The sequence below is a fragment of the Mchenga conophoros genome, linkage group LG11 (assembly GCF_057382185.1).
Source record: "Mchenga conophoros isolate Kocher_MC1m ecotype Shallow Benthic linkage group LG11, M_conophoros_male_GT1.1, whole genome shotgun sequence".
Taxonomy (NCBI): domain Eukaryota; kingdom Metazoa; phylum Chordata; class Actinopteri; order Cichliformes; family Cichlidae; genus Mchenga; species Mchenga conophoros.
The window spans coordinates 36,066,403-36,137,107 of NC_140536.1; the positions used below are offsets into that span (position 1 = coordinate 36,066,403).

General features: G+C 40.6%; 6 protein-coding genes across 8 annotated transcripts in view; 3 read left to right on the forward strand and 3 right to left on the reverse strand.

Annotated features, from left to right (window-relative positions):
- Positions 1–4,621: 4,621 nt before the first annotated feature.
- LOC146564901 (uncharacterized) lies at positions 4,622–13,592 on the reverse strand. Of its 2 annotated transcripts, XM_085292690.1 has the most exons (8): positions 13,380–13,592; positions 10,657–11,439; positions 10,301–10,498; positions 10,074–10,187; positions 9,418–9,474; positions 7,313–7,597; positions 7,070–7,192; positions 4,622–6,345 (listed from the first exon to the last, which is right to left on the reverse strand). In XM_085292690.1, exons 3-8 carry the CDS (start codon positions 10,475–10,477, stop codon positions 6,280–6,282), a joined length of 822 nt encoding a protein of 273 aa, XP_085148816.1. In that variant the 5' UTR covers positions 10,478–10,498; positions 10,657–11,439; positions 13,380–13,592; the 3' UTR covers positions 4,622–6,279. The 2 variants fall into 2 exon arrangements, with proteins under 2 accessions (XP_085148816.1, XP_085148815.1); XM_085292689.1 differs by lacking the exon at positions 10,657–11,439 and having other exon boundaries at positions 13,380–13,583.
- Positions 13,593–21,467: 7,875 nt separating this feature from the next.
- LOC146564902 (uncharacterized) lies at positions 21,468–22,886 on the reverse strand. Its single transcript, XM_085290427.1, has 3 exons — positions 22,750–22,886; positions 22,533–22,605; positions 21,468–22,440 (listed from the first exon to the last, which is right to left on the reverse strand). The coding sequence occupies exons 1-3, from the start codon at positions 22,778–22,780 to the stop codon at positions 21,594–21,596; spliced, it is 951 nt and encodes a 316-aa protein (XP_085146553.1). The 5' UTR covers positions 22,781–22,886; the 3' UTR covers positions 21,468–21,593.
- Positions 22,887–24,770: 1,884 nt separating this feature from the next.
- On the forward strand, positions 24,771–28,712 carry lamtor2 (late endosomal/lysosomal adaptor, MAPK and MTOR activator 2). Its single transcript, XM_085292692.1, has 4 exons — positions 24,771–24,973; positions 26,105–26,267; positions 26,413–26,502; positions 28,169–28,712. Exons 1-4 carry the CDS (start codon positions 24,906–24,908, stop codon positions 28,223–28,225), a joined length of 378 nt encoding a protein of 125 aa, XP_085148818.1. The 5' UTR covers positions 24,771–24,905; the 3' UTR covers positions 28,226–28,712.
- Positions 28,713–30,473: 1,761 nt separating this feature from the next.
- rab25b (RAB25, member RAS oncogene family b) lies at positions 30,474–43,561 on the forward strand. Its single transcript, XM_085292693.1, has 6 exons — positions 30,474–30,558; positions 30,650–30,752; positions 38,399–38,594; positions 40,661–40,854; positions 41,589–41,669; positions 42,922–43,561. Exons 2-6 carry the CDS (start codon positions 30,716–30,718, stop codon positions 43,035–43,037), a joined length of 624 nt encoding a protein of 207 aa, XP_085148819.1. The 5' UTR covers positions 30,474–30,558; positions 30,650–30,715; the 3' UTR covers positions 43,038–43,561.
- Positions 43,562–47,140: 3,579 nt separating this feature from the next.
- Positions 47,141–70,705, forward strand: part of rab11al (RAB11a, member RAS oncogene family, like) — a 32,310-nt gene continuing 8,745 nt past the window's right edge. The window contains exons 1-5 of one of the 2 annotated variants that reach the window (XR_014894462.1): positions 47,141–47,425; positions 52,393–52,588; positions 54,264–54,457; positions 56,276–56,356; positions 59,628–59,864. Coding sequence is in view for 1 of the 2 variants with exons in the window: in XM_085292696.1 (XP_085148822.1) it covers positions 47,386–47,425; positions 52,393–52,588; positions 54,264–54,457; positions 56,276–56,356; positions 59,628–59,767 (651 nt within the window). In the remaining variant the exon portion in view is untranslated. Of the gene's footprint in view, positions 47,426–52,392; positions 52,589–54,263; positions 54,458–56,275; positions 56,357–59,627; positions 61,344–70,705 lie in introns of those variants that run through there. The other variant, XM_085292696.1, reaches the window with a different exon arrangement.
- The window catches only part of mex3a (mex-3 RNA binding family member A), a 12,432-nt gene continuing 3,597 nt past the window's right edge, over positions 61,871–70,705 (reverse strand). The window contains exon 2 of the mRNA XM_085292695.1: positions 61,871–70,635. Within this exon, the coding sequence (XP_085148821.1) occupies positions 69,485–70,635 (1,151 nt within the window). The 3' untranslated portion in view covers positions 61,871–69,484. The remainder of the gene's footprint in view (positions 70,636–70,705) is intronic.

The window sequence follows — 70,705 nt, forward strand, 5'->3', positions numbered from 1 at the left end:
GAATCCGCCAGGGGGATGAGTGGAAGACGGCGTTCAACACACATCGTGGGCACTTTGAATATTTGGTGATGCCTTTCGGGCTCACGAATGCTCCGGCGGTCTTCCAAGCCATGATAAATGATGTTTTACGGGACTTCATTAATCATTGTGTTTTCGTTTATCTAGACGACATCCTTGTGTTTTCTCGGAACCCAGCTGACCATGTCAAGCACGTGAGAATGGTGTTGCAGCGCCTGTTGGAGAACCGGCTGTTTGTAAAGGCAGAGAAGTGTGAGTTTCACGTGCAGACAGTCTCCTTTTTGGGGTTCATCATCGAGGAGGGACGGCTGCGGGCAGATCCGGCCAAAGTGAGGGCAGTGGTGGAATGGCCTGAACCCAAGAACCGTAAGCAGCTGCAGAAGTTTCTGGGATTTGCCAACTTCTATCGACGGTTTATCCGCAATTTCAGTCAGGTCGCCTTGCCTCTCACCAACCTAACCTCTCCTAAGCTGCCATTCCAGTGGTCTCCCGGCGCTGAACGGGCTTTTGTGAGACTCAAGCACCTCTTTTCCTCAGCTCCGGTGTTGGTACAGGCAGACATCAGTCAACCTTTTTTTGTGGAGGTGGATGCTTCAGACGCAGGTGTGGGGGCAATACTATCCCAACGAGTGAATGCAAAATTACACCCATGTGCCTTTTTCTCACGTCGCTTATCTCCTGCAGAGTGCAATTACGACGTTGGAGACCGGGAGCTCCTCGCCATTAAGTTGGCGCTTGAAGAGTGGCGACATTGGCTCGAAGGCAGCGAGCATCCGGTGGTTATCTGGACGGACCACAAGAACTTGACCTACCTCCAAGCGGCCAAAAGACTGAATGCCCGGCAGGCCAGGTGGGCTTTGTTTTTCACTCGGTTTAACTTGACCATCTCTTACAGACCTGGCTCCCGCAATCTTAAAGCAGATGCTTTATCGCGCCAATTTTCCCCGGATCTCGACCCAGACGAGAAGGAGAGACCCATTCTGCCATCCTCGTGCTTCGTGGGGGCTCTGACCTGGGACATAGAGCGGGTTATTAAGGCTGCCCAGCGGTCGGAACCTGATCCGGGCACTGGGCCCGATGGGAGGATGTTTGTTCCCGCGGCGGTCCGAAGTAAGGTCCTTCACTGGGTCCATACGGCCAAGTTTGCCTGCCACCCGGGTAAAAACCGCACTATCGCCTTTCTGCAACGTTTGTTTTGGTGGCCGACTCTAGGGAAGGACGCTCGGGAGTATGTGGCCGCTTGCCCCGTTTGTGCCCGAAACAAGGTCTCCTGTTCACCCCCTGCTGGCCTCCTTCGTCCATTGCCTGTGCCCAGCCGCCCGTGGTCTCATATTGCACTGGACTTTGTTACCGGTCTTCCCCCCTCCTCGGGTCACACAGTCATCTTGACCGTGATCGATCGCTTCTCAAAGGCTGTTCATTTCGTTGCTCTGCCGAAACTCCCTTCGGCCCTGGATACTGCCAAGATTCTCACGCAGCAGGTGTTCCGTCTCCATGGGGTTCCCCAAGATATCGTGTCCGATCGGGGTCCCCAATTCACGTCGCGAGTGTGGAAGGAGTTTTGTAAGGAACTGGGGGCCCAGGCCAGCTTGTCGTCCGGCTTCCACCCTCAAACCAACGGGCAAGCGGAACGGGCTAATCAAGAGCTCGAAGCGATGCTGCGTTGTGTGGTCTCTTCGAACCAGTCATCATGGAGCGATCAACTGGCGTGGGTCGAATATGCCCATAATGCTAGCACGTCGGCGGCTACTGGGGTTTCCCCGTTTGAGGCCTCCCTGGGGTATCAGCCCCCGCTTCTCTCTGTGTCGGAGGGGGAATTGTCGGTTCCTTCAGTCCAGCACCACCTGCGGCGCTGCCGGCGGGCATGGCGCGCCACCCGGGCCGCCCTCTTGAGGACCGCTGAGCAGAACAAGAGACTTGCGGATCGCCGCCGTGCTCCGGCCCCTGCATACCAGGTCGGGCAACAGGTATGGCTGTCTGCGAAATATGTTCCTCTGAGGGTCGAGTCTAGGAAACTGGCTCCACGCTTTATCGGGCCCTTCCCCATCCTGGCCGTGTTGAATCCTGTGACTGTACGTTTGTCTCTTCCCCGTTCCATGAGAATTCACAATGTCTTTCATGTGTCCCAGGTGAGGCCTGTCCGGACCAGCCCTTTGTGCCCGCCCTCCGGGCCCCCGCCACCCGCCCGGATTATCGACGGCTCGCCGGCGTATTCCGTATCGCGGATATTGGATGCCCGGCGCCGCGGTAGGGGCTTTCAGTTTTTGGTGGACTGGGAGGGGTACGGTCCGGAAGAGCGTTCTTGGGTGCCGCGGTCCGCGGTTCTCGATGCTGCCATGGTGAGAGACTTCCGCCGCAGGCACCCTGATAAGTTTGCTGGGTCGCCGGGAGGCTCCCATTAGAGGGGGGGTACTGTCAGGTTCGACGGTGCCCCGACCGGCGACCTGTGTGTGTGTGTGTGTGTGTGTGTGTGTGTGTGTTTGTTCTCCCGCTCTGTTTTTGTCTCCGTTGTAGTTGTTACGCGGTTGCGTAGCAACGGGAGATGTCCGACCCGGAAGTTCCGCCACTCTGAGTGGTCCCACCTGCAACTGATTCCTCGCCAGCTGCTGCCAATCATCCACCATTGTGACAGAACTATTTAATGATGTGGCTGAGTGACAGACAGCGCTGGAGTATTCCACCAAGCCGGGCTACGAGTGAGACGGAGATACGAGAGGAGAGACGTCACTGTTTACGAAAGTCGTATGGACACACGAGGGGAGCACAGAAGGGACTTAGCACTATGGATTACTTTGGATTTGCTTCACTGTAAATAAAGACACTGTTCAATCTTAACGAGCGATCCGCGTCTGGGTTTTCTTACTCATCACTCCCGTAACATATATTGTATAGGGCTATCTACTGCTACACATATCATGTACAGAATTATGCTGTGATATCTACACCAACATTTTCGCAACAGGTCCATTAAGGTCCTGTAAGTTGTGAGGTGTGGCTTCCATGAATTGGAATTATTTGGCCCGTAAATCCCACAGATGCTCGACTGGTTTGAGATCTGGAGAATTTGGAGGCCAAGCCAACATCTCAAAGTCATTTTTGTGTGGCAAACCATCCCTCAACCATTTCTGCTTTGTGGCAGGGTGCTTTATTCTGCTAAAAGTGGCCACAACCACCAGGGAGCACCGTTTCTATGAAAGAGTGTACATGGTCTGGGGCTTGGGTAAGTGGTCTGTGTCAAAGTATCATCAACATGGATGGCAAGGCCCAAAACATAACACTACACCCACAGCATTGCTTTCTTCCCATAGTGCATCCTGGTCCTACATGTTCCCCAGGTAAGCACACGCACCTGGCCATCCATGTGATGTAAAAGAAAATGTGAAGATTATCTGGTTCCACCTGATTAGTACTCTAAGCGACCGGCGTGAGTAATGGCCTTTTGTCAAACTCACTCAAATCCTATTTTTGCAGCTAAACACAAATTCAAATCCATTCTTGAGTTTTCCTCCATACTTAGAAACAATAACACCATGCAACAGCTAAAGATGGCATCAATTTTGTGCTACATGTTCCAATTTTAAATCATTTTTAATAAAAACCTCACAATATATGACACATATTTGTGACCTTCACGAATAATTAATATAAAACACTACCCACAAAAAACCTCACTGTAGCGATAAAGAAGAACACCAACAATGATGGAAAACTGACTGTGTCAGAATCAATTAATGCAAAACGTCAGAAACACAAGACACAGCAGGAATGCACTCTTCAAGCAGTGCGGTGGCAGATTCCTTTTCTCATGTATTAATCACATATTTTCACTTTAGTACAGCAAGACCACTCCTGTCACCAGTTTGTATGCATGTGGAATGTGATCACAAGTAGGGCCCAAGTTTTATTGCACCTTCACAGCAGACTCATTTTCCTCTTGAGGGCTCTGGACATCCTGTTGCAGATGAGGTGACGGTTGGTTGGAGCTTTTCTTAGACTGAACAGTTAAGGATCTGCTAATAATTGATCTGCTGTGGAATGTTCTTTGTTTAAGAGTGTCTGCGTCTGCGTATATAGGATGTAAGGGCAACAATTCAGAGATGGTCCTAGTGTTTCAGTGGGATGCTCTCTCCACACTGCAATGTGTTTATTAAACCCACTTCAAATCAAGCTCAGTGAGTGTGTTGCAGGTTATTGTTAGATTTTCCACAACAGCAGCACATCAAGAATACTGATACTAAGAAAACTTTGTTCAACTCAGTGACGTTAAAGGACAGAGGCCACACATTTAGGCTATAAGCTGTGCAGTGACTTTCTCCAGCAGTTCATGTATGTTTCCATGAGTCTTTTAATGAGTTTGAACTTAGAACACAGCATGTAGCTTATAATAAAAAGCTTCTAAACGAAACGAAACTAAACTCAGACTGGTTGCTTGCTGTGCAGTTAGAAAAACAGAAACCAGGAACTAAATGCAGACCTGTTACCAGGAGTGGCTCCTTGCATTTGGAAGAAATGAGAATGTGTTTTGGTCTCGATCTGATTCACAATTACAGGCAAACAATCTGAATTTAAAAGAAGAAGAAGAAAAAAAGATAACAGCTGAACTTTTCATGTTTTATTGAACACACCAAGAACTCATTTACAACACAGGCTGGGAACAGTAAAAACTGGAGTTTCTTAAAATTTCAAACCTCATTTAAAAGTAACAACCTCCACCTGACATTCCCTGTTTAAACACTTCTGTAAAAAAGAAAGAAAAGAGTTACTAGTTTTTATTTTGACTTAATAAACTTCAGGTTATTGCACAGCATCTGAGCTCAGGACTATGACTTGTAACAATTATTTTTTTCCTTTGTCAATCATTTTTTACATAACAGGTGGTGGGATCTAATTAAACATAAGATATACATCGCTGCGTCAACACACAGTCATAATTCGTATATTATCAGTCAGTTATTAGTAAGAATGTGTGTAAATCGTTGACATTTCAGTTCAGTTCAGTTCATTTTTATTTCAAACATATACATTCACCAACATTTCATAATATCATTCCATGCAGTTGTTTGAAAAGGAGTAGGCAGAAGTATATACTTATTTAGCTCTACCCCCTTAGGTTTACATCTTAATAATTTCCTCATCATCTAAATTTGAACAACAAAAACTTATACAATGGTTTCAACTTAGAACATGACGTCACAAAAAATATTTTCTCATATTCAACCAATACTATGTTTAGATTTACTCATTTGCAAAGGAAAGCAAACATCACTTTGACTGCTTTCTTGGGTTAATTGCGTTTTCTTCATTCTTATACTTATTTAAAATTTCTTTTTTGAGTTTTATTTTAAACTGGTTTATATCACTACTGACCTTTATTTCTTCTTCTAACTCGTTCCAGAATTTAACTCCCGCTATAGAAATAGACATTCTTTCCAAAGTTGTTCTTACTCTTTGTAATTTTAAATTCCACTTCCCTCTAAAATTATATCTCCCTTCTCTCTCTAAGAACCATTTACTTATTTCGATTGGGAGCATCCCTTTCCTTGCCTTATATATTATTTGCACTGTTTTGAACTTGACCAGATCCTGGAATTTTATAGCTTGCGTCCTAATAAAGAGTGCATTTGTGTGAGCCCTATACCCCTCCTGATTTATCAATCTAATAACCCTTTACTGCATTATGATTATAGTCTGAATATTACTTCTATATGTATTTCCTCAAACCTCTACACAATAACTCATGTACGCTAATAGTAAAGCACAATATAACATATACAATGTTTTCCTATCCAGAAATTGTTTTGCTTTCCCCAAGACAGCAATGCCCCGTGCTAACTCTCCCCTCAGTGATGTGTGATTTCCAACAGACCTTATGATCAATGATCACACCAAGAAATTTTATAGTATTAACTCTTTCTAGATATATATTATCAACACAAATTTCAATGTTAATGTTTTTTCTTATAATTTCCAAATAAAATAAATTTTGTTTTATTTAATGTTAATGACAATTTGTTTCTATCAAACCACTTCTTTAATATCTTTAACTCCTGTGCGATCACATCCAAAACCTGTTGCAATTTCACACCTGAACAAAGTATATTGGTATCATCTGCAAAAATTACTTTAGTATAAAACTTTAGTATCTTTGATACATTACAAATATCATTTATATACATAATAAACATTTTCGGACCCAATACTGATCCTTGAGGTACTCCACATTCAATATCCATCAATTTTCCATGCACAGAGTGAAGATGTTTATGCCACAGGCTGTGCAGCGTCTTCCTCCAGCAGAGGTTTGTAGAGCTCTGGGTCGTCAGTGCTCTAAAAGAGAAAAATAATATTTGTAAAGTGCATGAAGTGTCGACTCCCTCCAGTCACAAACAACCATGACTGCGCACACTTTGATGACAATTTCATGCAGGGATACAAAAAGGAATCAACATTTAAGGTGACGTTAAAAATAAAGTGCAATTACAATTTATTTTATTGTTATTAAAACAAACTGTGGTAAGCTGTTGTTGTCCACACTAACAGAAAGTTGGGCACAGCTGTTCAAACTTCCTCTGGTCTATTTTTTTATTAGTCCCAACAGCTCTTCTTCCTCATGGATCTCTCTCTCTCTCTGCAGCAGTTCCACCATGAAGCTCTGATTCACACAGTCTCTCCCTAAAATCTGCAGCCTGAACTCTGGACTTGCTGTCCTGGGCCGGTCCACGTGGGAGCCAGTTTCTACAAAGAGTTTGAAGTTCCACAAATATTCTGGACTGACTGAGCTTCATGTCTTAAAGTCATGATGGGCTGTTGTTTTGTTTTATGTTGTCATCCTGCTCTCTGTCTGTACATCAGATATAAACTTTAACTGACTCACTCAAACTGGTAGAGAGCATGAGAACACTGCACAGACTCACTGTTACCTGGTTTCACTGATATTCAGACAAAACAAACAGAATTCCTGCAAGAACACTTCATGTGTTCAGCCAACATCTTCTACTATTTAACATGTTTATCAGAATGTGTTTGAACCATTGTGTTGTCCATTATCTACCTTGTTTTGTCCTTTTTCTTTGTTCCTCAGAGCTTTGATTCCCAGGACAGCAGAGCTTATCACAACACAGAGCTCCAGAACAGACAAGGTGATCATCACAGCATTGATGCTTCTCAGGAGCATCTGATGGGATACAAACAACAGTGCTTCATCTAAAGTCTCAAAATGATATATACTGCAGTATATAAGATAGTATCATATAGTGTATATGTGCTATTTTTCTTTCTGCTCTCCCTAACTTACCACCAGCATTGCTCGGCCCTCCAAGCATTTCTCCTGAAGGAGTTTTTCCTCCAAAGATGGAGACCTTATTGTTTCCCTGCCATACCCGTAACCATTGTAGCCATTGTAACCATTGTAACCATTGTAGCCATTGTAACCATTGTAACCATTGTAGCCATTGTAACCATTGTAGTATTCATAACAGTTCCACCAAGAATCAATGTCTCCTAAATTAATGCTGTACAAAGCAATGGCTGTGATGGCAAAAGCAACTCCAGTCAGATTCAGAATCACAGTAAGGATGACCTGAAAAACAAAAATGACCAGTTAATGTACAAGAAAATATCCAAACCATAAATGACACTTAGTGCATTCTTAGACTAAAGTATCATAGCCTCTGTGAGTACGCATGTTTTCATAGTCATGCCTGGATTCTTCATTAATCTAAACGTTGGTTTCTGTCTAGTTGCTGCTTTACGATATGATGGTTGTTATTTTCATGTTAAGTTTGGGTTTCTGTTTTTGGTTTGTTAATGTTATTCTTCACTTCAGATTAATGAAGTATCTGATTCTGTCTGTGAATGGAATTTTGTATTTTTAGTTTTGTGGGGGTTAACTTTGGCTAACTTTAATCTTAGCCAAACCGATCTATTCAGGAACAAACAAAACACTGAAAAAATTCAGTTCAGTTCAATTCAATTCAATTTTATTTATATAGCGCCAAATCACAACAAAAGTCGCCTCAAGGCGCAAAAAACAAACAATAATATTTTTAAGTTATCTAAATGATTTGTATATCATGTTTAGCGAAAGACCATGGGTGGGTTTAAAATGATGTGCCAGGAGTTCGCTGTTCTCGCCGGCTAACCCTAACCCCCGGCTAGCTGTCAAGCTGGTGGTAATATATGTCTTAAAAGTTTAAAACTAAGTGCTATGAATCCTGGGATAGGTTGGGCCACGAAGGATACACCCGACCCATCCTTCAAATCTGGGGAAAAGGAGGACGCATTTGGAGGAGTCTTTGAATTTGGACAGTTTTTGTTGCATCGCTGTAACGTAATCGGCCTACAAATGCAGCCTCTGAAGGATGTGGCCCCTAAATTTGGACACAGCTACTTCTTCTTGTTCTTCTTCTTTGGCATTTAATGGCAGCTGGCATCCTTGTACATACAGTGCTGCCATCTTCTGTTCCAGTCCATTATTACACTCTTAAATCCTACTACTTATTCCTACGTCTTTCAGGATCTTACAAAGTTTCAAACGACGTGCCCACTATTAAATTAGTTGACGTAATCATGACAACTCGACTAATCATGGCAGCCCTAATCTGGATAAATGTTTTTGTCATGTAATTGGATTGCACTTTTTAAGGCCTCTACCCTAAGACCTGGTGTCATGGTCCTGGTTCGGTGACCCAGTGTTTTGAGTTTTGTATCATTATTGAATTTTGATTTTGTCATAGTTTATCTTTTCTAGTCTTTTGGTTCCTGTGTTCTATGGTCTGCTGTATTCCCTAGTCAAGTGCGCATGTGTTATGTTTCCTATTTTACTTTGGAAGTCTGTGTCCAATGTCAGTGTATTTAGTTTCACTTCCCCTGTTCTGTCTTTAGGTTCATGTGTGTCAGCTGTGCTCCCATGTGTGGCCACTTCCCTTGATCATCCCTTATGTGTATTTAGTCTCTGGCTGTATCCCAATTCAGGGTCTGCAGCCTTAAAGGCCGCATTTTAAGGCCAATTACAGCACAGTGACGCGACAAAGGCTGTCCCAATTCGAAGGCTGCTTGAAATGCGGCCCTCAAATGCGTCCTTCATTTCACTGAATTTTAAGGATGTGGCGGTGTAGACTTCGTGGCCCAACATATCCCAGAATGCTTAGCGCGTCGGTGGGTGTGGATAATTTTGCCGGAAAAAAAAACGGCGGAAAAGGGGCGGCCGAAGAGTAAACTTTTAAAAGTAAGTACTGCATATTATGTTACTTATTTATGTGCGAATGTTTAATAACGAAGAACATTAAAACATTACTGCTGGCCACATGTCGGCAAAGTTATGTGACATTAGTGATGTCACATGACATCAAAAAGTCCTTTAGAGATCATATGAAAATGTTTTACAGCTGAAATACTCACCAAACATGGACTTGGATACTTCTCAGACAAAACGCACACAATGCCGAACATGATGAACTAGACAAAAGACAAAATAAATAAATACATAAATAAAAAGTTCATGTCCATCTTAAGAACAGGAGAGAAGTTTCTTCAGTTCCGGAACTGAAGAAACTTCTCGGATGAGAGGTGAAACGTCTTCAAGCAACCTAAAGAAGTCCAGATGCTTTTCTTTCCAAGTTGTAAATAAAACCTTTCATCATGAGAGAACAATTGTATAGTTTGTTTGTGTAAACTGCTATTTTGAACTATAGCTAATTTTTTAATGTAACCTAGCAAAACTATGAATCGGTGTTTGTAAATGTGCACTGGTGTCATCACATGTAGATATTACTTGGACATAACTTGGCATTTAACCTTTCTGTCACATATTTAACACTGTGGAAAGATATGTTTGAACCCCAAAATGATCTTCTCTTAAAGCTTTCCAAGTCTATTCAATGCCTAAAAGTAACCAATGAGTGAGCAAATAAAGAGGTTCAAAAATCATCCTAGCTGGAACTTGAAGATCAATCTAAGAGTTTCGATCATCCACAAACAGAGTACTGACACTTTTTTTTTTTTTGTCTTCAGATTTTTTTTTTTATATATACATATACCCATGATTATTTCCTTACCAATGCACCCAACCAAAATGGAAAGCCTAAGTAGTTTAAGTAAAAGGAGGTCCAAGTGCTATAGAGTATAGATCCCAATCCAATGTTGAGAAGCCCGATCATTATCTGCAGAGTCTGTGAAAAATGAAGTACAGTATGAACAGTGAACATTGTGCAGTTTAAGAAAAAACTACAAATTAAAAAATAGGCATAATATAAAATGTGATGTGTAGATGGTTGTAGCTCACCCCCAGCACTGTCTGAGAAGCTCTGTTGAGACTTCTCAGGCGCTGAGACACAGTGCAGCACACTGGACTGTAGCAAAGGTTCTTGAAGATCTGGCACAGAGGAGGCCAAGGACTTTGGGGGTCAGTGGTCAGAGTGAGTACAGTGACCCCATCAGCCTTGGACACAATCACTGACATCCTGTCTTGAGATCCTGGAGACTGAGAGACAAGAAAAAGCTGAAATAAGAATCAGATTAAAGTCTTAGTGGAAAAACAATTTGACCCAAACACCTCACTTCCCTTCACTTAACTTCACTTTCCACCAAAGGAGCTTTAAACAGAATTTTAAAAGTAATCTTTTAATTAATTAAACCGACTTGATGCTGGGAGGCTGTCACATCACTGGACGCTCTCAAGTTGGCTTTAACAGGTGACACTGGTTCTTCATATGGATAACACTGTGCTGATACTAGTTTACAAGAATGTTTTACATATATAGGCAACCTCCAGGTGCTGAAAATGGAATCCCGCAGTGATGTACCCAGTCACTTTACTGTGTCGGCTACAACAGCAGGTCACGTGTCATAAACTTCTATGTTAAAATTTTCACTTCACAGCAGAAAAAAGTTTGTCGTGTGCTACAAAAATGGGTTTGGTCTCTATAGATAATTTCTGGCATAATAATGACAATCAGATTCATAGTAAAAGTGTGATGGTCCGTAGTCGGGTGACTTGGTTTTTGTTTATTCAATGTTCTCAGTTTATGTGGGATTTTCATGATTAGTTTTGTTTTTTTTTTTGTATTTATTTTTCCTTATTTATCCTTTAGCACCGCTGTGATTTTCCAGCCTTTAGGTTTTGTCTCTGTGCCTCCCTTGTGTTCCTTGTGTTGTGTCTTGTGGTCCTGGTTCGATGTTCATTTTATTTCCTGTTTTACTTTGACAGTCCCATGTCCAATGTCAGTGTGTCTAGAGGGGTGTCCAAATTCATGGGCTGCATCCTCCTGAGGACCCGTCCTTCGCGGTCTTCGTGGGCCGGGTCCTCAGAAAGTCGGGTAGGCCGGAAGTAAACGGCTGTGAAATTGGACCGTCTAGCCTTCAGATTTACGTCACCGCTGTCTCGGTGGAGTTTAATAAACTCGGCCGTCTGCTCCTTGCTATCTAAAATATAACAGGACACTGGTGTAAATTCCCGACCATCTCACACTTCTGTTTAATCAGTTTTCTGTTTGACGTTTAGTCAGCTGTGTGAAAACCAAGGAGGAGGGGGATTAATAAAGTTTTATTTTATCTAATCTAATAACCTTAATCTCAGCCAAACCGATTTACTCACGAACAAATAAAACACTGAAAAAAGCCAAAAAATTACATTTTTAGGTTGTCTAAGTGACTTATATATTATGTTTAACCTGAGTAGTGAAAGACTGCGGTGATGTGAAAATGATGTGCCGGGAGTTGTGCCGTTCTCGGCGGCTCTAGTGACCCTCGAGCTCCCGACTAGCTGTCGAGCTGGTGGGTAACAGATGTCTCCGAAAACGTCGAAGCACTTGTGCAAATATGTGATGTCTTGATAAATCGAGCAGATATTTGAAGTTCACACAGCTACATCCTCGCCTGAAAATATGTTAAACGTTTACTCTTTCTGGGTCACAAAATAATAAGAGTAATATTAAAACTTAGTAGTGGCCATTCTTGAAAACTGCAATTGGCTAGTTTTGTTTCCCCTTGTCTTGTTATGTCTAATTAATCCCAGATGTGCTTCCTTCTGGTTCCCCATTCCCTCATTATTCCCTTGTATATTTAAACCCTGTGTTTTCCTTTGCCTTTTGTCCTGTTGTACCTCCTTGTGTGTGCAAGTCTCTCCGTGTTTCCGGTTTCAGTCCTATGTTTCTAGTTTCCTGGAGATTTAATTTTAGTTTCCAGTGTTCTGTTCTTATTTATTCTCAAGGTTTTTTGGTTTGTTTTTCTGCGAGTTTATTTTTATGAAGGAGTTTCCCCACCAATAAACCTGCCGACCTAAGTTACTTTTTCGTGTTTGAGTCATGAGTTTGAGTCCACTTCCTGCCTCTGCCTCACATAAAGTTGTCATGATTATTTATTTAATCATTCATTTTTGCTGAATTGTTTCTCCTTGCTCCTTCAGTTTTTAAATTAAAATCTCTTTCTCTCTCTCTCTCTCTCTCAATAATTTTCACCACATTTATATCAGCAAAGCTAGATAATAGAAACTTTCTATTTAATGTAACACATTTTAAAAACTCCAGTGAAGTCAGCACCATCCCCCAGCTTTATTTACTGCACGCTCTTGTTCAGGAACAAGGAAGTAATGTTAAAATTGGCTAGTTGCCTCTTTTGTGTTGTTTTACATCCATAACCTGGAACACCTGTACCAATGGATAAATATATGTACTATATTTTATATTAATGATTAGACTAATATTAACTTTAGAAGTTGTATTTTTGTTACCCAGAAATCATAAAATTAGTTTCAACCTGTGTCTTTTCTGATGTTGTTTAAACTTACAACATGGAGATCGATGAAAAACGATTAGCTTAATCAACAATTTTTTACATAAAGACACAACTCTTAATTAGTCTGAATTACAAGCTGAATATTACCGCGGAAGCACCCGCTGCTAGTCAGACCGTACACGTGTTCTTGGGCAGTTGAAAAATAATCCACAAAGTCCGCTAGTTGAAAACAAGCATGCAAACATTTATTTCCAAAGTCTGGAATTCACCGTAATCACCCTGAATGTCCCTGTACACTCCCAAACACGGTGAGAAAACTGACTCCGAAGCAGTTTAACCCTCCATTACTACACTCCACAATGCCGTCGCCCTGTGCGCAATTAACATGTATTAATAGAACCATATGTAAAAAATTAAATAAGGCAAGAAAACACTACTTAACGGTAAATATTACACTAAACCGAATTGTAAAGTAAAAACTGAAAATCAGCATTATCTTACACTTTATCCTCATCCAAAATAATTCAAGTCAAAATATTACCAAATACACATTCTGCGAAATGCGAGTAAAGTAAGACAAAATTTGGACTTTTATCTTTTACTGAATCAAACATGACTACAAGACTTACCTGTTAGTGAAGAACAAAAACTTAAACAACTGCCTATGAAAAATAAACGAGTCTGATCGAGTAAGCGGTACACTGGAAAGAGGAAACCAGGAACTGGGCAACACCGCTACCAATAGCACCTCCTCTTTATGCTCTCCCTATATTTAAAAAAAAAAAAAATGATGTATAAGATTAAACCTGCAGAAAAGGTAGCGGTGACATCGGAGGAGCCACAAGTTTACGTCAGTTCATTTCAAGAATCAAATATGTTCAGCAAACATGCCAAACTTAAACTTCAGACATTCACCAAATAACAAACTTGACTAGTTTAAAACTGTAATTTTATGGTAAAGATTTAATAACAATTAATTAATTAGGGCAATCAGTCAAACATGACTAAAAGAATCACCTGTTAACAAACTTGGTGTGTTTGCTGCACAGTTTGGAAAAAAAATAAACCAGGAAAGAAATACGACTGCGCTCTATGGTTGTCACAGCAACACTCTTACTGTACCTTTATTGTACAATTATAAGTAAAAGCTTATGAGCCGTGTCCACTTCTCCACAGACAACACAAACAAATCTTTTGATGTTGATTTGATTTACGTTCATACACAAACACAATCTGACTCAAATAATGAAACATTTGTATTTTTAATGCTTTCTTGAACACGCCACGTTGTTTCTCTTTGTTCAGCCCAGGCTGGTCAAAGTAAAGGAACTCTTTGACTCTGCACTTCCAGATATCAACTATTCATTAGATACCCAGCAGATATCTTTTAAAGTTTTCTATAAAGTTCACTGGAAAAAAAATCCAAGCATTAATGAATTATGTAAGAGTTACAGATGATTGCAGTTGAAGTGCTGGAGGCTGTACAGTCAGAATGTAAGAATGTAAATCGCTGATATTTCAGTACACAGAGTCAAGACGTTTATGCCACAGGCTGTGCAGTGACTTCCTCCAGCAGTGCTTTGCAGAAAAGATACTGAAAAACTTCCAAACCACAACCAGCATCCTTTGTCTTCATTGATGTTTTCATTATGAATGTCCGCTGATATTGAGCTCTATCTTCATCTTTAAGTCAAGTCAAGTGTTTTTATCGTCACTGCAGCCATGTAAAGTGATACAGTACGTTGTGAAACAAAACAACGCTCCTCCAAGACCACGGTGCTACAAATCACATATAACAGACAGTCAACACGGGACTACATAAAGTGTAATGTGCAAAAATTGCCAAAAATAAAACAATCAGTTCCTTTCCTGTGCTGGTCCACATGAGGGCAGGTCCCAGCAAGTTTGAAGTTTTTTCACTTCACCTAACTGAGTGCTACTCATGCTGTAATATGGATTACTTGTAATATGGATTACTTGATGTGCTGGACAGCTGACCACAACTCGGCTGTTGTCATGGCTGGGTAGCCAGTGTGTTGAAGTGTGGACTAAGAAGCAGACACACGAGAGGCAGGACTGAACTTGACAAAAAGTGAGCCTTTATTGTGGCCAAAAAAAAATACATAAAATAAACGAAAACACAAACAGGACGAGAACTAAGAAAACCCTAAACACTGAGAAACTAAAACAATGAAACCTGGAAATATCTGAAAACATGAACCATGGAGACAGAGGGGAGGTTAGCAGATGAACCCAAAAAAAGAGGAAAACAAACTGGAGCACAAGAATCCATTAAAAACAAAGTTCTGGACAGCTGGGAGAGCAGTTCAGCCTCCGGACCTGCTCCGCCGCTGCTGCGGTCGCTCCCCTTAACTCTCTCCGTGTGCCTTCAACCTCCAACCTCATTACAATTGTGACAAGAGAACAGTGCTCCCTGGTGGACAAATTGTGTCACAGCAACAGTGTCGCAAAGGTTTGATCTGAGGCAAACATTGTTGTGTGTTTATGTCTTTACTGAACGGGTCGAGTAATTGATTACAATAAAAAGTAACTAAGTCTAAGTTCGTCAGTAACAGAGTAAATATACACAGTGCTATAATTCAGATATTCTACACCATGACACCTAAAAATGTTAGTAACGGTAATCTTCAGACATGTTCCTGTTTTCACACAAAAAGCTTAATGTTGAAGTTTAATATAAAATTCTCTAAAAATAAAATTTCAAAAATACAAGCAAAATGAATTATATAACAGTTACAGGGGACTTCTTTAAAAAAATTAAATATGATTATTTTTAGGAACATTTAGAAAACTCTCAGAAGTTGGAGGCCGTACAGTCACAATTTTTGTTGATCGCTGATGTGACATTACACAGAGTCAAGATGTTCAGACCACAGGCAGCGCAGTCACTTCTATCAGCACTGGTTTGTGGAGCTCTGGGTCATCAGTGCTCTAAAAGAGAAAAATAATGTGGGCTAAGTTCCTGACAAGGTGCTGACACACTCAAATCTCAAAGAGCAGTGACCACACAGACTTCATGTAGAGATACACACGTCACTGTTTGTTGTCCACTGTCCATATTCATTCAAAACTCAGTGAACTAGGCAAGGCAAGGCAAGTTTATTTGTATAGCACAATTAAACAACAAGGTGATTCAAAGTGCTTTACAGAGACATTAGAAACAAAAACAAAAATGAGATACAAAATCATGTTGAGTATGACCTAAAATACAAGACTTGTGTCACTTTATGCACAACAAAATATGCATTTAACACTCAGACAACTTAAAAAGCCAACAAATGCTTCAACTTTAACAGTTTGTCTCCACAGTGGAAGTCACTGTGTGACTCCTGTTCACTGGAGGAAATTTCTTCAACGCTGTTCAACACAATGTGGGTGCATATTTGGAGATATCTACTGCTACATGTATCATGTAGAAAAGATGATGGTGTAATATTTGCACCATCATTTTAGCCACAGGTCCCTTAAGGTCCTGTAAGTTGTGAGGTGCGGCTTCCATAGATCGGAATTGTTTGGCCAGCAAATCCCACAGACGCTCGACTGGATTGAGATCTGGGGAATTTGGAGACCAAGCCAACACCTCAAACTCATTTGTGCTCCCCAAACCATCCCTCAACCATTTTTCCTTTGTGGCAGGGTGCTTTATTCTGCTGAAAGTGGCCACAACCACCAGGGAGCACCATCTCCATGAAAGCATGTACATGGTCTGAAAGAATGCTTAGTTAAGTGGTCTGTGTCAAAGTATCATCCACATGCATGGCAAGACCCAACACAGAACAATGGCCAAAGCATCACACTGCATCCCCAGCATTGCTTTCTTCCCATAGTGAATCCTGGTGCTACGCGTTCCCCAGGTAAGCACACACACCCAGCCATCCATGTGATGTAAAAAAAAAGAAAAAAGATTCATCATACCAGACCACCTGTGCAGCCATGCAGCTCCATATGCAACAAACAGTGATGCACTGTGCATTCTTACACCTTTCTGTCACCTTTTGTAAACACAAATGTTATGCTTGCTCAGTATATGTATATATAATAAAGCTGAATTACTCACCCCAGTTGGGTGCTTATCAAACAAGAGGGCTTTGATGCCAAGCACAATGAACTAGAAACACACACACACAAAAATCAATATTTAATCAAGTTACATACTTCCGTTTAAATACTCTATACAAGTAATTCCTTTATTTTTCACTGAGTAAACAGCAACTTGCGCACCAACATGGCCCCCAGGAGGTACCAATGGAGGCAGATGGTGAACCTCAACTGCTGCCCTAATTGTGTGTGATTAAGTGTGTGTATAGTAAAATGATATGAATTTTAACTAGTTGATAACACTATGTAAATGCATTATCTTCCATGTTCTCATTATCCACTTGTCTCTAATGTTGCCTGAGAACTAAAAGATTTAGCTCAGTTAAAGGTGATTGACTCTGATTCGCATGTGAAAGAAAACACTGGCCAGGTAGGTTGACCTTTGTTTGATAAAGCGACATCTAAATGATTTTAATGACATCTGAAACTGCAAACTGAACCTAGACATGGAGAGTGATTTGTACAACTAGCTGTAAATTCTAAAAAGTTATTACAATACATTTTTACAGCCCTTGAGTTAAAATTGAATGTCTACACTTCACTGATTACAGAGGCAACATTACTGATTTTGTGCCTGTCCACATTCTTATGGTCCTCACTTTATGTTGTCAGTACTATGTTCCTGCATGAGAGGAGGAGTCAGATGTGATTTAACAAAACAGCCCCAAAAAGCTGTAGGGGTCTGGGAAGGAAATGCTGTTTGGTTTGATGGTCACACAAAGTTTCTGAAATAAATAAAACACTAATTAAACATTAGCTTTCTTACCATTGCTCCTGACCAATATGGGAAGCTAGAGAAACCAAGATAGTTTAGACTAGTACATGAAAAGATAACGCCGAGTCCAATACTGAGCAGCCCAATCCTAACCTGCAGAACCTGTGAAACAGGAAGTAAGATAACTGTTTATTGTCACTGAACAGTCATACATGGCATAATAGTACAATGAGCACTACTATTAGTAAACGTACAGAATGAACAGCAAACATAAGCATACTTCTTATGGAATGTTATTTTCTTATGTTTCCATGCTGTTTGTTAAGGTGGACCTATTACTTCCATCTTTGTTGGGACACCACTAGGGTAGCGTTGCAGGAGTCATGGTTCAGGCTAAAAAATGTTTATCTTATTGGCCTTTATTCAGTCCTTTGGTTAATCTGCTGTATAAAACAAACCATTTTAGCTCCCTTTAAGCTAGAATAAAGACCTGCAGGTGACTGCAGTTTCTGTGCTTACAGCCAGTATGTATGAAATGACCATATAAGTGATATCTATTAGAGACCAAAAGTAAAACAAAAAAGCGTAACATTAAATCACTCAAAGTTTTAAAAGTAAAAAAATTTACACAATAATTTGACTGTTTGAGGTTTTCCCACCCCCGACACTGTCTCAGAAGCTCTCTGGGCCCCCTCAGGTGCTTGGACACAGTGGAGAACAATGGCCTGTAGCAAGGGCTCTTGAGGATCTGGAACAGAGGACGGCAGGGACTTTGGGAGTTGGAGGTGAAAGTAAACATAGTGATCCCAGCAGCTTTGGACGCAGACATCTTGCATAGAGATCCTGGAGACTGAAACTGAAAGACAGTGATAATCATTTGAATTTGAAAGTCAGCACAGCACAAACTTTAACTTTCTGTCCTTTCCTGTTTTACTCTGATCATCTTGTGTCCTGTGTTCAGTGTTTTGAGGTTTGCTTCCCCTTTGTCTCATTATGTCTGTGCTCTCCTCCTGTGTCTCATTCCCTCGTCATCCCTCTGTGTATTTAAGCCCCGTGTCTTCGTCTGTTTATTGCTGATCCATCTGCTTATTACCAACTGCATGTCCCATGTCTCAGGTTTTTATTTTCTTTGTTGTTGTTTTTTCAGGTTTCTCCCAGTTTAGGTTTGGCTTGTTTGGTCTCTGTCCCCTTTTGCTTTTGTTTGTATTCTGCTCCGCCGTAATAAAGGCTCACTCTCAGTTCCAGTCCATCTTCAGTGCATGCTGCAATCTGCTCTCCATGCCTCTGCCACAGCAGACGTGACAACTTTTGGCAATAAAGTGTAGATTTTGATTCGCTGCGTCACTTTACAAACAAAAATCTACTAAATTAGAATTAAGATTTTCAGTTATTGGTCAAAGTGCAGACTCCTTTAGATATAAAGAACAACAAGAAGGGATGTGTGTAATTTAGATTGCCTGCTATTTAATTGATTTGCATTGTAACCCAAAGTAAATATGAACACTTAGCTGTTAAAGTAGAAACAAAACAGAAACACAGTGAGGAAGGAGCTTAACAGGCCAAACCTGTTACCTGAAGTTTCCTCCTCTGTGGGAGTCATACAGAAACTTTATCAAGTTCAACTGAACATTCAGCTAAACACAAAGAAAAATAAACATAATAAATATCATGGCATAATGCATTTAGTCTTTATTTTTTACTAGTTTTTATTCGTTTTACAATACTTTTAATTATAAAATGGGCATATTTGGTGTGAGATTAGATGACAGCTTAGAGGCTAAAGTGCAAGATTCCTTTTGACAACTATCAGTATTTGAAAACTATAATCTCCGTATTAAATGTCACATAATAACTTTAAAAATATTTTAGTGCCCCATTAAATTTAGGATGCTGAAAAGAAAAACAGCAGCGCTCTCTGGTGGAAAGAAATATTACAGTTTTATTCAACTCAAAAAAAGTTGAATACATTGATTGATTGATTGATATTGATTATTCTTAAATGTGTTTGAACTCAGTCTGATTAAACTCACAACACTCTGTTATTGTTGAACTTTTCAGGCTGATACCTTGAATTTATGCAGCAACATCCTCTGCCAGATATTTCCTGTTAATTATGAGAGTTGCACAATGAAAATACATGTTGGGCCATTGTTTTATAAAAAAAGATGGTTCACCTCATCAGTATTTTCATTCTGTCTCGATTGAAGATCTCGCTTCAGGTTATGCTACAGAATCTCAGCTGGGTTGTGGTAACCTGGGTAAAACTAGGACCATGTCAGGGACACAGCAATGACAGTGTCTACTTTCTACCTCGTTTCTTCTCTGCTGGAGAGCTTTGATTTCCAAAAATTAAGAGCTTACGGTAACACCCGTCACCAGATCTGAATCAGACACTCAATCTGTTCTATGCATGTGTATAAAACGACCTTCTCTTGTTCTTTTATTTCACACTGATATGAAGGACAGCGTGACCTGCACTCAGGCAGGAGTGGAGTGAACTCTGCTCAGTTGCTGATCAGAACCTAAATAAAATATCTCTGAGAAATTTAAAGCAGATTTGAGCATTTAGGTAGAATTTTTCTTTGGTTTTATTAGCTCTGATAAATGTAACTGTTTCCGTTTCCTAGACGATGTTTATAAGGTTTTGTTATTTTTGTGAACGTCTATAATAAAATAAAAGACTACATTAGTTTCCCTTTCGTATATGAAGATAACTTTGCATGAAGTTTCATGAAGAACCCCCCCCCCCCCCCCCCCCCCCCCCAAAGTAAAAATTACAATTAAAATGTTCAAAAAAAAAAAGAAAAAAATTATGAAACTAATTTATGTAATGGATATATGTTGTACAGTTGATTGAAAAACTCACACTGAACACTTTAGTAATATTTTTGTTTAATTTCCAATTATCAAAATAATTTGCAACTTTAATTCAAGCTTTTCCTTTTCCTCATCTTGTTCCTTTCTTTCACTCAAACACTAAATTAAAAGTAAAATATGTCATTTACGTCAGCTTAAGCTGCTTAAGCTGACCCAAGAGGGTCATTAGGAGGTACTTACAGAGGTAGAGTACGATGCTGAACCCCAAAAATTCCCTACTGTATCAAAAGTTTGTATTTTTGTGTGTCATTGTTAAAGGACTGTATGTTTATGGTAAAAGTGCTTCTGAAATTCTTTTTAATAATATCCCCAATTAAGTGTTAGCTTGCTTACTAATGATCCTGATCAAAATGTGAAGCCTGTGCAACCAATTTGCCACAAAAACCCTGATTCGGCACATGAGTGGATAACTCCAAGTCCAATACTGAGAAGCCCAACCATAATCTGCAGAGGGAGCACTAAATGAACAACAAACAGTACTTTATTCTACACCTCGTTCTCCTATGCTTTTAAAGAAGAGCGATTAAGCTCACTTCCAACTTCTTTTTAGTTTGGGGACTCTGCAAAGTAAGTTCATTTATCTTATGAACCTTTGTGCAGCCCCTCAGTTTATTCAGGCAGAAAATCTACAAATTTGCACTTTGAGCTGGTGTAAAGATTTAAACAGTAGGTGTGTGGGGCTTATATATATATATATATATATGTGTGTGTATGTGTGTGTGTGTGTGTGTGTGTGTGTGTGTGTGTGTGTGTGTGTGTGTATGTATTTTTGCACTTTTGATCCTTGTATATACAATAGTTTGCAGATACCTTTACTGATTTTTGAACTATGCACTTTTCTTTACATTTATAGTGTTGCTTTTACCTACTATAAAAATCAGATTAAACCATATTCAACTGTCACTGAGATGAAACAGCCTGAAACAGGCTTCACTGAAAAACAGGCAACAAAATAAGATTGATTGATTTATTGATTTCACTTTCATCAAAGTTAACATCAGAGGTTGTTGTGCTGTTCAGGAAACACTGCCTTACAGTGAAGAATGACAGAAATGTCATAGGAACAATTTCATAGTAATGCATGTCATTTTAGCTCTCGATCTTTTGATTAGGAGTTAAAGCTACTTAACCTCTACCACCAGTTCAAATTGATAACAGTTTGAATGAGGTCAAAGCCAGGGAAGTCCATGGCAATAATCCCAAAGCATGGTCTGGGATGATTGGGATAAAACTGCCTGAGGTACTGATTGAGCCATGGGTTCACCTTTTCTGCCACTCTTTTTGGGGTCAGAAACATTCCTAGGAAAGTCCCAAAGCCAGTGCCACTTGTGTAAGTCAAAACAACGTTATCACCCCCACAAGCCTCAGTGGCTTGGGCCAGCTGTTTGATTAGTTTGTTGTCCTCTTCTTTAACTCTGCTAACCTTGTTGCTGCTATTCTCATCCGTCTCTGTGAGGGGAATTCCTAGTGTGAAGGTGCTTTTCTGCAAAAAGACCAATTTCCCCCTCACCTGGCCTATATTCGGCATGCCAGAGGTCACCCACACGTGCTGGTCATTGCTAATCAGATTCTGCACCATTTCATTTACCTTATTCTTGTTCAAAATCGCTGGCACCACTCTAATGAGCACAGCCTCACTGTTAAACTCAGACAAGAAAGCTTTAACAGTGTCCAGAACATCTCTGAATGTGCTGCGCTCATATATCACCCCATGCATGACGTAGAGGGTGCCTTCCAGTTCCAACACTTTGAGATCCAGGAAACGAATCCCAGCTCTGAGCTGGTCACTCAGAGACAGGACCTGGTATTCTGACTCAGGGCCTCCATGCCGAGCCATGCTGCTGTGACTGCCGGGGATGGTGATAAGAGACAGGGGGCGGAAATCCTCAATGCCAGCCATCCACGGAATATTGTAGGACGCCGGAAGTATGAGGTTTTTATTATCATTGAAGAAAGGATTGTTGCCATGGCATGAAACCCTGAAGATTTTGAAGATTTGTTGAAGTTACAATAAAGCCAATGCAAGTTAAAAATAATGTATTCCTGTTTTTATGATACATATGATACCTACATGGCAGACAGAAGAACACAATGAAAAAGAAGACGCTTGTCACCAGCACTCATCTTGAAGAAATGTGAGCCAACTGGAAAATTGCAGAAAATACAAGAATAAGTTATGCATTTTTTATGTTAACATCCCATTTTTTAAATAAAAAATACCTATGCAACCAAATTAATTGTGCAAGATAACTGAAAGATTTCAGTTATGTTACAGGTTTCAACTGTACCTTGTAGCCAGGGAAATTTCACAGCCAACATCCAGAGCAGCAAAAACCTGAGACTTATATGGTTCAGTTATCAGAAAAATTCTAGGTGTATGCCACAGATTGACTGATCTCGATAGGTCTTTAAATGTTTGTTCAGATTGTGATGTTTGAGAAGGTGTTCCCTAAAATCCAAGCAGTCATCTGAACAGATTGTTCTCTTCATAAAAACAGGGTTAAAACTGATAAGATTACAGGGCATTTTAGTGCAGATCGAGGATTTGAGTAACTCCAGTGAAGGTAGTGTTTGCAAAGTTTAATCAAAAGCGATACCAAGTCTGTTGTTCAGAGAGGGAGGTGGCTGATGACTAAACTTATCACTGACTGGGTGTAGCGCTGTTGACCGAGCTTACTGAGCAGATCTGTTGATAATCATCACCCACGCTTTGAAAATATAGAACTATTTACTGACCTTTTGCACTGTAAGTGAGTCCCTCTATATGGTCTCAGCTGCTTGAATGATCTTTAAATAGATATCTGGCAGTTCAAAGCATGTTGTTTTAAAGACATGTTTATTCAGTACGATTGAATGACTAAAATCAGTATCTCCTGTGAGAATATACAGAGGAAACTGCCCATAACAAAAACAAAATTCTAACAGGAAAAAAAACAAGAATGTTGAAGATCAGGGTGAAAATGATGTCGTAGCTATTTGGGCAGAGAAGAAAAATACAATAAATGTCAGCTCTTACAGGTTTCAGAGAGAACTTGTGCCAATAAAATGAAGACCTTATGGTAAATGTTGCTGTAGTCTGGCAGACTCGTTAGGTTGGCCTTGATTTAGAGTTGATGTTGCAGGAAAGTTGTCCTGACTGGACTCGACTGTTTATTCTTTCAGTTTAGTCTTCCTTTCTTTGTTCTGTTGATAGGAAAATGAACCCAAGAACAACTTGATTAGGTAAAATGTGTAGTAGCAGAACATGGGCAGGCTTTCTTTGTTCTTCAGATCAGGTGTAGAAGGTCACTACTGTGACAGGAACACCCAAGAATACCTCACCGGTTCCTGTCCTCTAAGAAGAGAAATAGTGTGTTACTAATGACATTCAGATTGATCCCAGTGTTTGTAATTTTCCATGAAGATGCAGAAATCCAAACTTTTAGCAGACACTGATTCTGAGAGCACTGTTGATGTTGACCAACCCAAGACTATTGGTGGATGCAAGCCAAGTCATACAGATTCAAGGAGCAGGTACCAGCTGGACCTCTAATGTGTATTATTATTTAAATCAGGAAAAGAAAAATGTTATGTATATACCACGATCTTTGTAATCTTATCAGTGTTAGACATGAAATTGTTAGAATCAAGGCTCTACATGTCAAAGTGAGTAATAAATAGGCAAATTAAGGGTCTCTTTAATATTGTAATGTTGGTAAACATGGGATAGCAAGCATGGTAAAAAAAAAAATGCATATTTTACAAGTGTGTAACAGGACACTGAAAAAACGGTTAAAACGGTTAAAACGCCATAAACACATACACATTTATGAGCGTCAAAGACAGCATAAAGGATATTACTGGACAGGACTATTGATGGTCTTCTAATTTTGTTTTCTTTGAAAACTGAATTGAGGTATTCAGTCTAGTGTCGGGGGGACGGTTCATGGGGCGAATGACAGGATACCCTTGGACAGATTGCAAAGCTCATCAAATAAAAAAAAACAACACAATTTTCCATGTGTTTTTTCACAAATTTGCATCTGATCTAAAATCTGATTTTATGATATTTATATTTATCAGAATATTTGATATTTTGTTTAAAAGGTGTTTTAAAAAATTGTATTAAAAAAATGAAAAAATAATTTTCTTAGTGATTTTGCTCCCTCACGACGTCCATCCACTCACTCCCTTTTTCCCTGGTCTTTTTTTAACCTTCACTGACCCTGACGCATGCGTTGTGGTCTGTGTGTGGTATTTATAAAAGAATTTAGGGGTGAAATAAGGTTTTGAAATACCTACATTTCCCGTGATGCATTGCGATCGGACCCGGAAATGAAAACCGAATCAGCTGACTTGGTTGTGTGTTTCTGAGCAGTTTGGGCACTTTAAAGCTCTTCGTCGCGTCCCGTAAATTCAATAAGTGTTATTATATTCGATCTCTTATATCAGAGGGTGAACAGCCATGTTACGGCCGAAGGCGCTGACGCAGGTTCTCAGCCAGGCGAACACAAACGGAGTCCAGAGCACTCTGTGAGTACGGCGAGCTAGCCGCAAGCTAGCCACATGCTAACTGCTGCTGGAGTTTCAGCGGTGCATTTTTTGACGATTACATATCAATTTAAAGGCAATACACATGATAAGTCTTCTGAATATTCGATAAAACTGAATATAACCCCTGCGGGGCGACTAAAACGTAATTATATGAAACAGTGTGCATCCTGCATAAAGGAGCTTCTAATGTTTCACGACCAGCACAGTCTGTTTGAAAGTGCTCAACGCAAACTTCAGGGTACTTTATTATATAGTCAGTGTATCGGATCATCATCTCCGTCTCAGTATAATGTCCCAAATAACTGATAAGGGTTCATGTCAGGCATTTTTCCCCACAGGGGTTTAATTTCCTTAAGCATAAAATAAACAGTTGTTTGTTTACCTACTTAGTTTTGTAAATTTGACAATGTTGTCCTAATTTTATATCAAAATAATACACAGTTACAAACTAAAATAACCGTTTATGTAATGATATTTTCCACTAAGAGGAAAAAGGGCATCAGATATGTACTAAAACGATTTTTTTGTGTAAGATAATACAGACGGAGACTATATGTTGATCAGTTGTGTTTACCTGAGTAGGTGTCACCAAAATTCCTCTTTGAAAACGAAAAAGAAATCACACCTATAGAATCAAGTAGTCATCACTATTTCTGTCATTAGTTGGTATATGACACCATTTATATACGCTTTTAATGGGGATAATAATAATAAAAAAAAAAAAACTCTTGCCACTGCAGGGGTCCTTCAAGCTCCCAGACCTCTACCCTGGGAGGCCTGGGAGCTTTTAGGGTCCTGCACAGTATCTTTGCTGCCCCGAGGACTGTGCTCCTCTGGACAGAGATCTCCGTTGTTGTTCCTGGGATCTGCTCCGTTACCACTGGGACCACTGTACATATGGTGTTTTTGTCCTAACTTTCAAAGTAGGCCTAAACTACTTAAACAGACTTGCCTAGTAAAATGGTGTAGTAAGAAATCCTATACAAATAAAATACATTTTCGTGTAGTATACACCTTAGAGTATATATTCTGTTTAGTTGGTAACTTTGTGCTCTGAAAGTTATTATATTAATTTAATATTAATCTGCTGGTTATGTGGTTTCTCATCAGCTTACTGAATAATGAAGGCTCACTGCTGGCGTACTCTGGGTACGGGGACACCGACGCTCGAGTGACAGCTGCTATCGCCAGCAACATCTGGGCAGCTTATGACAAGAACGGCCATCAAGCCTTTAACGAAGACAAACTCAAATTCATTCTCATGGATTGTATGGTGAGACATGCTGTTCCATCATCTTTTATTACTTTTTTTTCAGGTATATGTGAAAGATTTGTGTGATGTGAGAAAAAGTGGAGCGATCATTAAGTAATAAACTGAGATACTGTGGTCTTCTTCCCTTTAACATTGTCGTTCTCAGGAGGGAAGAGTGGCCATTACTCGTGTCGCCAACCTGCTGCTGTGCATGTACGCCAAAGAAACGGTGGGCTTCGGGATGCTTAAAGCCAAGGTTAGAGGTTAAACTCCGCCTTTTCATGAGATAATGTTTCATATCCTGAATGTGGATCATCAACAACTGTTACTGTTTCTATTAATGATTTAGGGCCAGGTTTGAAAATACTGGAAATTTACTCATATAAAGTAAAAGTTCTCTTTGTTGCCAATTTGTGAGTTGTTTTTTTTAAGTTAAAAAAAATCAGAAATGTAATTAATTAATATTAATATTTATTAAATCCATAAGTCGTTAATTATATTATTAAGCATCTGAGACAATAACTGATTTCCCAGCATGTTGTTTTACTATTTTAAGTGGACTTTACGCGCAGACTAAGTGTTCTAGTCAAATCTAAATGGACAGAAAAAATAGAAACCTTAACATCTGTAGCATATTGAATTTGGCAGCCGGCCGGTGTCTTTGACGCATTGAATCAACAGTTTAATATACTGATTCTGTAACTGGCAATTATTGCCTGTCATGCTTTTCTAAAGCCTGTGAGATGTCACTAAATACTTTTATTTTTTCCGACTGGCAGGTTTAAATTCAGTTTACTGTAAAGTTTAAAAGAAATCTTCTTAAATCAGCGTAAACATTGTAATAGTAATAAGCAGCTTCTTTCAGTAGCTGCTTATTACTCTTCTGCTATTGTCAGTACCTGTGACTGAACATGAATGATCGCAGTACTTTTATGTCTCTTTAAATCATATAGAAGCTCTCGCATGCAAAGACAAAATAATGAATAAAAACTCTTATTTTGAGCCTCCAGACCAGCTGAGAATGGATTTAATATAGAAACAGCTGAGGGTAAAGTGTGGCTCATTATTTGTTTGCACATAAATACATGAAACAACAAGGATTTTTATTTATTTTTAGCTTTTTGTGTTTTTAATTTTACCTCCGCTTTACTTCAGAGTTCTTTTACGGAGGCAGAGGATTTCTGCTAATGAAGGAAGTTCAGCAGTTTGATGTAATTTGGCAAAACATGCTTTTAGTTTAACAAAAGTCTGACTCAGAGGTAACAGTGAACTAGTGCCTCTTATAATGAGTTCAGTATGACTGAGCTTTGTTTTTGTTTTTTTAAGACTATGTCCATCTTTTTGAATGTGCTTCCAATTTTTCTTAGTCAGAACTTTAGCCACTTTTCCCAGTCAGCTAATCTGCTGACACAACCTCCGGAGGCTAACTAATCTCGTATTGTATTCAGGACGTCCGGGTAACAGATAACAGATGTCTGAACAAGGCAAGGCTTTCTGTTCCATTTGTTTTCCATTGTGGATAGATTCAACCAAGCTGATTTATAAAAATTAATTAATTAATAAATACTACATCACTAAATTTTCTTCTTCCAAGAAAGCAAAATTTTCTTGCAAGTTCATGACATGTCACAAGAGACATTTAAAATTTAGTCTCAATCACATTCTCAATGATAATGATTAACATTTATAAGCATCATAAAACATGTCACCCGCTCATCATTTAACATTTATGTTGATCAAAATTAAAATTTAATGTATTGAGTCAAATATCATGTCACAACGAAATACAGGTTGTCCTGTTCACATCAGAAGGTTGTTATGCAAGTAGAATTTATATTGATTATTTATGATAATACTTTGTTATGCTGAAAAGATATGTATTTAGTCCAAACATAACTGTGCTGTGTGTGTTGTGATTGTAGGCAGAAGCTCTGGTCCAGTATCTGGAGGAACCTTTAACTCAAGTGGCAGCGTCGTAGTCGAGATGTGACTCACGCTCTTCTGGATGCTTATGTCATGTGATCCATGTGATCCATTCATGGACTACTGTGCCACTCTGCTTGTTCACTAAATGCATAATGCATATATGTCAATGAATGGGCAAGCTTTTGTGTGTGTGCGTGTGTATATATGTATCTATGTGTGTTTGTACTAAAAAATTACCAGCTTGTATGGTGCGTAACTCTTTCCGCTCGCTTGTGAATACGTTCCCTTCAAAATTTGGCTAAATTTGTCTGCTGAAATGATTCCATTATCAAACGTTCCCACAGTCGAGTTGTTCATTTGCAGCTTTCGCTCAGGCATGCTGATCAAGGCTACACAGAAATTTGAGCATTTTGAAACTTGTCAGGAGCTCAAATCTCATGAAAAGAGAAATATGTGTGGAAACTTTGAACTTTCTTGAGCTGCAGTTAAGAATGATTGTATTATTTCAGAGGTGTTAAATAAAAGAAATGTACATTCAAATTTGCACAATCTTTGTTCTCTACGCTGACGTGACCGAGAGGAATGATGGAGGTGTAGATGTATATTAAAACTAACAGTGTGATGTACAGAGGGCTTTAGAAAATAAAAATGTTGTCACGACCTGGAAATAACATGCCAAAAGAAAAAAACTGAACATGCATTTTAAAATTTTGACCCAGAATCCCTGGAATTAGTTTTAATGTCTAATTCTTAGAGGCAGCGTTGACGAGCCGGGGGCTCGCCCTGCCTTGCTTCATTTCCTGGCACCACAGAAGAAAACATGATGGAAACGTGGGGCAGGAAGGGTAACGTAGCAAGCTTGCATCTACGACAAGAACCCAGAAAGCATAAGTTTCACTACTTTATTGTTCCAGCGGTCAGTCGCTGGGTAAATGGCTGCTTTTGTTCTTTATGCACAGATACCGAAACATGACAAATCACACTGAAATGTTGCTGAAAGAATGACATTTGTTCAACTTATATTTTCATTTTTAAGGCGTTCCAGTTCGTCTGAATCATCAGATATTTTAAAAAGAACCAAATGCAGAAGAACAGAACATTTTAATAAAGCTTGCTGATGCACAAAGAAGTGCTTGCTTTCAGAACACAGAGTCCAAAACACCACGCAAACAGAAATAAACAAAAGCAGTGAGATAATTACAGAAGTACAAAAGTAAGACATTAAACCTTTAAGTAAAGTGACTCAGGAAAACACTAAAGTACCATAAAGTGCCAATAATCTCAGCAGCACTGACACGTTACTCAGGCTGCTGTCAGTATCTCTCTATCGTTTTACGCAGTTCAGGGTCACGGTGCTGTGAGGCCACAGGCAGCGTATTTTCATGGAAGCGCATAGAAACAGCTGTTCATTCAGCAACTTTAACTTCTTATTGAACCCTTTAATTTGAATGTGTTTAATACTCTTATTTTGTTTGGCTCCATCTGTTTTCTTTAAATATACATTTTAAACAGGTTTTTACACATCGGGATTTCATTTGTTTCTTTTACTGCGTGTGACTATTTTCTAGCGACCTACAATTATTTTAATATTTTAATTGTATACACTGGTATCATATCTGTGCTCTCAGCAGTCACATCGTCCTCCCATTTACTGTTATCACTCTCAACAGACGACTGATTTATTTGCTGCTCGAAGGAGACAAAACTCTTTAATGAGGAAGACGTTTTACTGCATACGCAGGCTGAGTATCATCATTTCTTTAAGTACGGTATTTTGTTTTTCTATTAAGTACCATTTAAGGAAAATACTGAGTGATATTGGGCTATTACATTTCTTTTAGTAATGAGTTGATGATGTTGTGTTCAATACTAATTACTTCTCATTATCTACAAGCAGCTGTGCGTTGATTTGTCCTCTCAGAAACACATTTGTGATGAAAACTGAAAGCTAAAACTGAGCCCAACCTTTTACACTGATCTTAGAAACTCGTTTTTAACTTAAAGAAAGTCTGTTTGTTGTCTGCACTTTGGTCTGTTATTGTCCAGGAGCTTGACCGGACAGGATGTACAGTGACAGGTGTGGTGATGCAGGGTAAGGTTTTTTGAAGGAGCATGTGAGCTCTGTTTCAGGGCAGTTTCGCTTCCTGGAGCCGTCTCCTCCACCAGGAGGCGTTTGAGAGTCTGCCTCTGCTGTACCTGCCACTGGCCCCACCTGTCCAACCTGCCCTGCAGTGACTCCATTATTTGGACACACCTCCACTGCTGCTCTGCCTTTTCCTGACTCAGGCCCCGCCTGCTGCAGGAGAACGACCTGGATACGCTCCACATGTCCTGTTTAAACAAGTCAGCCTTCTCTTAACTCACACGGGAGGGGAAGGATGTGAAGGTCAGGAAAGCTGTTGACTGCCACTCGTGTTAAAACCTTTTTTGCTGCCAGTTTCTTCCCTGAAGTCAAGCTGATTTTGGTCTCTGCTCAGTGTCATCTTACATCCTGTGATCAGACTGCTGTAAACTGGGAGGAGGCAACACTGAATGGACAAAACATGGGGTCAGATGAGGCTTACAACTTTGTCTTTAAGGGTGAGTAAATATCCTTCTGCACGCTTTAGTCAATCACCAGGCATATTCCCAAAGTGTCAGAAAGGTATCACACAGTAATGTCCAGTTGGACTCTAATTATACTTCCTTGTTTATGATTAACTTGGCAGTTTCCAGGAACAAGAGCAGAGGAGTATGCATGATTGTGTGTCAACAGAATGCCACAGATCAGTAATAAACGGTACACAGTGATGCACGACAGTGTGCACGTACAGTAGGTCTCTGGATGCAGCTCAGTCAGCTGTTTGAAATATTTGCTCCAGGTGAAATACAACAAAGCCGAGCAGTACTGTAGTGATATCATCATTTCAGCATATTGTTTCTGTGGGCGGACATGCATAATAGGGGCCATTGTTTAAATCAGGATGTGAACTTTCATTCCTGCTTGTCAAACTAGAGTGTCAACAAGAGCCAGTCTGCAGATGTCACGTTAGTAAATCTTCACTGTAAACAAATTATTTTCTGTTATTAAAAAAATCACCCGCTTTAGCTTTGATAGCACATTTTAATAATTTTATTTAGAATTCAGTCTGCACAACAGAGGAAGTATTTGCTCTATCGTGCTTTTCCACATGGTAGCATTTAAGGACCAGCACGTTTCAACCAAGTGGACACAACCGGGGCTATAATAATAATATTAATAATAATGAAGACAACTAACAGCCAGACCAAAGCGCTAATGTAGAAGCTTGGAAAAGCAGAATGGAAAACCAGTGGGTGACCTCACCATGCCTGTAGCCATCTTTTATATACAGTCTGTGGATTCAAATTTACATTGAAAATTTACATTCAGGAAGTTGGGGCTGTTGCTATGGGCAGAGAACTTTTTCTCTTTTTTTTTGCTTAAGTCATTTCCATACACACTGACTTCATTTATTCCAACTTTTGATACCATCTACTTTCACAGACTCCCAATTAATGGAAAAACTAATATCCTGCTGCTTAAGGTGCTGAATTTCTCTTAATGAGCTCATCTTTATTCTTGGAATTAAAGTAGCTTTGCATGAGTCATGCTTGGGCCTTGGATCAGCCCCTCAGTTTTAGCTTTAATACATTTTTTTCTGAACGTCTCCCCTCTCGGAGGAGGGTGGAACAGCACAGTGGGTCTCCTGCATCCACAGCCAGAAAGAGCAACCCACTCTCTGTGACATCATATCCAAAAAAAGAAAAAAAAACCCAGTCTGAAACGTACTGTCATGCTAGTGTGAGTTTCCACTTCCATGAATGTGAGAGTCCGAATCAGCTAGTGAACACGAAGCCCTGCAGACGCCCACGCTTTTTGTGGCCAGATGGACGCGACTGCAGAACACTACAGTGCAAAATATACTTCACCTTGTACTTCAGTATAATAGGCAGGACAAGTCATAATAGCAGGCTTTTTATTTATTTAGATGCTACAGCAACTATTCATTGTCCACACACCGACCCCCTACCTCAGGTCTACATTTGCCTCCAAAGGCACTGGGATCACACACAGACTCACCCAGCAAATGGTATTATTGTGGATTATAGAGCATTGTGGTGTATGTCCTAACGCTCTGTGTCCATATTCCCAGATAAAATCAGAACAACCGAAAAAGAATCTTAAAAATCACGACACAGCTTTGCCACAAAAACTCTGTCGGTATGATAAAGACTTTAATCTTTAAACACTTCACAGGACAAAGGGGGCTTTATTGTAACCAAAGCATGCAGGCGTGTGTTGGCTACTCCTTCCACAGTGTTTTCACACCAAACATTTTAATTTATCAGCACGCAGCCACAAGTGAATTCATCACATTAATGACTCCTGTCTTCTGCTTAAGGAGAGCCTCAGCACTGTGAATGCTGGCTCACTGGACCAGTTTACTGAAACACTTAATGAAGCTGGGGTCATTGTTGGTGTAGTGAAATCCATACCTGTGCTTTTCCTGCTTTGACAAGACAAATAATCTGTTGTGAAAAAGGCCTACAGGCAATGAGATGCAAATGTGACTCATAGTAACTCTTACAAAGGGGTAGCACAGTGGTTTGTGCTGCCGCCTGACTGCATCAGTGATCTGGGTGTGAACCTGCTGGTCTGTATTGAGATTTTTCCAGGTTCCCCAGATTTCTGCCAAAGTCCAAAGACATGTTAGTCAATTGGTTAATTGGCCTAAGGTGTTAGCAAACGTGGGTGTATCTTCAGATATTCACCAAGTATCATTATACCCTAAATAGTGCACTAAAAGTATCTAACTGTGCCTCATAATAAGTAGTGTGCAACCAGTGGTCACCATCCAGACACCATCATGCATCCTGCTGTAGGACAAATTACTGCATGCACGAGGAGCGAGAGCAGCACATCACCACCAAGTTTTTGTGTTTCTGAAAAGAGCTCTCACCAAAATGAGGTTTTAAAAATCATTTTTCCCTGGAAGTTTTGCTTCTAATGGACACTCGTTATTGCAGTATTGATCTTGACAGTGAAGGGATGTTTCTCTGGCTGATAAACGTTAACAAACTTCCCAGGAAACCAAATCTACCAAACCAAAACTAGAGGCCTTTTTCAGCATGTGTGCAGGCCTCAATCCATCCAACGATAGCTCAAAGAAACTAATCAGTGAAATCAGTTTGAGCAGATTTTTGGAAAAGGAGGTATTGTATTAGTGTTCAATTCAATTCAGTTTTATTTATATAGCGCCAAATTTGGTGTTCCTGTCTCTTCATTTTGCCTAAAATGCTTTGCTGTATAAATTTAAATAAAATTGAATTGGTAATTAGATATTAAAATTAATTAGCAGGCTTATGTACATACTAATATTGACTCTTTCAAATGAACATGTAGGATGCCATTATGAACATTTAATGTGGTTTTGGTATTGTTAAGTATAACTGTAGATCTGAAGGCAGGGTTGAGGTGACACGCACACATTTGTCCCCCAGTAAAATTAAGAATTATGATTACAAAGGTGCAAAAGTAAATAAAACAATATACAAGAAAAGAACACTACATGCACTGTATACATGATATTTGGGTTACAGGAAACATTGTAGGGTGTGTACCATGGCATCTTAATAAAATATAATAAATAATGTGGTGGTGGAAGCGCTATTACTGAACCTTTTGTGGAAAATGTAGTTAGTAGAGTAAGTTATGCAATAGTTTTTTCTCTTTGTTCAGAAGTGTTTTTGCTAGGTTGCTGACTAATCTTAAGATAATGTTGCCTGTCCTCCTTAGATTTAAAGCCAGTTGAAATGTAAATGATTTATAAAAATCATCCAAAGCATTTGCAACTGCAGAGAGTTTTGAGCATGGACACAAATCCTGCAAAATCGTATTTGAGCTATAAAGTCCAGGTGTTTAGAAATGACAGCAGGTTTGGCTCTACGTGCATATTGAAACAGGCTGCTGCTCAAACAAAATAAAACTGATATCGGACAGAAGCCTCAGCTCTCACAGGGACCAAAGAGTTAATCATACCCACATGTGTGCTAACTTGGGAGGGACAATATTAAATAGAAAAGCTGAGAATAATTACATGACAATGGTACAGAATGCCAGAGAGCTTCACGCCTGATTTTTATTTTTCTTAAAGAAAGAAACAAACAAAAAGAAGCCTTTCCACCATAAACATGTAAAAGGTCCTAACTGGTGTATAAAACTTCAGCAAAATGCCCCAAATGAAGTGTTTCCTGGGGGATGACCAGCAGACCACAAGCTCCTCCCACTGCTGTAAGTGAACCCTACATTCACCCGTTAAGGTGTTTAGTTTCAACCTGCAGCAGAACTGTGTACATTACACCAACTACATTTCCAGGCCTGAAGGTCATGACAGCAAAGTAAAGCAAAGCAAGTGAAAATTTAAGCTTTTGGCCTCCTGAGGATCAAACCAGACTGGCCACATGCTCGAAGGCCGCTTGTCCTGTGTTGCTATGGAAACATGGGGTTTTGTTTGCATTAGAAGTTACTCAGTAGACAAGGAGAAAAGGGGGGAGCAAAAGCAGCGCACTTATCTTGGTGAACAATAACCTAAAATATTCTTCAGCAGGACCTCAGACTTCAGGTCAAACATAGGCACAGCTTACTTATTTGTCTTTTTAGATTTTATGGGACTCAGCCGGTGTTAAGGTGCGGAAAATAGCACTTTTTATGTCCTGTGGCTCAGAGAGTTTAAAAAAAAGGAAAACAAATTATTTTCAAACCCTGACTGATGTTGATTCAAGGAAACAGCAGTGTGGAGAAAACAATCTCCCAGAATTTATTTGCTTTTCTGCAGCTTTCAATAAATCCAAAACAGCAGATGGAGTTTTGCTCAGTTGTTGTTTGGTTTTGTTGGAGTTCTTTTTCACATTTTTGAAAGCTGTTGGCCATGTTAGACAAGGTTCAAAGTTCCTTCGCAAGACTTAGAAAAGAAGATAAGTTAAAAAAAAAAGTGTCACTCCACAGTTAAATTAGTAACTGCTCTGACATTGTAAATCACACCGGCTTTTTCAGCAGATGGAAGTGGAAAATTAACACGTTGCATTAATGGGCAACCCTGATGATGAAGAACAGTTACGAAGAACTAGATCTTATGGTGAGATTGTTTTCTCAGCATTTAGCGTGGTAATGGAACATTGCTACAGCTCCAATAGCGTGTTCATGCAGTCAACAATTTACTGCTATCAAGGTGAAGAACTGATCACGTCTTTACTTTAAATATCTTCAACCCTGCTGAGAGTCTGTCTCTAAAAATAACAGTTTTCAGCATATGTGAGTTTAAACTGGCAAATGCTGAATTTAGTCTCCTGATAAAAATCTTTAAGTACTTTAGATTTCCCAGTAACTGCACATATACACAAAAAACTTACTCTTTTATATTTATCTTTTGCTATTTGAGAATTCTTGATTTAAATGTTCCATGCAGTTGCAGGGAGAAATAAGCTCTTCACGTTTGTAGTAGTTAGACTGATGAACGGGGGTGGGGAATTAATGTTTCCAAGGAGCCATATGAGAGCCTGGGACTGCTGTGGAGGGCTGCACCAGGAAGCTCCTGAGGATGTTTTACCAGTCGGTGGTTGCTGGAGTACTTTTCTATGCTGTGGTGTGCTGGGGGAGCAGCACAGCAAAGAAGGACTCATGCAGGCTGGAGAAACTGATCAGGAAGGCTAGCTCTGTGGTCGGCATGAAGCTGGACACTCTGGTGACAGTGGCAGAGAAAAGGACATTAAAGAAACTGTTGGACATCATGAACAATGCTGGGCATCCTCTGCACACGGCCATTAACAATCAGAAGAGTCTGTTCAGTGACAGGTTGCTTCTCCCCAAGACAAGAACTAACAGACTTAAAAACTCCTTTGTCCCACACGCCATCAAACTGTTTAACTCCTCTCTGGAGGGGAGAGGGAGGGGAAACAGGAGGACAAAGGAGGGGGGAACAACTAAGCTGTAGTGCCTCTGCACCTCACTGTACAATACCTTGTGCAATACTTTTTGTAAATAGTCAACAGTGCAATAGACTCAATACTTGAAATGTGCAATTCACTTGTATTTTTATTTTTTATTCCTATTTATTCTATTTATCCCCTTTGTATATTTTATTTATATTTGTCTCTGTATTTATATATGTGTGTGTGTGTGTGTGTGTGTGTGTGTGTGTGTGTGTGTGTGTGTGTGTGTGTGTGTGTGTGTATATATATAACAATTCTGTAACTGTAACTTCGGTCGTTGCTGTGCTTTTTGGAAGTCGAATTTCCCAGAGGAACCCACCCGAGGGATTAATAAAGTTCTATCTTATCTTATCTTATCTTATCTTATCTTATCTTACCACTAAGCTGAACTCAATTCTGCCCAAATTTATTAAATTGAACTTGTACAAGCTTACTGGTATGGCCCTCCTGGGACAACAGTCCCAGGTTACTTCACATCCCTGTTTCCAAAGGCAGACTTACCACTCAGCAGCTGTCTGTGTAGAGCTCCATGGAACTTATTTGCGCAGTAATTTTAAAACATTATTAAAATGTAACTTTTACTTTAATATTCACTGGGACATCATAGACTCACTAGTTATTTATGTAATAAATAAATAATACTTTTGTAGAATCCTCTTATTCTTGGACATGTGTACACCCCGACATCACGCATTTCTTTGTTGTGGACGGCTGGTCACTATAGCGGTCGGTCCAGGCTCTGGTTGCCCAGGTAAACCATCTCTGTCATTGGTAGGGTTTTTAGCTCACCTCAAACTTAAAAGTTTCACTAAACCACTGAATAACTTCTTGCATTGATGTTTTTTTATAATGTGCATGGATAGAAATTGCTTGCCAGCTGACTCTATCCAAAAAATCTATTCACTACCACATCTAAAATTTCACTGATTTATCCCTTAAAACACCTTTAGAAACTCTTTACAAAATGACATTTGATGCACTGAGTAGGTTTAGTTTCATGGGACAACATTGCCAGGCTAGTTGTTTGCCTCTTCAGTATTTATTTACACTAATCTAGATAAAGATAAATACAGATAAAGATACAGAAAAACTACATTTTTTAGAGCCACATCCGGGCAGGAAGTATAGACATCAGGCTTGTATTTCCTCGTTAATAATGAGCTGAAGCTGAGATTAGGAACAAGATGGGGTTAACAAATATCAAAAACAGTATGTCATAATTAATGGCTTTGAAGATGTCATAACACCTTGGCTCACTGAATCTACAGCAGTTACATGTAACTTCATCTTATCCAGTTATTCACTGGTCTCATTTTTTCTGTTTTCTTTGTGTGGTCATACTTTTTTATCTTTGTCAATTAAGCCAAGCCTCTTTTTTCTCTCTGAGTCAGCTACTTAACAACTGAAACCCAAATATTAGTCACTGACATGTACACAGGGGGTGTCTGTGTTACTTCTCCTGTTTACTCAGTAGGTAGGTTGCTCTGGCAAAAAGGAAGTAGCAGTTGAACTCGTTCCACCTGATTTGGAATAACTTTGCAGATGGTTTTATTTCCAAAAACAACGGCTTGTTCGTGGAAAAGAGAAAAAGACCCCAAAGGCTTTCAGTTTTCTAGGAGGGAAACGTGTGTTTCACAGAATTTATAAATGAAGGAGAAAAAAACACAATCTGCAGCGCATTAAAAGAAAATACATTTTAAAAATATTAATCAGTCACACCAAGAACAATGAACGGCCCAGAAAAAGGTTAGGATCTGTGTGCTGCACAGCTTCACTCAGAAATAAAAACACTGCCTAAAGCCAAACTGTGAAAGAAAAAATAAACTGTCACACTTATTTACTGCTGTTAATAAATCAAATAAGCAGCTGATTGTACAGCCACCCTCTCGTCCAGTGTACACTGAGATATACTCAAACCCCACAAACTACAACTAAGCAGAGGCGTTTAACTCTGTTTGCCCTCTATCTGCATTCTTTCCTCTGCGTGCTTTAGCTCAAATAATTAACTCTTTCACCATGAAGTTATTTCCTGATTGTGCAATTAGCCCAATGTCAGACAGCAAATACTGTGGATTTATGGAGCAACTACAGGAGACACACCTAGGCATAAGACAAAAATGGTTGTAAAGGATGAAGTGGATCTCGGGGGATTGGCTTTGTTAGTTTTGCAATGGCTGAGTGCAGGCTTTCAACAAAAAAAGAAATGTCTAATTAAAATTTCTCTCTGTCCTCTGCAGTGGTTCTAATAGGAGAGTCTGGTGTAGGAAAGAGCAATTTGTTGTCCCGCTTCACCAAAAATGAATTTAACCATGACAGCCGCACAACCATCGGGGTGGAGTTCAGCACACGGACAGTGCTGCTCAACAACTTCACCATCAAAGCTCAGATCTGGGACACTGCTGGGCTGGAGCGATACCGGGCCATCACATCTGCGTGAGTATATACTACTAATATCCCACTAATAAATGAGAATAATTACAGAAGGTTATGGTAGCTCACTACCCAGTAATTATATTGTAATTATAAAATGCACATGCATAATAGGGGTTATTGTTCAAATCAGGATGTGAACTTTCATTCCTGCTTATCAAAATACAACGTCAACAAGAACCAGTCTGCAGATGTCGTGTTAGTAAAACTTCACTGTGAACAAGTTATGTTCTGTCATTTGTTAATTGACAGAAAATGTCCTTTTTTAAACTGTTGAGTTGTAAAAAAAATCACAAATTTCTATAGTAGATAGTGAAAAGCACTTTCTTTAATTGTTTCTCTAATATTTAATTACTTTGGCATAGCCTAAATGGCTACAGGGGAAGTCTTTATCAGTAGGAAAATCTGCACAACTTATGAACATCCAGTGTGCCGGATTGAAGTCTGTGCCAGGCCAACTCCGACCCCCTGGCTTCATGTTTGCTTTACGTCATTTTGATCAGGTTCCTGTAGGAACTACTTTCTTTCTACTCAACTACGCATACCAACTGTGTCCTTGTGCAGGAGCAGGCGTGACATAAATCCTGTGCTTAACAGGACACAAAGGCAACTCCCTCAGATGATCTGTATTGACAGTTTGCTTCCCACTTGGCCAGCGTAGTTGGGCTGAAACAGCTAAATTCACTAATGAATAACGCTACAGTCCAGAAAAAAATCATTACATTCTTTTTCCAGGATGTCACATAATGCCTTCTTGTCAGCTGTCACCACAGTCTCACCATTATGCACAAGGTGTCTGTCAACATCAGTGTTGTCATACAACAGTCCCATTTTATAGACCTACAAAGTCCACATTAGGAGGCTGTAACCTAGTCATGTCATCTTGCATGACCCTATTTTATCTAGGTCATTGTATCAGTCCATATGGGATAGGGGGAACTAGAGACTCCAGTTTTCATAGGTCAGGGCAGGTTGCCATTCTATCTGAATGCTAGCACATGCAGAAAACTCTGCTGCAATCAGTGTTTGTTAAAATCAACAATCAGTATGTGCAACTCTTGTCTTAAATAAAGTTTATTAATCTAAACTGGTGGGTATAAAATAATGGTTCACATTGCAATCTTCTTTTGTCACTAATATGTGTTCTTCATTAAGAATGCATCTTAAAAATGTGTGACTTTTATGCACACCTGCAAACCGACACGCACAATGCTTTTGCAGTCCACATGCCTGTTTTCCTGCTGCTTAGTTGTTGAGCAAACCTGTATGTCGACATCTTAAGGCGGTGCTGTTATCAGCCAAAACAGCCACGAGGACAGGTGCTGATCCTCGGTTACCTCCCGCATTACCTGAAAAACCACAAGCACATTCTTGTCTCCATTTTCTTTCCAACTGGCACATTTAAAATCCACTTGTTAGGACAGTGATGTTCCTTTGAACACTCAGTGCTTCTCTCTTCCAACTGATTCAGTATTTTTTTTCTTCCCTAATTAAACTAGAAGGATTAAGAGTGTGGAAACGGGTTTTAAAACAATAGAACCATGTCCGTTTTATTTTTAAGACACGGGGAAATCTGAGGATATGCTACACCACTGGATTAGCTCTTTTCTGACAGCGTGGCTTTTTGAGTAATTACTGGCCAACTTATTCCAGTATGCAAATTCTCACTCCCATGGAATTTCCCATTTGTGCTGTAACAAGCAGCTAAAACCTATTAAAGTGGAATTAATTATGCTGCTGGAAGAGGAGAGCAGAATTGTGATTGTCGGGGAAGTATTGACTGGTTCGTAACTTCAGAGCAATCAGAAGTCATTAATTAATTTTTTTCAATGGACGGCGGCAGGAGCTGCCTATTATGCTTCCATACTGGCGACAGCTGAAGCTAATACCATAAGCACTTGAGTACATATGTCCATCTACTCCCTCCTTATGAACACGATGTCACTCTGATGATTTTTAATCTGATTTTTTTTTTTTAAATCACTTCATAATTATCGCTGTCATTTAGCTGCTTAGTTCAAGCGTAAAGATTTCTGTGTGCAACTGTAAAGGCTGCCTCATCCTAACAGGTATTACAGAGGTGCTGTTGGAGCCCTGCTGGTCTATGACATCACCAAACACCTCACCTACGAGAGTGTGGAGCGCTGGCTAAAGGAGCTTTATGAACATGCTGACCCCCACATTGTGGTAATGCTGGTAGGCAACAAGACTGACCTGGAGTCAGAGAGATCAGTGCCTAATGAGGAGGCCAAAGACTTTGCAGGTACAAAGTCAACAAGTGCTAAACCTAGAAATTAGTGCATGTGTTCTGTTCTATTTACCGTTAATGGGAATTTTTTGTGTTGCCCCAACAAAACTGAGAACAGCATTTCACTTGAGAGAAAAGGTACAGAAAGGATCTCTGTGATTTCACAGAACCTGTCAGCTGCATGTTTCCTGTTTTTAGCAACAACTAAAAGCAAAAATATGATTTTTGCAAGAAGAGGAGATTGAGATTTTAAAGAAGAACATGTTGATACAGAGTGAAATTCTATGTTTCCAACATATAATGATGTTCAAATGCAGCTTCAAACCCCAAGACGTATGTCAGAGAATTATAAAGACTAAGAAATGTTACTCAAAAATGTTGCGCCTGCATTTCATTTCCAAAGCAAAACATCTTTGATGTTTTTGAAATGTTATCAACTTTTGTGAAAAATGATTATGTTTTCACTTTTGTGCTTGCTTTATTCACATCCAGGACTGCAGCAGAATTTAATTTCTGATAATTATGGAGACTATTACTGTGTCTATGAAATCAAGTCAAATTCCTGTTCAATCATTCTTTGTGGCTCTAATTTCCTATTATTTGATTAAAGCTAGAGTATGCAATGTTATTACAGAGCGCATTTCAAACACCCCAATGTTAAAACTAGAGACACAATTTGATAAAAGTGAAAAATAAAATAAGCACAGATGTGAATTTAATCATGAATGTTTGTATCATTATTAATACAGAGAAGAAAGGCCTTTTCTTCCTGGAAACCTCAGCCTTGGATTCTACAAATGTAGAAGCAGCATTTACCACTGTCTTAGCAGGTAATATATATATTTATTTATGTTTACACATGCTTCATGTGTTTTTATATTGCTGATATAAATGAATGCCATTTCTCCTTGCCTTTCCTTTTCCTACATTTTGTGAATATTTACTATAAATTATGCATCTGTTACCCTTACTCTTACCAATTTTTCCACTCCTGTGGTCAGTTCCTCTTTCCAATATAGAATATGTTCCAGAAACAGCAGGAAATCCAGTGATATCTATTTATATCATGCTTTTCACAGGCAAATGTTTTACAGAAGACAAACATAACAATAAAAATTTAATAAAGAAAAAGAAAAGCAGGAAGGTAAGGGATTAAATAATCTAAAAGAATACATTAAATATACAATAAAAAAAGGATGAAAATGATCCCAATTAGAAGAAAAGAGACACAGTAAACAAAAGCCAGTGAAGAACAATGATAGCATTATACGACAAAAGTGTAAATATAAGCAGAACTGACAAAACTTAACCCGTACTGCTTTTATAGGAATTAAGAGGTTGTTGCTACTCAAATGCACTTCAGCTGTCAGCTATCAGCTGATCATCGGCGAGTGTGAGCACCTGTATAAAAGGCTCGCAGGCCTGGAGCATTCAGCTGCCATGGAGGAAAGACATTTTGGAGAAGCAACTCCTGAGAAGGGCTATAAACCCGTTTACAAACAATTTAAAGTCCATCATTGTGCAGTGGAAATAATTCAAGGCAGTTACCAGATATCCCATGAGGATAGGTCTCATCAAATTCACCCCAAGATCAGATCATGCAATGCTAAGAGAAACCACAAAGGACCAAAAGCTACCTCTGAGACTACAGGCCTCAGTTAGCATGTTAAAGGTTAAAGTTCATGACAGTACAATTAGAACAAGAGTGAATAAGTGTGTCTTGTTTGGAATAGTAATCAAAAGAAAGCCTCTTCTCTTGCATCTGGACAAACCACACATTTTCTGGATCAATGTGCTTTGGACAGACGACCCAAATCAAACTCAATATATGAGCACAAACACCTCCGACCAACTGTCAAGCACAGTGGTGGAGCCACATTTTTGAAAGGTTTGAGCGCTGCTTATTACATAGCATAGAAAATCATGGTGGACGTGCCAGTTATTAGTAAATTTCTAATCATAGCCTTCTATACTTTTGTGCGGCCCAGAACCATGGTATTACTGTGTTTTATTTTGTTAACCACTTTTCTACTTTTTCATTCTTTCTGCGCCATCATATATATATCAATTTCATGCCATTAGAGATTCACAAGAAGGTAAGCAGTAAGGAAGTGGTCCGAGGCCCCATGAGTGCAGTTACCCTGAACAGCCCTAAAGCAGAAGACACAGAGAAGAAGTCCTGCTGCAAGAACATCTGACCCCACCATTCTTCAGGACTCGGGCGTCACGGTGGGGAACTCCTCCTTTTGCCCCAAGCTGGAATTTGTTGGAGGCAACCTCAGGCACCAGTATAAATGGTTCTGGCTTGAATGCTGCAACTTTGAATTGACTGATTTAAGAGTGGTAGAGCCGGCATGGTGGTAAGATGCATTAAAACGACAGTTGAAAATGTGAACAGATGGAGCTGGAAACCACCAGCAGTCTTTTAAGTTACTTCTTCACTACTGAACAAAGGTCAAAGGTGAAACTAAATTGTGTTACCTGTCAGATTATTCGTAATCCATTCAGGGAATTGAAAACACATCATAGTGTGTATGATGTCTAAAATATGAGGACGCATGTTTCAATGTTTTTTCTTATAATCAGCAGCTTGATTGGTGGAAATGTTTGTATTCATTGTGAGTGTTGCTGTCACTGCTGAGCGTGTGCTCCAGCTGGTTATCTATGATGAGACTGATTACATATCTGTTAAGAAATAAATGGAGACAAATTACCCACTGTGTATTTTTGTGTCTGTCCCTTTGTGGGTTTTGTGCACCCATCTTCTGATGTCTGCTTCCAGCAAGATAACCTGCCATGACACACAGCTCAAACCATCTCAAACTGGTTACGTGAACACTAAAGGAATTCACTGTACCCAAATCCCTCCACAGAGGAATGGGAGATTAACATCACTGCTGTGGAGCTGACAAATCTCTTGATGTTATCATGTCAATATGGATCAAAATCTGAGAAATGTTTGCAGTACCTTGATGAATCTCTGCCGCACCGAGGCAGTCCAAGCTAATACTCACAAGGTGCACCTAAAAATGTGTCCACTGAAGCTCTAAGCTCTGGAAACAATGAGTGAGCAGCTCTGAGGGCTTTACCGTATATGTAAATCAGCAAATGACAATAATTTACAGAAAGCACATTTACATTGTTTTCAGTTTAATTTCAACTTCAGCTCGAGACTGAGACCATAAAAGCATCACAGAAATGTTTAAGGTTGAACTAATAACCCAAGTGAGCAGCAGGACTATTTTCTTATAAAGGTTTTCTAACCAGAGGAGTTGCCTCCTGCTGGCCATTAGACAGAATGCAGGTTTAAGGACCCTCCATATTGACTTCACTGTTTAAATGCTGAGCCACATCAAATTTTTGTAAATGTTTGTAACATCTGTGGTTTTCCTTAACGTCTTCAGACTATATTGTGACTATCCAATTCAGCTTTGCCAGGGCGATGGAGCTTATTCCAACCAGGCATGAGTCAGGGTACATCCTGGACAGGTCACAAGTCTATTACAGGAGTAGCACAGAGGCAGACACCATTAACACCTACAGTCACTTTACCATCATCAGTTTACAGAATAGGCATGTCTTTGGGCTGTGGGAGAAAGCTGGACTACCTGGAGAGAACCTCAGAACAGAAAGGCCAGCCAGAGGATTTAAACACTTACTTTTTATTTATCATTGTAAAAAAAAAGAAGAAGAAATAAAAAAAATTTAAAATAAGATGAATGGAGCCACTGTGATGTCACCCACTAGTTGTGGACCTTGCATTTTAAGGTGCAAAGTATCCACAGAGACCCTGACTCCTTCTTGTACCGCTCTGTCAACAAGAGTTTTAATGCTGTTTAACAGGAATAACTGATGAGACTGTGGGGGCTGACCTGCTTTTGAACACAGAGGAACTGCAGTCATTGAATCTAAAGGTTGCCACTTGCAAAAGCATTAGTAACATTTATAATTTCCCAATAAAACAGTAGTTTTTAAATCACAGAAGCACACTCCAGTAAAGTGAGATCATTCCTTGTAGTGAGCTCAGCTCTCTTGGAAACTCTGTGAGCTAGAGTACTAAAACATTTGGCTGAAGTCTGTGTCCGACTCGGACTTGCTCATTGCTCCACATGAAATGCTTAGCCGCACCAAGGGTCATAACCTCTGAGGAAATCTGTAATGAGGTCTGAAAATTTCAGAAACTTCAACACATTTGAAGACACTAACACGTGGAAAAAGTTCTGGGGGAAAAACTCAAATGAATTTTAGATGCACAGCAGCACGTCCGTCTAGCAGAGCAGGTCAGGGCAACCTTTTCAACCGTGACATCGTCTTTCCTCTCACTGGGTGCAGATAATTAACTGGCCCAATCAATGATGGTCAGATGATGATGCATGGAGATTAAAAGGTGATTTCTTTCCAGATCAGCTGTTGTATGGGAAGGTAGGGGATTGCCTGATAAACAATGAGCTGAACCAGCAATGACTCTTTATCAACCACCGAGTATCAGCTGATCTGTGCTGTTAATGTGTGGATTCATGTCTCTGACCACATTGTTGAAACAGTATGAATAAAAAACAATGCAGTGAAATCTTATCTGAACATATTGTTGATTAGTACACTGCGGAATTTCATAAGCTTTCTCAATCTGAGTGTTTCATTCTTTAACTGGTGGTTAATGTGCTTAGGCTATGTGGTCTGTTTATTATTATCAAGTCTCTTTTGGCACTGAAGTTTATACAGAAAATAAATGTGGAGCAAATCTTTATATCTTACACATGCAAGTGGATTGAGCTTTGTTAGATTAGGGGTTTGACGGGCCATCATAAAATCAGGATATTTGAGTAGAAATAGATTTAAAATGTGACTTTCAGTCTTATGAGTAGCCCCATACCCTAATATATAAGGAATTACATGAAAAAAGAGAGTTAAAATATTTTTGTCTATTGACTAACCATTTTTCAAAGTAGCAAAATAATGTATTTTTAAAGACCATAAAAACTTGAGAATAAGTAGAAAAGTCATGATTCTACTTGAATAGCCTAATTGTGTGAACATTTTAGCATCAAAAACTCCATACATACAGTAAAAATTTTCATTATGCAGAATGATATATAGTACCTAATCACAAGTACTGATTAATGTATGCAGCATATCATGTTAATATTGCAGCTGGAGATTATTTTAGTTACTTTTCTGTAGTTTTATCAATAATGATACCATATAAGGTATCTGTAGATTTGTATTTAACAAGTAAAGCTTTCAACTAACTTATACAGAGAACAAATTGCAATATTTGCAACCAAAAGGCTGTACCTGACTGGATCTCTGAAACATGAGGCTTGATTATCTTCCATATATAAATTTTTTTTTATTAAGAGTTAGTACCTGGTACCACGGACTTTTAGCACCTACTTGGCTTGGGTTCCAAGCAACCTGAGTCCGAAAATGTTACGTCTACAGACTGCACGCCTCCGATAGGCCAGTCAGTGTCGTTGTTGAATGAGTCATGAGACCGACTCTTTCACACAAGTCCAAACCATCATTTTTGACCCTACAAACAAGGGAAATGGTTGCACAAAAACCAATAAAAAAGCCATAGACTGAGCATCACCTCCACATCCTACATTGTTGTGTTTTTTTGTCACATACAAATGACCCCACACAGATTGAGTTGGTAATGGGAAAACGATTGAAATCAAGCAGAGTCAAGTGGAATAGAGGCTTAAGATTTCATAATGCCATGGTGTATGTTGCAGGTGTTTTAGTGAACTGTAATAACCTTTCTCCATGCTCCCCCTTCATTTCTTCTCACTCATCAACCAACCCAGATAGCTGCCCCTCCCTCAGCCTGGTTCTGCTGGAGGTTTCTTCCTGTTAAAAGGGACTTCTTCCTTCCCACCATTGCCAGGTGAATGCTCATAGGGGATTATATGACTGTTAGAACTCTTTCTGTAGTATCATAGCATTTTAACCTTACAATATACAGGCATCTTGAGAAGACAGATGCTGATGTAAATAAAACAGGATTTAACTGAACTGGATTTGGTTATTTAAACTAACATTTTAAATACCTATTGGGGGAAAGGTTATTTTTGCAGGCTAAAACTTCAACTGTCAGTGCCTGCTTAAAAGTTACCTTTGTCTGGGGCTCGGTATTACCTGTTGAGGCTTGGGGCTGCAGACGTCATCCCAGTTAACGACCGGCAACTAAATCGTGAACGACAGCACAGCGGACCAATCACATCAACGGCCGTGACAGGTGTCGAGCAGCTATTGACCATTGGGAGAGAGCGGGGGGCGGGACTGATGACTCGACGTGACGTCACAGCTTCGGTTATGGCAAGTGACAGAGAGTGAGGAAGAAGAGGCGAAACTTTCCGAGCTCGGAGTTGTGCTCGCAGCTATTCATGTGTGACACGAATCGAGCCTCGCTGTCGTCGGAGTGACAAGTAATCGCTGGTCGCGCGAGGTCGGAGTCGTGAGCGGGTGCTGGGTCGCTGTCGAAGTAAAAGTGAATACGCCAGAAGTTTGTTCGACTTCGAGTAAAACAGCAGAGGAGACACTATGACCAACAGAGAAGACGAGTATGACTACCTCTTCAAAGGTAAGCGGCCGCTAACCTGTAGCCTCCTGGCTCTGTTTTCGCGTCACCTGTGAGCGGCTGTCATTTGATGCCGAGCGGCGTGCCTAACAACAAGGTGAAAGGAGACGCAAGCCACACGTCGACTCGACGGCACCTGAATCGACCTGTAACTTCGAGTGCTTTTAGTTATAACCCAAGTTATGAAGTGGGCTTATAGCCTCACTCGTAGCCGTGGTATTGGAAGAATGGGAGGCAGCTCAGAGCTCTCATGTATGGCGTTAAGCAGCATCTGCCGGGGAGTCATCATCTTGCAGGCCTATGATGCAATCGTCTTGGGATGCGGCGTTGGTCAACAGGGGGATCGTACGATGTGGCTCGGAGGTCTCTTAGAGTCAGGGCTGAATACTTGAGTCTGAATGTACACAAAGTTTCGGAAAATCTCACCAAACCGCTTTCTGTGACAATCACACCCTTTCTGTGATCACTAAAAGTTGCTAATATGCTCTGGTTCCTCCCTGGATACCTTGAGATTACAAGTCTTTGCTTCATTTGTTGTATTTGTTTTGCTCTGTCCGACTTCTGAAAGCCTTAATTAGGCACAGAGGACATGACTGAGACAGACAAGACAGTTTCATTTTCAAAGAGTACAATTTAGTTTTGTATATTGGAACAAAATGTCTACCCACCCCACCAAGGATGAGCAGGAAATGCTGATCCTGTATTTCCTGCAGGTGTACAGATAATATTTAAAGTGTATGTCACTGCTCTGCAGATGTCTGACAGACTTGATTAAAAACAGATTAACAACACATCCTTATTTTCATATATATGTTTATATATTGGCACAAAATGTCCGCCAACCTCTAGGAAGAGGAGGAAATATGACCCCTGTTTTATTGGCATGGCCTTCACTTCCTGCATGTGTGCTTATGCTGCTGTTCATAGGATTTTAAACATATATTTCTTAAAATTAAATAACCTTAGAAGTTGTCTGCCTGAAAGGCACCAAGGCCGTAACAAAGAAATCAATACAAACATTGATACTTGAGGATGGGACAAACGTTCATGTTTGCTGGCACATCATACAAAGCAAAATGTCACATTTTTAGATTTGATTTCTTGCTTTAAATGCCAGCAGAGCTGTTAAAAGGCGTGAAGAGTTAAAAGTACTCGCAGCTTATAAAACTGTAAGCTTATACACTTTCGTAGATCGTGTCACCAAAGTGCCAAATGCATTGTAACTGGAACCAATTGTTTAAAGTTGTCTTGTCATCGCCCGTGATAAACGACGCACTCGCAGGCTTATTTAAATATAGAAGACCAACCATGCACGTGTTGTCGAACTGGAAATACCTGCACGAGTGGGCCTCAGAGAAACTCCTCGTCAAGGACGAGGAAGCAAAGACTTGCGGGCTCACTCACCCTCCTCAGAGTAGCCGTGGTTTTTGGTGACCAAATTTATCTGAATAATGAGCAGCAGTGTGGGAACACTGATAAGTTTATCAGCCGCCACTTAAACCAGGGAAGGGTTTTTACTGCACTGCTTTCTTTTCTTCTCCCCCTTACAAGCTCCTGTTGCACCTTGCTGCTGGACAGCGTGAGTCAGGTTGGGTGAGCTCGCAGTGAGTCACATGAGCATTGTCATACTGACGGAGACATCGGCACAGGAAGTCGTCCTGCTGTCCTGCTGCACCTCATCCTTTCACAGACATTTTGACACGTATGAGTCTGAATTCTGGGGTTTTCTTTGCACCTCGTGCTACTTCACATCTTCACCTCATGTTCACGTTTCATATGTATTCTCTCTTTTTCTTATCTCATCCACTGATTTCTTAAAAATACTGATGAAAAAAGCAATTATCCTGCTGGCCTTCAGCATTAAACACTACATTAACTTCGTGTATGATAATCTAAGCAGGACTAGTTCACTTATGTAAGGTTAAGTTTGGGGTCTGTTATCATAAATGTAGGCCTTTCTTTCATATTTCCAGGCATTTAAAAACAATAAATTAACTTCTGTTTAAAAAAAAAAAATACAACAACAACAAAAAAGAAAATTATTTTTAATACTATCATTTTATGGCAAGAACAAGCCTGGCAATCCTAATAATAGTCATTTTATTCTGTGTATTGGCGCTCGAGGGGATATCATTACATTCATTAATGTCTCTGAACAGACAGACTCGGGTTCTCAGTATTATTTTAGCTTCGTTCTTCACTCCCACATGTACTGGGTGCAGGATTGTACAGTATAATAGACGGCTGTCATATCTTTTTTTGGAGGAATTTGAGCTCAACAATAGGTGAGTGAATGGGTGTGTAACGCAGCCATGGAATTACCTGTCTGTTGGCAGAGAGAGGCCTTGAAAAGGTTGCATAATGATTTCTTGTCCTCCGCCCAAGATCCTTTGTGCAAGACAAAATGGAGTAACACCGTCATCTTTTTTTAATTTTTTTTATTTGGATGCCCGCACTGTTCTGATGCATAGTCCTTGTGTACTTCTGAAATTGTCATTATTCCCGAGTATCTAACTCAGGCAGGAAAACATGGAGCTGTTTCTACTTCTGCCTGTCACGTGCTGGTAAAACTTGAATACACGGTTTCATTTTTGAAAGAACAGCATTGCTTAAATGCGAGTGCAGATGCAGCGGTTGATTGGTTATTGCAGTTTGAACTTTCCAAACAAGTTCCTGTTACCTAAGAGTAGGAGTGGCGAGCTGGGGTGGTAGGTTCCTTTTGACAGAGTGATGCACCTGACAAATGTGGAAGTGACAAACAAACAAACATCCTGGTTCCACTTTTTTTTAAAGTATAAATGAAACCCTGTTTAGTGGGAAAGTTGATCTAATATGCTTTTCTTTATTTTCTGTCACGTGTCTGAAAACTGTAAGTCAGTAATCCTTGTGAGCCAAAGACTCGGGCTTCAAAACGCTCAGTTTCTCAGTTTTTTTTTGTTTTTAACACTCTTCAATCTTCATGATGTCACAGAGAGGGTGTCCCGAATGGTGTGTTCACACCAAACATGAAGCCTTGTGTTATTCACACAAGTACAGTCACTGGAGGGTTTTTGGAGACGATCAAATATTTACCCGTAACAGCCAACAAGAGGAGGAGGAGAGTACTGCCAGTAGCTGGAGTGGAGTTACAGTAGACTTTCACTTTTCACCAACATCTGCTACAATTTTGATAATTTTTTTGTCTTTCCTGTGCAGCATGAAGCATTTTTTTTAAACTTTTGTTGGTTTGCCTCCGTTCGTGTTCTTGTTTGGTGTAAACACATCATTAAGACTCCACCTGAGACTCGCTTGTTTTCAGTTCCTAATTTTCTCCAACGAGACATTGAAGTTAAAAGCAGTTTTCACACCTGCACTGCACCACTTCTGAACTTTTCTAGATATCACCAGAGACTGATGCATAAGAATGTGCTAGATCTGACATTAACCACTCTATAACCTGCCAGCTCGCTAGTACAAAGTCTCAGATGTGCGAGTAGTAGAGCAGATACTGTGGTGCAGTTATCATATAGCAAGTCAGCATCATGTGTGGTGCCTTCTGCACACCCTACTGTCTACTGATGTGTGCGGCATGTGAGAAAGGACCACTGTGGGAAATTCTGATAGATCATCTGCAAGCGCTCCCGTCTCTGCTTTCACCTCTACAGCACAGACACGGAGGAAAGCTTCACTTTCAGCTTCACCTTGAAAAAGACAAGAGGAGATGAATGAATGTTGGAAAGGTGTTCAGCTGACTTTAAGATTTAACTCTTTAGGTTCAACTGTTGACAGTTTTGCTTTAACTGTAGTTTATAATGTTTGACTTGAGCAGCGATTCCAAACGTATGGGCAGTGAAGGTACTGCAGGTGGGCCTCAAGAAGCCATTCGCCAAAAATACTCTTTACCTTTAAAAAGAAACAGAGCCATGAAATTGAAACATCAAATCATATATCGTAAATGTTTCCTTTGACTCTGATCTTATCTTGTATATTAGTATGAAGATTTTCATATTTTCAGTCATAAGTTTTGTAGTGGCTCAGTGAAGAGGTCTCTTTCTTCACGTTTTCATTCTGATTGTTTGGCACAGATTTGATTTGTCAATGTTTGGGTTTTGTAGTGTTCACGCTGTGTCCATTAGTTTATTTGGGATATTATTGCACCGTCTTCAAGGCTCAGAGACACAGAGGGGAAGGTAAAGGACAGAAAACCTACTTTCTTGTCTTAAGTGGCTCATTTCTTTGCTTTTGTTATGTGTTGTAATTGTCAGTTTAACTTCTGTTGTTATGTACTCATCTTCTTGTTCATCTATTTAGGATGCACCAGCCACCAAAATTTGTTCTACATCTCTTATGTCTAAACGTTTACTTTGCAATAATACTATTAAAGACGATCGGGACAGCTTACTGATGCAGTGAATGCTACACATGTGTGCTGTAACGCATGTTTCAGCTCTGTATGTTTAAAAGTGTTCTTCTGCCCTTCAGTCTAATGCTGCTGTGCCTGACGTGTATTTGATGAGTGCACGTCAGCGGTTTCACCTGGATTTCTGTGCTCAGCCTGCGTGCATTTCCTGAAAAGAGCAGGTGGTTCTGATATTTTGTGTACTCAGTGGGAGTCCCCTGAGTTTCTGCTGTGCTTTGCCTGGGAGCCACACATGTGCGTCACTGGCGAGGAAGGCCATCTAACAGAAATGAGGATCAAATGTAATTAAGAAATGAAAAAGAATCACTCCATCTTGTTCAGTTTAACGTCTTTATGGCATAATGGACTGTTGGCCTTCTGAACTTTTGCTTTTCCAGCTGCAGCTGTAAAGTGAGCTGTGGTGCTAAAACATGCCCACCTAATATCCACTTATAGAGTAGTGTAGTTTATTTTCCTTATGCATTTTTTTACTGTAGCATTAAGACGAGCACAAACAACCCCCTGCAGGCAGACTTAACAGTACACGTTGTGACTCTGCTGACTGTTCCTCTTGTTCTTTATTTCCCTGCAGTGGTGCTGATTGGAGATTCGGGCGTAGGGAAGAGTAACCTGCTGTCCCGCTTCACCCGAAATGAGTTCAACCTGGAGAGCAAGAGCACCATTGGTGTGGAGTTTGCCACACGTAGCATCCAAGTAGAGGGAAAGACCGTAAAGGCTCAGATTTGGGACACAGCTGGACAGGAGCGATACCGGGCTATCACTTCAGCGTGAGTTCATCACACACACATGCAGAGATGCACACTTCACACAAGTAAAAACCTTTTTCTTTTTACCTGTACACACACAGGTCCACATGCATCAGTTAGAAGAATCATATAGAATTAAGTGGCACAGGAAAGAAAAAGGCTTTTTTAAATGTTTCCTTCCTTTTAACTAGGAAAACATGATCTCTTCACAGCAAGTGTCTCTGTCTAATCAAGTGGTTACTTAGACCAGTGTCTCCCAAAGGGTGTGTCCTGAGACGAGTCTAAATGTGCTGTAGCATTTTGTGACACCTGCAGTTTATTATTGCAATAAACAACTGCACAAAACATTATAACTGAAGGGTTGATTTATTTTATTGGTACTGTGTATGCACTTGTTTCCCATACAGAGGCAGAATCTTATACCCTTGAACAATGATTTTTGCTTACCAGTTGCTGAATAGTAGGAACCTAAATAGGCACTGGGAAACAAAGCGGCTCTTCTGAGGGAAACTTGTCTAATTTAAGAGCGTTGGATCTGAATCAGAAGCAGAAAACCATTTAGGAGATTTGAAGTATCTGAGAAGGCGACAGAGACGAGGTGCGCGGTACAGGAGTGTGGAAAACCTCGCTGAATAACTGCAGCAGTCCAGAAACAATCGCATGTTCATGCTTTGTCCAGATGCTGCAACTAGGCTTTAAAAAGTGCTTTTGTGTTATGATAATCTGAGAGCATGTCAGGTGATGTGAAGGCTATTTTGGGCAGATGTTACTACAGGTGTGCCTTAATATTTTGGGTTTGATGCAGGGTGTGTCCTAGACGCACAAAGTCAGACAAAGTGATTATACACATGAGTGCACACGCAAATGCATGTGCACAAGAAAGCGTGATGCACCGAATCTGTAGTAGTTCCCTAAGATTTATTTAATTTTACTGCTACTTTCAGTTTTTTTTTCTTTTCTCTAAATTACAAGCTACAGAGTTCAAAGTCTGTAAAGACAGAGTGAATAATATATAAAGTAAAGTGGTGAGTAAGTAGGTTTAACTTTAGTGCCCCACTTTTTTTCTTTTTTTTAATAACATTCTCAAAATCCTGAACATTCGTAAAGAGATGGTGACAAGAGTGTTTCTTGCCTCATTAGAAATGCAGGGCTGGGCTCTTGAATACAAACGTTAAAAGTTTTAACTTGTGACTGAACTTTTTTTCTCGAAACCATCATCTACAGCTGCATGACACTGGACTGCATTACGAGTGTGTTATCAGGGCCATCCATGAATTCTGTTTAGTCCGTTTCTCAATTTTAAAATGGCTAGAAAGTGATTATCAGAAGTAATTAAAACTCCAAAATGTACCTTTGTTTGCCTTCAGACAGGAAGCCTGTAGCTCGTCATCTCTGTTCCTAGTGGGGTTTTTTAAAGTTATCTTCCTTGATGCTGCGCTCTTTACCAGCATGAACTTTGTGAAGACCCCACAGGCTGTGAGGAATCGAGCGCACTGAGTCTTTTAAAACAAGAAGTCAGTGCTCATTTGCATTATGGGCTTTGTGTGCAGTCGCTGTAGCTTCACAGCTTATTTCTTTGTTCAGAGCTGGCTGAGTCAGTGTGACACACACAGTGAATCCTGATAGCTACAGGCTGCTGCGACAGCGAGTCGCGTCCTGAGTTTCTAACTTGTTTGTCTGATCTCACGTTGTCCAGGTACTACCGTGGAGCCGTCGGAGCTCTGTTGGTTTATGACATTGCCAAGCACCTGACGTACGAAAACGCAGAGCGCTGGCTGAAGGAGCTGCAGGACCACGCAGACAGTAACATAGTTATCATGCTAGTGGGTAACAAGAGTGATCTTCGCCACCTGAGAGCGGTGCCCACGGACGAGGCCAAGGCCTTTGCAGGTAACGTAACTGTAACAGCGCTGCAGTGTTTCTCCCAGATTCTGTTTGCAGAAGTCATCTGTAAATATTTTCCAGGATACTTAAAACACGAGAACCAGCTGAAATCCACAGGATGTTCACAGATGCAGATCAGCTTCAGCTCCATGTGTCAGGACACCTGTCAGTCTAGGTGGTAACTCCACCTAAGTTCCCCCATCATATAGTTGTTATGAAGGGGACTGTCCATAGGGGGTAAAAGTGTTTTGTAGCAGGGTTTAAATATATTTTTTCTAATGTAAAGTTGAGGAGAATCTGCATTGTTGGCACTTTACTCAGAAAGCAGCTCAATGATATCCATCACTTCCAACAGTCATCTGGTCAGTGAGCTATGTCTCTTCAGGTGTCTGCACTTTCAAAATAAGAGTGAGAGGTTTGTCCACTAGTAATTGAATAATGCTGCTAAAAATAAATTTCCAGTATTTCTAGGAGGTCATTAATAAATGGCAGGCTGCACTAGTGAAGTGTTTGTGTGGGGAAATGCTACACCTTGTGTGCACAGAGCATGTGTGCTGTATTGATTTGTGAGGTTCTAGGACACGGCCTCATTAGATTATTATCAGGTTAAAGCTGCGATAATGAATGCATGGGATGAAGTGATCTCTAGCTGCTTTAATTGGGTCCTTAAGTACTTTTCAACATGCCGTCTGTGTTCCTGACGGTTAATATTTTTACATCTGTCAAAGGTTTTATTTCAGTTCTGTTTACACTGTTTGTGTTTTCTTTTTTTTCTTTTTTTTTTTTAAACCCGCTCTGCCTTTCAGTGCACACGTTTGTTTTTGCCCATGTCTGCAATGCTTCTGATGCTGTAAATTCTTTTACTTGGATGTGTTTAAGTACTTTAATGAAAGAACACAAAAAGGATTTGTTAACACTGAAAATGTAAAGGCTTCTGTTTGCTTTTGACATGCTGATTGGTTTTCAGCAGCTGGAGGTTTCTTTACTTCTGAACTTGAACTTGATAGAATTTTTTTTTAACCTGTGTTGCTGCTTTCACTGAAGACACTAATCCTGTTCCTGTCTGTAGTCACGTAAAAAGTGTGATTGTTGCTGTGAGAGTTTTAACAGTCAGTGCTGCTACTTTTGTATGCAACTCTGACCTAATTTATGATGCCTCGTTTACATGAAGACCATGTGGTTTACACATGCATGCAAAGTGTGATAGTAAAGGCTTCTCTCAAAAGAAGACAACACACAGACTAGGTTGCCTCTTATTATTATTTAACTATGTGTTTTATATCTGTAGCTGATCAGATTGGCAGTTGATTTACCCAGTAAACCACTTTGCATGTTAGCTGACATGATTCATTTCACTTTTTATAATGTAAATTCAACTTATTTATAGAGGCTAACATTTTACCACATGTACAACATTCAACACCCTCTGTTCTTAACTGGAAGGAAAACTGGAAGAAGACTTGGAAAGGACTGAATGTACCGTGTGCTCACGCACAGAAAACAGATTTGTGTCATAGACGAGCTGGATTACAGTTACAGAATTTATCTGACATATTCTATGTATCACCAAATGTTGGATAAACGGTTATCAAAATAGTTAATTAATATTCGTCAACTAATAAATTTAATCAAAAACATCAAACTACGACGTGAGCCGTCAAACAGGAAGTGGCTGAAAGAACTGCAGAGGCCCTGTAGTGAGCACATAATGCAGGGGAAAAAATCAGTCCCAGTAAAATAAACCTAAGCTCAGTGACGATGTTGAAGCTAGAATGGTGTTGGCCTTTAACACTAATTGGTCTTTTGTACATGTTTGTTTTCCAGAGAAGCACGGCTTGTCTTTCCTGGAAACGTCAGCGTTAGACTCGTCTAATGTGGAGCTGGCTTTCCAGACGATCCTCACAGGTGAGTGTCACGTTTGTGGATATTTTCTACTGCATTTACCTCATATCAAAATGTGTTCTGGTACTTAAGAGAAGCACCGTTTAATAAAAGGTTTTGTATGCAATATACGAGAATACGTAAATATTCTCGTCTTTGAGTTTATCTAACAATACCTTACCTTTGCCACTAGATGGCAGCAAAATCCATCTAATCAGTCCTCGGCATCCACGCCTGTGTGCAGAAATACCACCTTGATCATTTTTTAAGGTCAAAAACAGGAATAATTGCTACACTGAAAGACCAGTCGGTTTTGAGAGATGGCACAAATGCGCCTTACCAGATGCATCTACAACTTGTTCAAGAAAGAAAATGTGATGTGGGTTCGCAAATGTTTCCCTAAGTGAATGTCTATGAGCCGTTTCCCTAGGAGGCATATGGCCACACTAACAAGTGTAAGATTGGATAACATGGAGAAAAACAGCAATTGTTGTGACTCAGTCAACCCCTGGAGTGCCTAAAGGGACAATCCAACAGTGAGTGGTGCTTCCACTTGAATTGCCCCAAGGGCTATCAGCCTGCACGTATGCGCCTCTTCCAGTTTGTATTCTTACTGTGCTCAGGCAGTTTGAGCCTTTCTTCCGCTTTATCAGTAATTTCTAGTTCACGTAAACTTCAAACCAACAAGCCCCATTTAGGTAACATTGGTAACTGGCTCATTAAGAGAGAAGAGTAACCGTGCATCAGCAAGCTAGTAAGAACTGAAGTTTAGACCCACTGGAGCAAAGAAGTCATCGCTCATGTAGCAGAGGATAGTTCTTGGGTCATCATGTGTATATGCACTGCAGCTGGGGCTGTGTATGGTTCGTAGTAATCAGTTGTGTTTTTGCCACCTGACACGTCACATCAGAGCGCCGAGCCTTGCTTTGCTTTAAATGTTCTTGCTTCATAGGCAGTTTTTATTTCAGGACCATTTTGTTCCACATCTGGGTGCAGTTTAGTTAAAGAGGGAGTATGCAACAGCAAGCCAGAGGTGTTTGCACAAGTCCTGACCACTCCAGTGACATCCAAGTCAATGTTTGGTTGAAATATTTTCACGTAGGCTTGATTGATTGTGTTCAGAAACCATAACTATGATGCTTTTGGTCAATAATTGTTATTGTGATTATTCAACACAGTGATTCATAAATTAAACAAATGTCTTACATTCATTGAACTTTAAAAGCATGGGACTTTTTGCACGAGTTTTCCTTGGAAATGAAAATGAGGGGGACGTGATATGGGGGTTATCTGGTAGGGAGTAAGTTTTGACTAAGCCCGTGTTGTAAGAGCACTCACTGTTCCCTTGCAGCCTCTGTAGAGAGATATCTGTGGGTACCAATGGGACAAGAGGCCCACGTGCTAACAAACTATGTAGAGCCTATTATATAGCCTGTGTATACTTTAATTCAAATGTATGGGGGGAAAAAATGGGAGGTGAATCCTGTAGGAAGTTGGATCCAAACTTGCAAGGCCCACTCCCTTCTGGTCCTCTGCCTCCATGATCCGCGCACATGGGGAGAGCCAGCAGCCGACCAACACCTGAGTTCCACACTGGTGAAAGTGGACCACATTAAAAACCCTCGATAATCAGACAAAGAAAGCTGCAACCATTAATGATCTCTCCATAGCTTCACATACGGAAACCAGACTGAAAGACCACTCAGCCAAACAACATTAACTTCTTTAAGAAGGATCTTTTTGTCCAAACATTCCCTTCCATCATATTGGTTCACGATGAACAAAGTGAGCGTTTAGGAAGGACACACCAAAATGAGGCCTTTTCTTAACGGCTTATTTAGGTTTTTGGCCCTGGAGCCTAAAGGTGCCAATATACCCTCTGCAGTGGTCACTTCACTCGTTGCTGTGCCATCGTCACAAAGATTCAGCCATGTGTACCCACGTTAAGGCACAAGAAGCCGCTCCCTCCTAAACGATAGGCGTCGCGTCTCAGACAGTATCGCATCACACACGCTGATAAAGAGGACAATGTTTTTTTGCAAAGTTCTTTTTACAAACTCAGGTTTCCAAAGAGTTGCAAAATCTCCCTCTGTGTGTCAGTGTGTCTCTGAGCTTCTCTGCAGGAGTATCATTAAAATAATGGTAAAAACCTGCACCATTGTAGAGGCGCGCCACAAAGATTGTGCCTCACAACACAGGATATGACGTGAAAATCGTCACGAGACAAGCATGAAAACGGCCTAACCCAGCTGTCACGGGGTGAAAGACAGTTCACTAGTCCTTCACACTCATGCAGTGAAAAGAAAACCACTCACACCCACATCCACACCTGTGGCCGATTACCCTAGCTAACATACACATTAGCTACAAGAAGAACAAATAAACGCAACAAAGAAAGGGTCTGGGTGGTAGGAAGGTTTAAAACCAGGAAGATGAGGTGACCACTAAACCACTTGAGCCTTTAAAAGGATAAATGAACTGCTATAAAGATTTGTTACTGCTCTTTAGGAAACCTGCCCCCCCAAAACATTTCTAGTTTAAACTATTCATCCATCATCTTCCCCTTATCCGATTCAGAGTCGCTGGGAGGCCTAGAGCCTATTCCAGCCGTGAGGCGAGAGGTGGGGCGCACTCTGGACAAGTTACCAGTCTGTCACAGGGCTAACACAGGAAGACTGGCAACCATTCACACTCACATTCACACTTATGAACAAATTAGATTCACCTCTTAACCTAACCCCACTACCTGCATGTCTTCGGACTGTGGGAGGGAAGATGGAAACCTGGAGAGAACCCACGCAGACAAAAAAAATCTGAATCAATTATCTGTTAACTTAAACACATAAAGTTAGTAACTGAAATTAAAATCTGATTACTCTCACAGCCCTGTTTTGAAGTGTAGTAGAAGCAGATGGATGAGGAGAAGAACCGATGCTCGCTGTGTGTTGGAACGCTTCTTGTGTATCGCCTGTGAAACTTGGTTGCATTCTCTGCTTCTCAGCATGAGCATGCAGGATCAGAGGAGCAGATCACAGTTCTTGCAATTTTAATATAAAATGTATTGCATCTTGCAGCTTTGGGGAATGCCTAAATTGAGACTTGATTCTGCCACATGACATAACGATGCCAGTTTAGGATGGAAAGAATCCGTCAGTGCTGCCAGGAGTCTGGATAGAGCAGTTGTTGTTCAGTTTGCCATGCTGCTTGTCCTTATCACAATATGTCCCACTGTTGGCTGGATTTATAGGCATCTACACGTAACTTACTCCCTCTCGCTCTCTCTCTCCCATCACAGCCATCTACAACATCGTGTCACAGAGGCAGATGTCAGGACGCAGCGACTCAGACTTCTCACCAGCCTCCAACGTAGTGCCCATCACCGTTGAGCCCACCCAAAACTCATCCAACAAGGGCGCTTGCTGCCAGTCTAACTGAGACTTTCCCGCTGACCTCCTCCTCCTTCACCTCCAGGCAAATGGGGGAAACAGCCAGATAGGAAAGACAGGCAGATGGACAGGGAAAATGGAGACAGGTAGAGAGAGTCACACGAGGACACTTGGGTCTGATTTGTCTGTTTGATACAGTGAAGAGGAGGGGATGGTGAAGTTTAAATAAGCAAGCGGGACGTTTTCTGAGGGAGGATTGGTGTCGATGGAAAGAAAACGGGTGACTTGCACTGTTCATTAAAGACGCACATGATCAGAATTGATTTGCAATCTAAGAAAAAAAATTTATTAAGGTTCCTTTCGTGTCCTTCCTTTGAAAGCTCTATTTTACAAGCTAGTAAATGGTTCTTTCAGTTTCACTCTAGCGGGATATTGGGCTGTAAAAATCCTCTTCCAAGAGACTGAATTGCAACCACTGTCCTTCCCATTTTTGCAAAATGTAGATTCTTCCGAAAAGAATGTCCCCTTCTAATATTTATTGAACACTAGATTGATGTCTTGTTTGGCCAAAGGGTTTAGTTGGTTTATAGTTTTCACTCTGATTTCTTCATAGCAAGGGGAGCTCGCTCGTTTTATATATGTTTTGTTTTTTTAATGCTTTTGCCTACAATCCTATTTGTGTATGTTTAAGGGTAATGCTCCCTCACTGATGTAGGGGCAAGGGGCTCAGGCCGTTTTTCCTAAGTGCACACGCTGGAATTTGGTTGTGTTCCACCAGGCCTCTCAGAGCAATAACATCCCTTCCCAACACTGACATGCAATTTCTTTTTTGATTGCTTTTGATCTTTGTTTGGAAGGCTTTCCTGCTCTGTGCACACTTTGTACTCCACAGATGAGTCATGCTCCAAGCTTTGCTAAGCGTTAACTCTAAATGAGATGGGATAGCTGCGTCGCTAGTGGACGGGTTAACTTCCTCACACGGCACTGGCTCTGCCCGTGACCATTTCACCCCTGCCCTGAACCCGTGGAGAGGGAGAGATCAAGGAATTGGTTTTAAATGCACGGACAGCCCTGTGCTACCGCTGCCTGCTAGCTAGGATAGATGGCTGGATAATATTTCAGGGGATGAGGTAGTGAGGGCACTCAGCCCTGCCCTGCTCCCTTGGTCTCTGATGTACCCGAGATGGCTTGTTTTACTGTAAATGAAATCCTCCACTGCCTGCTCACCTACTCCTTTCCATCTCTCCCTGTACACTGTATGTAACTGGAACAGGACTCTGCCTTCTGGGATCTCCCCGAGGTCTGCCCTCACTTTCACTCGTCTTTATTTCCTGTGGAAGGGTGGGGCGGGGGGTTGTATCGGGAGTCAGGATTGGGTTTGTTAGCATCTAATAGTTTAATAGATGAGAAAAGGGAGAAAGGACGGTAGCGTTTGGAGGGGCTTGATTAAATCCAAAGGTTATGGACACAGATGGTGTTTATCCTGCTGATGTGTTTCCACATCAGCACAGACTTCTGTTGAATTCACAGGTCTTAAACTGGGTGGTGTTAGGTTAGGGCTTTTAAAACATTTATTCTAATATGTATATTTGGACTGCATATGTATAAATAAATCTCATTTCTTATAGCCTTTGTCTTCTCGTGTCTTCTCGGGATTTTGTTAAACACGGACAGGTTGAAGCAGCTGGCTTCTTTATTGACAGAAAGGCAGAATTCATTGAGTGAGTCATGTAGGCCGGGATAGCTCTGTAGGTAGAGTGGTGGCCCCATGAATCAGAAGGTCAGGGGTTCGAATCCACCGAACAGCTACCCTGAGGTACCCCTGAGCAAGGTACCGTCCCCACACACTGCTCCCCGGGCACCCAATGGCTGCCCACTGCTTCAGAGTGACTGGGTTAAATGCAGAGAGAAATTTCCCCACAGAGATCAATAAAGTATACATTATTATGATTTTAGCTACTGTGTGATTGCTTTGTGCAGATACATTGACAGGGCTATATTTTAGTAACCTAATCCTTAATGTACGCTCTAATTTAATACGACATTTGCACAGTGCTCTAGAATGACACGTTCCTCTGATCGCTGAAATTAAAATGTGACAATTGAGAACTCCCGTTTCAAAGGGGGGAAAAAACGACTGGTATCGATTGGAGGTCATTTCATTTTTGTTTTATTAGAAACATTTACAATACATCTTGAATCTTGAAAAAATAACAAAGAACCAGAACTAACATGGCGCAGATACAATAATAATAATAATTATAATAATAAAAATGTCTCCAAAAAATGTAATTCACAAAAAAGCATGTGCTATAAGAAATAAACCTGCAATATCACATGCCTTGTAGGGCATGGCACACTGTAACAGAGTTCAAAGACTTCTTTATTATTATTTTTTATTTATTTTTTTTCCCATCCATCAAAGTTGACGGTCAGCCACAGAGGGCCGCAGTGGCAGCCCTCCTTCACTGTTCACAGAGAAACCAGAAACTATTGCCAGCTGATGCTGGCCCAAAAACTAATGCACTACAACCACTATTAGACCGGTATGAAACACTTCTACTGTGCTGGAAAAATTGGAAACGCTACCAAAGACAAACTGTCAGACTGCATCGGCCTCTCTGGAAACGGTTGCAAGTTTCACCAGCGAGCGCCACTTCAGTCCCCGACCTCTACATGCAGCAGAAAACGTGCATCATTTTTGCCAAGTTTTTAAAACTGTATCGTGTCTTTTACAAACCAAGAACTTTGAGTTAATTCCTGCGTGTCACAAGCAATCTTTCATCACTAAACGGGGAACCCGGAACGTTGACGTGGGGACTGAAATGGACTTTGTCTGGCTCCAAACTCAAGTCAACTTTCCACTTTCCAAAGAGGCTCCAACTATGAAAATCTACAGAGGAGAAATGGCCCAAGTGTTAGTCAGGCCTGCACCATTTCTCCCATCTAAGTGACCATACAACATACATGCAAACTAGCACGGTAATGAATCTGTTGTGTGTGTGTGTGTGTGTGTGTGTGTGTGTGTGTATATGTGTGCATCTAGTTACATAGATCTACTACACAGTGCACTGTTGTCCCCTCCTAGATGCTGCCACTTGAACTTCACCTAGTTAACCCATAAGAGAAAGCTTTGCTCCTTCGTCGTTGATCTCAAACTGTCTGAGTAGCAGATGTAGAAAAAGTATGAATGAAAGTGTGTACAAGTTGTGTGTGGCCCTATTGGCGAGAGGGTCACAGCTGCTCATTCATCCCAAGCGCTGCAGTTGTAACGTTTTTTTTTTTCTTTTTTTGTTTTTTTTTTTAAACGTTTGATAAGTAAAAGCGAGTTTAGATTACAGAGGAAATGAGTAATGTGTTTCAGTCAGTAACATGGGGTTAGTTGAAGAGGGGAGAAGGGGGTTACAGCAAGCAGCACCACACAAAGAATGCTGATGCAGGAAAAATATAGAATTGAGGCACAAAATTGATGCTCTGTGACTAAAATATCTCCAAATTCTAAAAAATATTATATTATTTTCTGTAATTATTCCATTGTGAATGCACTGGTGTTGAAATAGTGCATGTCTGAAGTTAAAATTTAAGCTACGGAGAACTCTCGCTCCATTCACGTCATTCACCACGAAGTAAACGGACGAAACGCATTCCCGTAACTTTCATAAATAAAACTTCTAAACATCTTTTCTCATTTTTACTTATTAGTAGAAACTGACTTCCCTGTGTTTAGAAATATATTAACTTCTTGTAATTTTAATTAAAAAACAAAATGTCTTGAGGTTACTCATAAATATGTTGCTTCATTTTTTTTTTTTTTACTTTTCATAAATAACATCCAGATACTGACTTTTTTCCTCTGCTTTCTATGAAATAATAACCCATGTTAGCAAAATAGATTTGAGAAACTGTAATATGTTTTTTTATTCATTTTAAGTTACTTTCTATAAATGTATGTGGAAGAACTCAAATATAGTCTACGTTGAAAAAAAGCTGTTGCAAATTCTGTCCAAAAAACAAACAAACTTAAAGCTCACTTGCAAAACTGACTAAGAGATAAGGAGTGCATTAAGGTTTTTTTGTTCCTTTTTTTTGTTGTTTTTTTTCGTTTACATTCAAATGCATTGCTTGCTCAATGTGTGATTTAGACAGGTTGGTACAACTGTTTAAGTGCATCCATTGAAAATAAGGATTTCCTATCACTCCTTAAAAGGGATTCTACATAAATGCATAAAGACCTTTTTATATCAAGAGAAGAAAAACATCAACAGTTTCTACCATTACTATAATAGTAAGCTTAATACAATATTGTAAATAATACTAACAAGAACTTAATGAATCAAATCTCACGGGAGTCGCCCCCACCCCTCTGTACCTCCGCTTGGCTAAAATGTCTTTCATACTGGGTGAGCTGGACAAATGAAACTTACACTTTAGCATAATCTTAAGAATCATAATTAAACTATGTATCACTTAGTTAAACTACACGGTAAATATACGACTTTAAACCAATGCTCACTTTAAGGTCTTAAAGCTTTTTATACACTCCAGGTATCAGGCTGATGAATCCTTTATCTTAACTTTTCCTTTCTGATAAATCTTACCTATTGTACTATATTTTTACTAGCATGCAGTTAAACTTTAGGATACGGCGAATGGCTCTCTGAACTAACGCGTAATCCCGTACGCTGTGAATTTCTGCTGGTTTGTCAGTGTCCGCACGATTCTTTCCATCTACTTGAATTTTCTTTTTTACCTTTTTGTCACAAGATTGGCAAAGTTTTGTTTAGTTTTTTTCAGAAAGATTAAGAAAATCCCTGAACTGGGTTTTTTTTTTCCTCTTCCCAACAACCAAACTCATAGAAAAACTACACAAAAGACTGAGGAAGTGCCAGGATGTGCTTTAAGCTGCTCTCTTTGGGGAGAAGTAAGTCTCTTAGTGGTGTCTCTGTAGTATTAATCCAACGACACTGAAACACGATATGCCTTCGTTTTCACCGATATCGATTAATTGGGCTTTTGGGTAAACTAACTAGAGATTATTCTTCATTTAGTAAACTCTTATTCTAAAATAAGTTAAATGATAAGTTAGCTCTCCTTGTATTTTTGTTCTTTGGCTATGTCTGACCCTCTTTTTTTTTTTTTTTTTTTTTTTCCTTTCAAAAATAATGCAAATGAAAAGCGGGTGGTGCAAAACAAACAGAGCCAGAACTTATTACAATGTAAACAAAAGTCATCTCAGGATATGCTGTGAGTTCTACGCCTGCCCCGTATAGACTTTAAAAAAGAGCATCAAGTGTAAAAAATCTAAACGTGTAGACAGCGTGTCCCGTCTCACTGCCGTTTGTTCATTCGCTCTGTTTGCGACCAAAGCCCTCACACACGAGCCTGTCCCAAGTTCAGCCAGCAGCTGCTGCTCTTTCACTAACAGGTCAGACCTCGTGCTGTTCGTGCTCCGGACGCTTTTGTCATTTTTACACACAGTGAGATTTCCTCCACGTTGCAGAATCTACAGTTTTCAGTGCTTCTGAGGATTGATTGATTATCCAAATAACAAATGACCCTGATGATGAACACAACAAGAGCAATTACTTATTCCGAAGCTGTCACCAATTCATCACGCCTGTGTTTCTACACTGACATTAATCTATAAGGAGATTGAAGCAAATATAAGACAGAATATACTGTTATTATCCTAATTTTATTTTATTTTTTTTAAAGAACTGAGCCGGCTCCTCTTGTTTATTGTCCCAGTATAGTCCTATTATTGCTTTTCGTCCTAATATACATACAGATTTCTTTCTTCATTAGGGGTTAGCTTAATACACATACTATTCATTTGAGTTTTTATTGGAGATTGGATTTATACATCAGCGACTTCATAATAACGTAGTGTCTGGTTAACTTTTCATCTATATATTTGGATGAAATACTAAGTTTAAATAATATTCTTACACGTATGTATGGATCTATCTAATATACTATTATAGTAAATGGGATGATGGGACGCATATATAAAAGATTTACTCTCCCTAAACTCAAACGTTTTGAATTCCTTACGCTAAAACATCGACACTTTGTAAAAAATAATCCAAAGCTCACTCGAAGCAGGCTTTTGTCTGGATGTTTGTAACTGATACACATACTGTATTTACATAGATGCTCAGAGCGCCTTCCCATTTAAAAGTACTCATTAAGTTGTACAGCGTCTAAACTGGGAGAATCTCCAATAAGCCCTCTCTTCATTAAACCAGTGCAAAACTCGAAACAAAAGTCAACAGCATTGACTGAATGGATGAGAGGTCTCCCAAATTGCCACTAAGTACTACTGTAGTATTAAGAATAACAAGAACCACCATAACACAATGAACAAAAATGATAGGGAATCCTTATGTGCATGTCTTTCAGATTCTATGAAATATATTTCACCATCAGCGGTCGGTTTGGTATTAATCAGATGCGTGTGTTTTGTAATAAGGTGCTTTACTCTGTATTTGATGTAATGTGTTTAAAAAGCCTAATTTCCTGAATCCCTTTAATCCCCCACCCAAGCAGTTTGATTCACATTCTTATTTTTTTCTCCAAAAATAAGTACTTTAAAGGTTGTTTTAGGGAGTAGCAGTAGTATCAAATGTAGGGGTGTAACAATTCTCCAAAATCACGGTTCGGTTCGAGGGCAGATGCCAAAAAACGGGGGGAGGGGGATGGGTTTTTTTCTTTTTGCTAGAGACCATTGGATCACAAAAAACGAAACTAGGCGTTATCAGCTCCACGTGGGCATCACAGTATGGGAAGATGGAGCTGCGACGCCATACTCGTTTGTATCGCACTCTCAGAATTATTACACCCCTAATCAAAGGCCAAAGTTGCTACCTTGTACGCCAAAGTAATGGCAATATTTCATAAAAAATATTAAGGCAGAAAATAAAACATTTTTAAAAAACAGAATACGAAGTTCAAAGAACAGTGTCATACTGCTTTGAATGTGACGTTGAAAGCTTAGGCCAAACCACTGTGCAACTTGTCCATCCATAAAATCCTAACTATTCTTTGTTCCTACGTCTGACAGATTTCAGGGTTTCCCCCGAGTACAGTGCTTTCCCTGCAGTCCACACCTCATGCGAGTGGTCTGCCTTGTGTGTTGTTCTTTGTTTGTTTTTAAAGGAAAGGCCTTCTGTGGCCTGAAGACACAATTTGATATTTTTAATCGGGTTTTTCTTTTTATTTGAGACGGAAGCCGAGTTTTAATTGTTCTCCGGTGCGATCTGAGAGAGGCCTGCTGAATCACCGTCGTCACCACGCATGGCGCACATGTGACAACAGCTCGCTGAAAGAGTCGAACGATCAATAAAACAGCACGATCTGCAGGGTCTCGTGTTTTTTGGAGCCTACTTCTCTCCTTCTCCAACCAAAATGAAACCCCTCCACCCCCATCATTCAACAGCTTTAATCCCTACCCCCCATCCGCTCTCCTCTAGTCCTCCGAAATCCCCAGGCTGGGGCTAAGGCAGACGCAGAGGGTGTGTAATTTGATTCAGCATGAGTGCTAGTTAAATGGGGCGTTTCCTCTGCTTTTCTGTCAATTACAATTGTCTGATTTCATTCTGGAAGCTTAACACAAGTGAGGGGGGGAGGGGGGCTGAAATCTCGGTGTCCATAGTGAAGGGGCAGTTGCAGGATGTCCCATACAGTAGCGAGCTGACATGGGGAGGGAGCCCAGAGGTAAAGGGGGCGGGGGAGCTTTGTGGAAATTTCGATTTGGACTGGTGCCGTCACACAAACAGGACCCCATCCAAAATTCAGGGAGCTGCAGCTGGATAATGAAGGCAAGGGTGGGGGGTAAAATCTGTGTTTTGCAGGTGAACATTTTCAAATTGTGTCACATCAACAGTAAAAACGTGTTACTGTCGTGTCTCCCGATAGCTGTAGATTTTTTTTTTTATTTCTCTCCTTAGCCTCCCCTTATTTCACAGGCGCTGCCAGATTCAGCATTCAAATTTTGTGTGTGTGTGTTTTGGGACAAAAGAGTCCCCCCTTTTCCTCACTGGGGATGGCTCGGAGCAGCAGAAACGGAGAGGAAAAGGGGGGCGGAATGGGCAAGGGGGAGTGGAAGACGGGGGGCCCTCTTCACCCAGCTGCACGCGGACCGTCCAGCCCCCTCTGTGCTGGCTAACATCGGGGTGGGGTGGTAAGGGGCTTGCCGCGGGACCCTGCCACACGGTCCGCACCTGGACCAGCCCATTTGCCTAATTATGAATGAGTGGATCCAGGCCGTGTCCGAGCTTTCTGCAGCCCACGCTGTTACCGGGCCCAGACAATACACCTCGTTCAGAGAGACGCCTTCGAAAGCAAGCGATCGAACTGTAAGAAGGGGGAGACATGAAAGCCACTCCCAAAGAAAAGGGAGAAAGAAAAGGGGGCTAGGCGAGGCCTCGAACTCGGGGTCACAGCCACAGTGTGTCATGAAACACCTGCTCCTGTACAGCTTTGCTAATTACAGGGGAGACAGCAGGCCCCTCAGAGCTCGCACATAATGCTGTTAGCGGAGGGCACGAAGAGTGGGGATTACTGACTCGGGACTGTATTTTACAGTGTCAACTATTTTAATGTGCTGCTGATTAAGGGAACACTTTTACAATTTTTACTCGGCTTCTGTCCACATGCTAATTCTCTTCCTTATTTACAGTGAAACGCTCGTTGACTGGAGCTCGTGTTTTGTCCTACATTGTTCGGCCAAATGACCACCACAAAACAAAGCGCGGTTAAGGTGGCTTTGAGACAAGTCCATCGGGGAGACGGCTATCGAGAAGCAGCCAACTGGATGAATTCCAAGGCTTTCCGCCTCACAAATTAAATCAGTGCTTTAAGCCAACCAAGGAACCACATGCTTTTCAAGTGCCACGAGGAGCAAGCATTACTGAATCTTTTCAACAAACTGCAGTGGCCAAAGTTTAATCAATGGCTACTGGAAAGAGACTTTTACTGATACTTTGTACAGCCTTCATCCATCTCTGTGATTAATGACGCCGATAAAATTCCACCAATTAGTATAAATAAATCATGTAACGAGCTATCCCTTTTTTTTAGGATTATCTGGTTTCTAAGACTCTAAAATAAAAGTCTGCTTTTTGTTTCTTTTGACTAGAACCAATCTATTCACATTTTCATTTTTGCCAAAATATTTTGGACCAATTATATCAAATCACAATCACAGTTCGAGGCTGAATTCACCTTCACATCTGCTCCAGAAATTTCAAGGTATGATTGACAATCCTATTTTAGACCAAGATGATTGTAAGGTGCAATGAGAAATCTTTTTTTTTTTCCTTCTAATAACAACAGTGAGTTTCTGGGTTAGTCGGGTGCAGACTGGGTACCTCAACAATCATCTTCCTCCTTCAATATAAACCCACTTCACGGTAAAATAAAAAATTTGAATAATAAAATGTTCACATTACTGTCTACCTCTGCCTTCACTGTGATTCATGAATGAAAAACAGCAGCAGTCAAAAAACTGAAAATGCAAGGTACTATACTTCTCTTATAAACAAAACTTTTATAAAATATATATGCATATATATATATAAAAGAAAAACTTAAAAATATTTCTTATACTTTTTAGTAAAGCAAGCAGTGCCTTCTAAAATATCTGCTTGATTGTTTTTAAATTTTCTGAAAAACCAAAATGTGTATTATAATAATAATCATAATAACAGTAAATAATTATTGAACAAACACTGACAAAACTAATGATAAAAACTGACATGGTTCCTTAAGAGAATATCCGGATGGCCTGTGTGACCTGGGTGTGGCACACTGGGCACTCCGGGTGGTTGAGCTCACAGATTCGGATGGCACACTCCATGCAGAAGAGGTTGTGGCCACAGGGCACCAAGGCAGCCGTCACTTTGCTCTCAAAGCAGGTCATGCAGTCCCGCACAGTGGCCGGCGGCGAGTCCGGCACTGGCAGACGGCCTGGAAAGCCTTCGCCGGCTGAGGTGGGCTCGCTGTGGGCGCGGCGGGCCTGGGCGTGAGGTGAGCCGGATATGGGCACAATGCTGGTGACTGAAGAGTTGTTGGTGGTTCCGCCCCCACAGGACTCGGGTAAGCCAGGGGAGAGTCTGGTTAGGGGCAGCGGGAGGCCTCCGAAGCTTTTGGAGCGCTGCTGGGCGTAGAAGGCCACCTGTTTGGGGTAGTCGGGGTCACCCCAGCTCTGGGTACCATCAGATCCAAAATAAGAGCAGGGCTTCTCTCCAGAGCTGGAGAAGTTGCCTTTGTTGTAGATCCCCCCTCCCTCGCTACCTCCTCCCCCTCCTCCAACCATGGCATCTGAGAAGTTTTGGCGGTAGCTGCTGGTGAGTGGCTTGCGCTGGCCCCCCTGCAGCCCCCACACCTGCTGTAGCCGGCTCTCCAGACCACCGCTGCTGCCCGCCGGGCTGCTTCCACCATTCGGGCCCAGACAGTCATTCTCGTTGTTGTGGTCGTGCAGGCCTCCCGTTCGAAAGGCGATATGTGCTTCGATCTCCTCGCGGGCCCGCTCGGCGTTACTCGGGGAGCCTGTGATCTCAAAGACCGGGTCGCGGTCTCGACTCGGAGTGACAATGTAAGTGCAGGTCTGCTGCTGGATGCGTTTTATGGTGGAGCCTTTAGGCCCCACCACCAGCCCGACAACACGGTATGGCACTCTCACCTGAATGGTGGTCTGACCTGGCAAAGGTGTGGGCGGGGAGCCGCTAAAAGACACTCCCAGCTTGTTGCGGGACGCCCGTAGCATGGAGAAGTGCTCTGCAGCAGAGATGATTTCACGACGGGCCAGAGCAACGTCCTCCTTGCGGCCAGTGATTAAGAACACAGGTTCCTCTCCTCTGACGGGGGTTTTGATGTAGGTGTTGGTCTTGGCCCGCAAGGCTTTGATCTTGCAACCTGCAGAGACACCAACATACATTTTAAAATGAGTAAAGACACGCCGGCTCAATTCGGGGACACAAATCAA

Bases quoted from the DNA above. Each gene is read 5' to 3' on its own strand.
- rab25b (XM_085292693.1), top strand. From the start codon at position 30,716: ATGGGGTCAGATGAGGCTTACAACTTTGTCTTTAAGG. The intron at 30,753-38,398 runs GTGAGTAAATAT...TGTCCTCTGCAG, and splicing joins TTACAACTTTGTCTTTAAGG to TGGTTCTAATAGGAGAGTCT. The intron at 38,595-40,660 runs GTGAGTATATAC...TCATCCTAACAG, and splicing joins TACCGGGCCATCACATCTGC to GTATTACAGAGGTGCTGTTG.
- lamtor2 (XM_085292692.1), top strand. From the start codon at position 24,906: ATGTTACGGCCGAAGGCGCTGACGCAGGTTCTCAGCCAGGCGAACACA. The intron at 24,974-26,104 runs GTGAGTACGGCG...GTTTCTCATCAG, and splicing joins AACGGAGTCCAGAGCACTCT to CTTACTGAATAATGAAGGCT. The intron at 26,268-26,412 runs GTGAGACATGCT...TGTCGTTCTCAG, and splicing joins TCATTCTCATGGATTGTATG to GAGGGAAGAGTGGCCATTAC.
- LOC146564901 (XM_085292690.1), bottom strand. From the start codon at position 10,477: ATGTCAGTGATTGTGTCCAAGGCTGATGGGGTCACTGTACTCACTCTG. The intron at 10,188-10,300 runs GTGAGCTACAAC...CATTTTTCACAG, and splicing joins CTTCTCAGACAGTGCTGGGG to ACTCTGCAGATAATGATCGG. The intron at 7,193-7,312 runs GTAAGTTAGGGA...GTATCCCATCAG, and splicing joins AGGGCCGAGCAATGCTGGTG to ATGCTCCTGAGAAGCATCAA.
- LOC146564902 (XM_085290427.1), bottom strand. From the start codon at position 22,780: ATGTTGGCTGTGAAATTTCCCTGGCTACAAG. The intron at 22,606-22,749 runs GTACAGTTGAAA...GCAATTTTCCAG, and splicing joins GAAATTTCCCTGGCTACAAG to TTGGCTCACATTTCTTCAAG. The intron at 22,441-22,532 runs GTAGGTATCATA...CAAAATCTTCAG, and splicing joins TGTGTTCTTCTGTCTGCCAT to GGTTTCATGCCATGGCAACA.